At 42.4% G+C, this 72089-nt stretch overlaps 3 protein-coding genes and 1 long non-coding RNA gene across 12 annotated transcripts in view; 1 reads left to right on the top strand and 3 right to left on the bottom strand.

Moving 5' to 3' along the window:
* LOC139552120 (myocyte-specific enhancer factor 2C-like) overlaps window positions 1-4606 on the bottom strand; it is a 30766-nt gene extending 26160 nt beyond the window's left edge. For 4 of the 9 annotated variants that reach the window (XM_071363534.1, XM_071363537.1, XM_071363543.1 and 1 more), the window contains exons 1-2: window positions 4375-4605; window positions 1440-1637 (exon numbers count right to left, since the gene is read on the bottom strand). The gene's annotated coding sequence lies outside the window, so the exon portion shown is untranslated. Of the gene's footprint in view, window positions 1-801; window positions 1304-1439; window positions 1638-4374 lie in introns of those variants that run through there. The other 5 variants (XM_071363538.1, XM_071363541.1, XM_071363539.1 and 2 more) reach the window with 3 other exon arrangements.
* An 11890-nt stretch (window positions 4607-16496) lies between these two features.
* LOC139552119 (centrin-3) lies at window positions 16497-19724 on the bottom strand. The gene is made up of 5 exons (XM_071363533.1): window positions 19583-19724; window positions 17785-17920; window positions 17549-17663; window positions 17241-17432; window positions 16497-17125 (listed from the first exon to the last, which is right to left on the bottom strand). The coding sequence occupies exons 1-5, from the start codon at window positions 19597-19599 to the stop codon at window positions 17082-17084; spliced, it is 504 nt and encodes a 167-aa protein (XP_071219634.1). The 5' UTR covers window positions 19600-19724; the 3' UTR covers window positions 16497-17081.
* Window positions 19725-36002: 16278 nt separating this feature from the next.
* Window positions 36003-43101, bottom strand: LOC139552117 (arrestin domain-containing protein 3-like). The gene is made up of 8 exons (XM_071363532.1): window positions 42656-43101; window positions 39081-39162; window positions 38787-38934; window positions 38315-38417; window positions 37832-38088; window positions 37518-37662; window positions 37270-37424; window positions 36003-37164 (listed from the first exon to the last, which is right to left on the bottom strand). Exons 1-8 carry the CDS (start codon window positions 42933-42935, stop codon window positions 37051-37053), a joined length of 1284 nt encoding a protein of 427 aa, XP_071219633.1. The 5' UTR covers window positions 42936-43101; the 3' UTR covers window positions 36003-37050.
* A 22414-nt stretch (window positions 43102-65515) lies between these two features.
* LOC139552118 (uncharacterized) overlaps window positions 65516-72089 on the top strand; it is an 8553-nt gene continuing 1979 nt past the window's right edge. Inside the window, exons 1-2 of the long non-coding RNA XR_011670387.1 lie at window positions 65516-65682; window positions 67655-68416. This is a non-coding gene — a long non-coding RNA (uncharacterized lncRNA). The remainder of the gene's footprint in view (window positions 65683-67654; window positions 68417-72089) is intronic.

Here is a 72089-nt window from a genome sequence, read left to right as displayed (position 1 = left end):
GGACTACGGAGCTCCAGAGCCTCCATCGTGCACCCCTGACCAGTCACGTGTTCCCACTCCCAGCCATGTGTTGGTTCATAAAGCTGAGATGTGGCAGCCAGGTGAGGCTAGCCTTTAGTCTGTAATACACCTGTAAACTGCCTGCTCTCTCTGACTTAATGGGAGAGCCAGAACAGAAACTAGAGGCTTATCCAGAGGACAGGAGCCAAGTATCAGGTGTGTTAGTGCTGGGCTGGAACTAAAGCCTGCACACACTGTAGCTCTCCAGCTGGACCAGGGGGCAGAGTTGGAGAACACACCCCTCAAGGCCACATACTGTGCACTGCTCTAGCCTGGGATCAGGGTCATAATACCCATTGACACTGGTGGCACAGACCCCCTCACTTGTATTAGTACGCTAGAAAATATTATACAAAAGTATTTTATTTTCTCAAAATGACTTTAAAGATACTGAATTTGGCCATCAGTGCTACATATTTCACTTTCTCTAACAGGTCTGAGATTCATTCACAAACACATAAAGTATTGACCTCAATCAACTTTAAATTGACATGAACACAATACTTAATAAGAAAATATTTAAGATAAATAAACAAATCCGACTATACAATTCACATCTCTCTCACTGGGCTGTTGTATACTCTCTGAGTATAACACATCTATTAAATTATATGACAGACTCCGACGCGTTTATGGTCGAGTTCGGAGCGCAAACACTGTGCGTATTCTGCCAATAGCACAAACTGTCCCAACTGTAAACTTTCGAAGCGAAAATATGAATTAACCACCGGACACACTTACTGTAGCCTGCTCCTCATGAGGCTGATCTGTCCGATATCAGTGTCCGTTTACGCAGGCGTTTTCACGAGCCTTGTCCGAATACCGTACAGCAGAAAAGTCTTCGTATAAAGAGCCCCGTTAGAAAAACGAATTCGCTTTAAATCCAGAATGGCAATAGCCTACTATTAATCATACAAACACAGTGATGGAAAGGGCAACTGGCAACATTAAAACTCTCTTCTCCACTCCAGATTTGAAATGAAGAGGAAGGGAGTCGTGCTACGCAGTCCCTCAGTGTGAGTGAGTGATTTGCCCGGTGAAGGAACAGAGGAGGGGAAGGAAAGGGGGATAATACCGCTAATGTTTGTTTCCCGTTGGTGATGTGCCCATAGACACACTTTGATCGATCGCTCTCTCTTTCTCTCTCGCTCTCTCCAATCCATCAAACACGCACACAATCCATGAACAAGTTTTAAGGCCCTAGCGGGTGCGCGCGCGCACAAAGACGCACGAAGACACACACACACACACACACACACATCCTATCTATCTGAAGTGTGTTCAGTCAACATATGTGCCAAATAAATAAACCACCCTAGTCGTAGTATAGAAGACTACATTTCCTGTCTGGTTAAGCTGTGAAAACGTGGATATCTTACCAGTCAATTACTTGCACTTCCTTCTGTTCTGTCAAAGCTTCAGCCCCAGATCCTCCTGCATGCGTTTCAGGTTTCGGTTCTCTCTCTTCCCTTCTGGCTTTATCTCAATCTCTCTCTCATCTGTGTCAGTCAGTCTGTGTCTGAGTGTTTCATCAGGGTGGTCTCTAAGGGCCTCAGGTCCATTGGTTTACAGAGCACCTGGGAGAGACCGGAGAGATACTGTATGAGACTGGAGCTGGTTCTAATAAAACAGATTAAGATGTAGTTTACACACACACACACACACACACACACGCACACGCACACGCACACGCACACACACACACACACACACACACACACACACACACACACACACACACACACACACACACACCTGCTTTTAATCTTAAAACAGATTATTAAACTCAAATGAATGTACATTTTCAGAGTAATACAATCTCCCTTCCCTAGAATACACAGGGCAAACAGTATGAAGTATGAAGTGTTGGTCTGTAGCTCACTGGTGCACTGCAGTGGAAGCTCTTGGAACTGCACTTGTTTACCAGTACTGTGCCGTTTCGGATGGGTGGATGGACTTACGAAATGTCCTACAACTCTATAGTAGGAGGCTACTTCTCTCTGCTCTAACCCGCTCTGCAGCTCACACACCGACATGCACACACACACACACAGCCACACAAACACTTGCCCACACCCGCACACATATACTGTACACAAAAGCAAATAGCCCGTCTCTGGGGAGTGTTTTCACTGCAAATGTGTTCCTGTAGTGTATGTCTCATGGGGGTCTAGTTTAGTTGTTAGTGGTCTAGTGGAACGCCCAGTACGTTACACCTGCTATTTATAATGGATGAGCCTTAACCTTTTGTTGTGTTACAGGAAAAACAGCTGCCCAGTCGTCGTTCTGCTACTACAGGACTATACACCCCGAGAAAAGATGCTGCTGCGTTTGTAGGCATCTCACCTGACAAGCCTGCTGTCGTCGTTCTGCTACTACAGGACTATACACCCCGAGAAAAGATGCTGCGTTTGTAGGCATCTCACCTGACAAGCCTGCTGTCGTCGTTCTGCTACTACAGGACTATACACCCCGAGAAAAGATGCTGCGTTTGTAGGCATCTCACCTGACAAGCCTGCTGTCGTCGTTCGCTGTCACTCCCATCACTCAGGCTGACACGCACAATGTAATCTGCCTGTTATTCATGTGAGACAGGCCTCTGAACAACAAAGGCACAGTCGTCCCGGTAGCATTTTTTATACAACAATGAAAGTATGTCTCTGCAAAACTCAGTATAATATGTGGAGATATTTCAAAGAATGCTTTCATGCTTTGAAGGGGCTCCCGAGTGGCGCAGCAGTCTAAGGAACTGCATCTCAGTGCTTGAGGTGTCACTACAGACACCCTGCTTCGATTCCAGGTTGTATCACATCCGGCCGTGATTGGGAGTCCCATAGGGCGGCGACACAATTGGCCCAGCGGCGCCCGGGTTTGGCAGTTGTAGGCCGTCATTGTAAATAAGAATTTGTTCTTAACTGACTTGCCTAGTTAAATAAAGGTTAAAACCTTGTTCTCTCCTCCATCCCTTCCCTCAGAGACACACACACAAACACTCATGTGTATGTGGCATGTAGCTCCCTCAGACACAGCTGTGCTTGGTTCTGAGGCCAGAGTGTATGGCAGTGTTAGGGCAGTACCACCAGAGATATTTTAAGCTCTGATTCACTCCAGAATTTCAGTATGGACACGCTGAACAGCAGTGATAGCCAGGCAGACAGTGACTAACATTAGCTATGGAATTGTTGCAGTTTAATTGTATACAGTAGTTTGGCATCTAGAATCTACACCACAAACCCTGTCTGTCAGAGATGTGACATAGCAAATTATACGAATATGACCAAGAGACTGTTAGGACGCAAGGGACCGTAACGACGCAAGAGACCACAAGCCAAAGGCTACTTATGGTAAATACAGTCATCCTACTGTACTGCATCACACAGTAGACTGTCAGCCATGGTTATGACTGAAAGACCAGTTTTATAACAAGATGCATTTGTTCAAGGTCATTAGGAATAAAGCTAGAAGTAACCTAGAAACAAAGTTTAAGTATCATAGGGTCAGAGGTCAGAGATCATAGGCCAGTCAGAGAGGTGATGGGGGAGGGGCAGGGAGAGCCAAGATGGAGGGCCAGTGACCAACCGTTACAGATCCACAAAACATTGTAGACTTGCTTAAATACAGTATATTTACACCACCATTGAATGTTGAACTATATAGCTTGCTAAAAGTACAGCATAGGAGTATAAGAGTGAATTTCAACATTTCTGTCTTTTTTCATGGTCAAATTATAACTTCATATCTTTCTGTCTCTCTCTCTATCCTGGGCCAGTCCTGATTGACTACTGCAGCTGTGGCTGTACTTCTCGCTATGGTCGGACAGGCAGACACAGACAGACAGGCAGACCAGGGGAACCCAACCACACACAGAGGTGAGAGACGCTTGACTTTGGGAGGCATTACAAGTCCTTTAGATTTTCCTTTATAGTCTCTTGTCAGCAGATGAAGCCATACCACCGACTTTACCATGAGAAAACACCATAGAAGACATTTATGTTTTTGTGTTCATTTGCAGTGCGCTCACACACTTTCCCATAGACAGCACACACTCTCAAAAGCGCTCTCGCACTCACAAACTCTTGTTTGATCATGTGGCACACACTCCTTTCTGCCCAAAACTAAACTAAATTGAAAGCTATGAGTCAGTAAGAGTTTGCTGTGCGTCACACACACACACACACACACACACACACACACACACACACACACACACACACACACACACACACACACACACACACACACACACACACACACACACACACACACACACACACACACACACACACACACACACACACACACACACACACTCACCAGTGCTGCTTGTATTATCTTCCCCAGGAAGGTTCCCTACAGCTCCAGCTGTGGGTCAGATCACTCTATCCTTTAGCTCAGAAAAGAAGGGATGAAATGGAACAAAGGAGTAAAAGAGGACTAGAAGAAGGTATAAAGCCAGACCAGCTGGCTTAGAGGAGAAAACCCAGAGACCTGGGTGACCGTGTTCGGCTCAAAGCTACCAACTGCACACTGAGAGGAAAGAGACATAACCAGCCCCCAGCAGCGCCCTCAGACACACACACACCCTGTGACCTCCCTCAGAGGCGTCATGCCCATAGTGGGCACAGGGGCACGTGCCCCCTCAGATTTGTCCTTTAAAAAAAATATATATTTTAAATGTGTTTCTCTGTAATACTTTCTACTAGCCACCTAACAATTTGTGGCAGTAGGTAGCCTAGCGATTAGAGTGTCGGGCCAATAACCAAAAGGTCGCTAGTTTGAATACCCGGGCCAACAAGGTGAAAAATCTGCCAATGTGCCCTTGAGCAAGGCACTTAACCCAAATTGTTCCAGGGTCACCGACCCTGTCCGCTGACCCTGTCCGTGACCCCACTTTCTGAGGGTGTCTCAAGAGGAGTTGGGATATGCAAAAATGTCCAATTCCCACATGTGTATAATACACACTATTCATTATTATAATCATTTTATGAAGTTGGCTTTAGCTAGCCCAGATAGGTTCCCAATCTCCTAATCTCATTACTAGCTACCAAGAGATAATTGCATTATATCACTCGAGCTAGTAGCTAGTTTGTCTAACTATCTTAGCTGGCATGCCTCCTGGCAAGGTTGGTAGACTTTAGAAAAGCAAGCAATTAATAAACGCACTGAATAAGACTCACATTCCTTTCGATCTTTTACCCAGATTTGAGCGGAGATGCAGAGAAGCATATTTTGTTTCTTTAAAAACACACCAGTAAGGAGGATACAGACAGCCCAAGAGGTCCGCTTAGATATGCAGAGAAAGAAACATATTTTTTACATAGAATTAAGCATAATGATTATGACTCTAGGTTCAGGTGTTTGAAAAATGCAAACATTTTCAACGTGGCCGTCCTCACGTACTTTGTGCCCCCTCAGATTTTGGGGTGCATGACTCCCCTGACCTCCCCAGTGCGTTCTGGCTGGGTGTCTGAGGCCGAGGTTTAGTCACCTGTCTCTGTCATTCTGGGTATATTTAGCTGTGAGGTGTCGCTAACGCTGCCTGCCTGTGTGTGTGTGTGTGTGTGTGTGTGTGTGTGTGTGTGTGTGTGTGTGTGTGTGTGTGTGTGTGTGTGTGTGTGTGTGTGTGTGTGTGTGTGTGTGTGTGTGTTACTGACACTCAGGCCTTTGTAGGCCTTGGCATAAGAACCCAGGATTACTGGTCTAAAGGCCTATGGCTCTTCCCATTACAGAGAAAGATGGTTGGAAGAGAGAGAGAGATCAAACCGATGAACATGGCCCGGATTTCCACACACTGAGCATCTGCTAGGCCGAGGCTTAGTTTTAACCTGCCCACTGCTCTCAGATCACTACAGATGAAGGAAAGGAGAGAGAAGATGAAGCTACTAAATACACCTATAAAGTTCCTATAGGGTTAGTGTGAGGATACAGTGGGTTCTTGAAGACCAAGGATAATACACAAACAAACACACACAAACACAATGATAACAAATAGTGGGCAGCACATTGGTCTCAGCTGTGGGAATCTCTGTATGCATGAGAGCTCAGGTATAAACCTACTCTATAGCTGATGGGAAGTTACACCTTCACAAGTTTAATGGCTTCTCCACACTGTTGACTTTACTTGGCCACTACCTGCTGACTTGACAGATTCACCAGACACACACACAGACCCAGTCTGGAATTGACCATATATTGTACAGCTCGTATACAGTACAGTCCTGAGATGGTGAATGATTAGCCTTAATCTAAGCAGTCCTGAAGTCTGTCAGTCTGAGAGTTCAGCTCAGGTTCAGTTTGTTGTTATAATAAAACATCAACAGATCCAGGCCATTACTCTCAGTGGTGGAAAATACCCAACTGTCATACTTGAGTAAAAGTGAAGATACCTTAATAGAAAATGACTCAAGTAAAAGTCACCCAGTAAAATACTACTTGCTTAAAAGTCTAAAAGTGTTTGGTTTTAAATATACTTAAGTATCAAAAGTAAATGTAATTGCAAAAATATACTTAAGTATCAAAAGTAAAAATGATTTTAAATTCCTTATATTAAGCAAACCAGACGGCACCATTTCATTTTTAATTTTTTTTATTTACGGATAGCCAGGGGCACACTCCAATAGTCAGACGTAATTTACAAACGAAACGTGTGTTTAGTGAGTCTGCCAGATCAGAGGCAGTAGGGATGACCAGGGATGTTCTCTTGATAAGTGCGTGAATTGAAACATTTTCATGTCCTGCTAACCATTCAAAATGTAACAAGTAGTTTTGGGTGTCAGGGAAAATGTATGAAGTAAAAAGTACATTATTTTCTTTAGGAATGTAGTAAAGTAAAAGTTGTCAAAAACATGAATAGGAAAGATACCCCCCCCAAAATACTTAAGTAGTACTTTAAAGTAGTTTTACTTATATACTTTACACATCTGATTACTCTAACAAGTTAGCTGACAGACTTGTGTGGGTGGCTGTTTTGCAGGTGCGTGCGTGCACTTACTAGACGGCCCCTAACAGACAGATGCCCCTGATCCACCACCCTCCAGGAAGTGAAGAGAGGGAGAGAGAGAAATAAAGAGGGAGAGAAGAGAAAAGAGTGGTAGAGAAGAGAGGGGAGATAATAGAGAAGGATGAAGAGAGACTAGAGAACCGAGAGGGATATCTGAGGTGAGAGTGTGGGTGTTATTGTGTGAGGGGCGGGCAGAGGAGAGGAAGGGGTTGGTCTCTCATCCAGTAATAATATTTTCTGGAGCTCTCTGCAAAACATCTGGTTCTCTTCAGACAAGCCTTATTGCTACTGACACTACTTATTTGTCTTTCACCCACACCTCTCCCACCTACATGCACACGTATACACAAGTACACACACGTGCACACTGCACTCACACACGAGTGTGTACCCTCTGTCCCCTCTCAGTTGCTTTTGGCTGGAGACTTGTTTCCCATAGAGTTGCTGGTTCAAGCCTCGTTCCGGCTGTTTCCCCTAAATTGTTACGCCTCCTTCACAGACCGGATGGCACTTCATGTTCTTTTCCTATAGAAAACCCTTGTGTGGCTATTTGATGGGCCGTGTTATGTTTTAGTTATGAATGAAACGGTCAAACAAACTATAACTGTAATAAACCTGTGGTGTAGCAATGTTGTAGGTTTACTGGCAGAGTGTAGAGTAAAATCTCTCTCCTCTCCTGCTGTTTCCTGTCTTCCAAACCCCCTCTTTACCCTCTTCTGTGGGGGGCGTGATAAATGGCCACAGAAATCAGAAGTGCTTGCAATGGATTAATCAGTGAAGAATATCACTGCCTGTACATACCATTATCCTTCCAGCAGTATACAAGATGTAAAAGTTTAAAATGCCAGTTACTGAGACAATGGCAACTAACTAAATATGTTTTAGTTCACTGGAGAATGCAGCTGGTCTGGCACAGGGATTATGGGCTAGAGTTGTGTTGGGCTAGGCTGTGGGGCCCTGTAGGGTTGGGCTGGGACCAGCGGAGAGCCCTGTGCTACGTGTTTGGGTTGGGCTGGGACTGGGGCTTTGGTCCAGATATGAGATGATGTGGGGTAGGGCTGAGGCTCCACTCCCCAGAAGATAGTGTTACTGTGAAAGCCATGAGCGAGTGGAAACTAATCTACCCTTACCAAGCTGCCTCGCATAGCTGACAGTCCATGCTACATCTCTGTGTATGTGTGTGTTTCACCAGCTGCTTGCGTCTCTTCCAGTCAATGGTGTTTAGAAAATAGCTTGAAAAACCCTTACTTATAAGTACAGCTCAATTCATGCAATCAAGCAGGGACACACACACCAAACACACGTCTAAGTGCAGGAGGGCATCTCAACAATGAGCGGGGCACCTTTGAAGTGTTGTTAGCTCTATCCTGGGTCAGGCTGGGTCAGTCATAACAACTGACTGGAACAACAGCCATCAAGGCCACGACAGGTGGAAACACATGACAAGGCTATAGGCTGGGGCTATACGGGCCATTTTCCAGGACAAAGATTAGAAACCTATTCCTGGAATAAAACACTTTCGATGGAGATTCCAGAACTGGGCTTATATCTGGGAAATATCGTACAAAAACATTGACGAGCTAGTTTTGAGCCAGCTAAATTCTGGTCATTCTAAGGTGGAACTCTGGGTACCGGTATTCTACCGCAGAATTTGGGGTATTCTCCATCTCCTGTGGAATCCTGGCCATCCTCCTGCCAGGTCAGGGGTCATGGTTCTCACCTGTACATTCCTGTAGTTGTGCAGATATGCAGCTTGCTACAGCCACGTGTCATGATATGAATGAATGGATGGTTCATTTTACTGTCCACCAATAGTTACTTCGATTTTTAAAACAGTAATTACCTAATATTGGCGTAATAAATAGGCTTTGGTTTCATTTAGATTCATTGACACAAGTCCAGCGTCACTACTGTATGTGTCACTTGGTACCAGGTAAGTACCAATTGTGTTGAAATTGTTCTAGGTAAATACCAGAATGTTTCTAGAGATTTGCCATGTAAATACAAAGTACCAGCTTAAACCGGGATGTAAAATAAAGTGTTACTGAATTAATAAAAAAACGTATAAGCCTTACATTAATTCCTCTTGCATGTCAAGTTTTCAAGTGTGTGTGTGTCGCTCTGACACCCAAGGCTAGAGGAAAGGGAAGTCCAGGCTAGTACCATGCATTCACACTGATCCATCAGCCTCCCAGCCCAACAGCATAAGGAGAGCCACAGGTCAAGCTGTCTGACCTATCCTGACGCTGGCTCGAGGGGAGGGGAGTGACCTTAAACAGTTCCCAGGTGTCGGAGGTTAAGTGTTGTCACATGGCCAGCACAGCCCACCTAATGACTGACAGGTGTCGAACTTTGACCCATGTTACCATGGAAACAAGGTTTTAAGCCACATCACGGACATGAGCATCACTTCTCGTAAGAACAAAACACAAACAGGGCAATTTGTCTGTTTTAAAGAGAGACGTGGGGTTTTTCCCTCTAAAAAGTCAAGCAAATGCCCCAGTAATTGGGTAATTTGGGAAAATGAGAACAATGTGATATTGTGCTATAGAGAGTACAGTCAATTACCAATTACCAATTACCAATTACACTTTACAGCCGTGGTGATGGGATATACCTGTAGCTAAAGGCTTTCCCAGTCCAAAGGGTGTTGAGGGGCATGTGAGGGAGGGGAGATGAGAATGAGAATAGGGGGATAGTCACCCTAACCACCCCTGTTGATTGTCTGTCATCACCATAAAGGTATCTGGTATAGATCCCTGCGCAGCAGCGAGCGAGTGTATTAGTCATTTAGCAGCCACTCTTGTTCAGAGAAACTTACGATCCGTGCATTCAACTAAAGCACAGTAAAATCATAACCACAACCCGAGGTTCTGGACAGGTCCATTCTCCCAATCAGTAACAGTGTAACTGCCAGTCACTGGGTAGAGCAGAGGGACAATATGACATATTTTTAGAGTTCTCATCAACTCCGATAATTACCAGCAGGACAAAGGAGTGAGGGGGTAGCTGGGAGGGTAGAGTGGAGGGGGTCGGGGGGGTTGTAGGGGGAGTGGGATGAGCGTTAAATGCCCCCCTGCATTGGCACATGCTCAGCTGTTGGATAAGGGCAAACTGTCCGGACAGAGTCACTCAGCAGCACATACACACACACACACACACACACACACACACACACACACACACACACACACACACACACACACACACACACACACACACACACACACACACACACACACACACACACAAAGACTCCAGAAATAAACTACCCCAGCAACTCCCCAGTTACAGCCTCGCCATCTCCCCCCTGTGGGTTACACAGACAAACACACACACACACACACACACACACACACACACACACACACACACACACACACACACACACACACACACACACACACACACCACTGGCTTTAGAAACCTCAAACCCTCCAATTACAGGGAGGGAACTCCCAAAATCGTCTACCCTGTCATCATCTGATTGGCTGGGTTTATTACCTAAGCAAACTGAGACTAACTATGGGACTGAAACCAAAAGTAAATCGCACAAACTCTTCATCTAAATCAGCCTGCCTGGAGTTTTGGCTGAAACCAAAATATGAGGAAGCATTGTGGTGTCAGGCTGAGTTGATTTGAACTCTCAGTGTAATGTATTTATTGTGCAGGGGCGTAGGCATGGGTGGGCCTGGGAGGGCACAGGCCCACCCACTAGGGAGCCAGGCCCAGCAAAAGCACATTTCTGCAGCCCCCACCCCACCAAAAAATGTCTGGATATGCCCCAGTTATTGTGAACTTCTTTCAGTGGAGGCTTCTCAGAGGAAGAAGGGGAGGACTATCAACCTCAGTGAATTTCATTAAAAATATATATTTTTAAAATATTAAAAAAATTGTACTTTAGATAAAACTGAACAAAATATAATCACGTCACCAAATAATTGATTAAAACACTATTTTGCAATGAAGCTCTACAGTAGCCTCAACAGCACTCTGTATGGTAGCACCATGGTGTGGCCGAAGGGCAGCTAGCTTCCATCCTCCTCTGGGTACATGGACTTCAATACAAAACATAGGAGGCTCATGGTTCTCACCCCCTTCCATAGACGTACACAGTAATTATGACAACTTCCGGAGGACGTCCTCCAACATATCAGAGCTCTTGCAGCATGAACTGACATGTTGTCCACCCAATCAAAGGATCAGAGAATGAATCTAGTACTGAAAGCATAAGCTACAGCTAGCTAGCGCTGCAGTGCATAAAACGTGTTGAATAGTTGACTCAAAGAGAGAGAAAGACAATAGTTGAACTGTTTTGAACAAATAATTTTCTTCCCAAATGAAGGAGAAGCAAGAGAGAGATAGTATTTATTTTTCAGTTTCACTTACTTAGCTAGCAAATGCATCTAGCTAGTTTAGCAGACTCAAACAGAGATGTGCTATGTTAGCTAGCTGGCTATGACTATCCAACGCAACACTAGAACTCTTCCAAGTCAAGGTAAGCTTTTGGTTTGACTAATTTATTGCCATTGGGGACCGCCGGTGTAAGTGTAACCGATGTGAAATGGCTAACTAGTTAGCGGGGTGCGCGCTAATAGCGTTTCAATCAGTGACGTCACTTGCTCTGCGACCTTGAAGTAGTTGTTCCCCTTGCTCTGCAAGGGACGCGGCTTTTGTGGAGCGATGATTAACGATGCTTCGTGGGAGGCAGTTGTTGATGTGTGCAGAGGGTCTCTGGTTCGAGCCCCGGTAGGGGCGAGGAGAGGGACGCAAGCTAAACTGTTACATTGATGCTGTTGATCCGGGTCACGACACCAGTGATAACTGATGTTAATCGTACTCTCCTTGCGTTGTGTTTAGTTCAAATAAACCACCCCAGCCAGTGGTCCCAGTTGAACGTTATTTATTACCTGTAGTTAAATAGAAAACAGCACGTTAGTTGTGCAGGGCTTAATGATGTTGATGGCTGTCGATGGTAAAATCCCTTGCATCACATTTTCATACTGGGCATTAACAAAATACAAAAATACAATACCAAATATAACATGTGTAAATACCTGTTGTTAAATAGGAAACAGCACGTTAGTTGTGCAGGGCTTAACGGTATTGATGGCTGTCGATGGTAAAATCTGTAGCATGAAAACAACTGTGTTAGCAGTGAGCTTATGTGACCATTACATTGGTGCATGCTAGCTAACGCACTTATATACAGCAATCATATACCAAAGCACATCCCAGAAAGCCCCTCAATCCCTAACAGGTACCATATACCCACACATGAATAAATCTAAAATGTACAGCAAACTTGTACACATTGTAAAATAGAAAAATAGAAAATAGTATTCAGAACGTGACCTACCCCTTGCATCACATTTTCATACTGGGGAGACCTGACGTTCGCGATCTCCCCCTATCTGCAAGCGGGGCCAATAACAACATGCCTTATTGTCATCGGAATTGAACCAACCAATAAGAATGTTTGAACATTAAATACACCTTTCTTTAGAGGCAAGTGGAAACATAACCAACCCTGTTACATTAGCGCTTAACTGCTTACTGACTGGAAACGGAAAGGGGGATACCTAGTCAGTTGTACAACTGAAAGCATTCAACCGAAATGTGGACTGCCCACTGTAACGCTACTGAATGATTGTAGTGGGTTTACTAACACGTTAGTTCTATTAGCTATGTTGACTAAGACATTACTTTAGTGAATATGGTGACAACGATGTAGGCTGTGTGTAGCGGTTATGATATGGTTTGGCTTGGAAAAGGTTTGTAATCTTTCATTCATAGGCTAGGTTGTAGCAACCTCATGATGGGTATATGGACAATTTGAGCATCATGTAGTAGCCTGGAATATGAATGAAAGTCATCCAATATGCTGTAACAGAAATAAGGCCATGCTCATGAACAACGCTCCATCATCTTAAACGCCACTGACTTCTTTACTGTGTATCACTTCTCTAACATGGCTTCCTTTTCAGGTTCAGGTTTATTATTATAACTCATCTTTACATAACAGGTATGATATATGATGTTACAGCGGTTCTGGCCTCACTTACCATAGACACACAGCTGTCGAGTGAGAAGTCCAATTTTTTTTACATTTATTTAACCTTTATTTTATCAGGTAGTCATACTGAGACCAAGGTATATTTTACAGATGAGCCCTGAATGCCAGACATTACGGAAAATACACACACAATATAAATACAAAATGCAAGCAGAAAGAAAAACACTGTCATAAAATAAAAACACATTCATCAGTAAAAAAGGTCCTCAATCAGCTTTCTGAATTGCCTTCGAGGCACCAAAACATCACATTTAAGAACATGTTGAAGGTTGTTCCACAAATAAGCTGCAAGAAAGCTAAAAGCTTATTTACCTAACTCAGTAGAGACCAAAGGAATTTCCAGTTAGCCATCCCTGAGACTGGGTATGGTGTTGTAACTCATATGTCAATCTCTGGTCCAATGTAAGTGTTTGAGATATACAACACTTCCCTCTAGTGGTTAAAATGCAGAACAACAGACAGTCACACTGACAGATAGACCAAACCATTGTTTTTGAACATTTAACCTTTATTTAACTAGGCAAGTCAGTTAAGAACATATTCTTATTTACAATGACGGCCTACCCCAGCCAAACCCAGACGACGCTGGGCCAATTGTGCACCGCCCTATGGGACTCCCAATCACGGCCAGATGTGATGCAGCCTGGATTCGAACCAGGTATTGCAGTGACGCCTCGCACTGAGATGCAGTGTCGTAGTTGTTGCATCATTGTGAAGTCGGCACCAAGGTTATTATAGTAAACGAAAACTGAAACTAATCAGAAAAAAACTATTTCAAAAACTGAAATAAAATAATTAAGAAACCTGTTAGCAGTCACCTTCCCCCTCAGGCATTTTGCCTTTTTGAAAAACCTGTAAAACGGTGGCAAGCATCCACACAAGAGAAAAGTTGATCATTCTACAGTAGCCTACCCCTGTCAGTCAACTGATCAATGCATCCTATGCACTGTAGCCCTATTAATAAGGTGGTAACACAGACCATTCAGTGCTTCAGCCATAGCCACAGGAAGTAGCAGTGCTGAGGGAGCTGCAGCACCCCCTGAAAATCAGAATTAAAAAATATTAATAAATAAAATATATACACTGCCCAAAAAAATAAAGGGAACACTTAAACAACACAATGTAACTCCAAGTCAATCACACTTCTGTGAAATCAAACTGTCCACTTAGGAAGCAACACTGATTGACAATAAATTTCACATGCTGTTGTGCAAATGGAATAGACAAAAGGTGGAAATTATAGGCAATTAGCAAGACACCCCCAATAAAGGAGTGATTCTGCAGGTGGTGACCACAGACCACTTCTCAGTTCCTATGCTTCCTGGCTGATGTTTTGGTCACTTTTGAATGCTGGCGGTGCTCTCACTCTAGTGGTAGCATGAGACGGAGTCTACAACCCACACAAGTGGCTCAGGTAGTGCAGCTCATCCAGGATGGTACATCAATGCGAGCTGTGGCAAGAAGGTTTGCTGTGTCTGTCAGCGTAGTGTCCAGAGCATGGAGGCGCTACCAGGAGACAGGCCAGTACATCAGGAGACGTGGAGGAGGCCGTAGGAGGGCAACAACCCAGCAGCAGGACCGCTACCTCCGCCTTTGAGCAGGAGGAGCACTGCCAGAGCCCTGCAAAATGACCTCCAGCAGGCCACAAATGTGCATGTGTCAGCATATGGTCTCACAAGGGCTCTGAGGATCTCATCTCGGTACCTAATGGCAGTCAGGCTACCTCTGGCGAGCACATGGAGGGCTGTGCGGCCCCACAAAGAAATGCCACCCCACATCATGACTGACCCACCGCCAAACCGGTCATGCTGGAGGATGTTGCAGGCAGCAGAACGTTCTCCACGGCGTCTCCAGACTCTGTCACGTCTGTCACATGTGCTCATGTGCTCAGTGTGAACCTGCTTTCATCTGTGAAGAGCACAGGGCGCCAGTGGCGAATTTGCCGATCTTGGTGTTCTCTGGCAAATGCCAAACGTCCTGCACGGTGTTGGGCTGTAAGCACAACCCTCCACCTGTGGACGTCGGGCCCTCATACCACCCTCATGTAGTCTGTTTCTGACCGTTTGAGCAGACACATGCACATTTGTGGCCTGCTGGAGGTCATTTTGCAGGGCTCTGGCAGTGCTCCTCCTGCTCAAAGGCGGAGGTAGCGGTCCTGCTGCTGGGTTGTTGCCCTCCTACGGCCTCCTCCACGTCAGAGCCAGTTGTCATCATACCTCTATTGTTTTTGCAACTGCACTTGAAGAAACTTGAAAGTTCTTGACATTTTCCAGATTGACTGACCTTGATGCCTTAAAAGTAACAATGGACTGTCAATTCCCTTTGCTTATTTGAGCTGTTCTTGCCATAATATGGACCTGGTCTTTTACCAAATAGGACTATCCTCTGTATACCACCCCTACCTTATCACAACTGATTAATAAGGCACACCTTTTAATTGAAATGCATTCTAGGGGACTACCTCAAAGCTGGTTGAGAAGGCCAAGAGTGTGTAAAGCAGTCATCAAGGCAAAGGGTGGCTATTTTGAAGAATCTCAAATATATTTATATTTGTTTAACACTTTTTTTGGTTACTACATGATTCCATGTGTGTTATTTTATAGTTCTGATGTCTTCACTATTATTCTACAATGTAGAAAATAGTAAAAAATAAAGAAAAACCCTTGAATGAGTAGGTGTATCCAAACTTGACTGGTACTGTACTTATGAGAAAATGTGCAAGAATTGAAGGTGCCAACAAATGTTATAGTCATCGTAAGAATGTTTACTGTCATATACAAAACAGTAATCAACTCCTCCATCAACGAGGATCAACTTCACCTTTTGTAAGGCTTCGTCCCACCACCTAAATGTGCCTTGAACTAGAAGCCTTTTGCATATTTTAGGGTCGTTTTTTGCTACCAGCGTACTTTGACCTCAAATTGCGTGCATGGTACAGAAAATGCGTGCCGGTTGGCAGGTCTGCAACACATACATGGCTCCTAGCCTCCCATGCATAGGCTACTTTCTGTCTCTACACTCTTAGAACATATGCTGTTGAACAACACAATTTATGTGTAATGATTACTCAGACACATGGGTCAGTTCTTGCAATGAATGTGTTAAAAGCTGTAAACTATACAACACACCCTAAATGTGTTCAATTATTGACCAATCACATTGTTAGAACACTAAAAACAAAATATAAATGTCTTTAAAACTAAAACTGAATAAAAACTAGTAAATCAAGTCTGAAAATAAACTGAATTTCAAATTTAAAAAATACTAATAGAAATAAAAACGAATAAAACTATAATAACCTTGGTCTGCACCCATTTTGTCAAGAGGCTCCACACCATACATACCGATCCAAGAGCAGAAGTCAGTCAATTGTGTTTATTATTGCAAATAAATAACATTAAAAAGAAAAAAAAAGTTATAATTAAATAAAAATGGTCTACTAAACTACAAAATGTGGTCGGTGAAGCCAGTTTGTATTTAAAACCCCCATCCAGAAATACTATTGAAAACGTTGAAGTTTACAAGGAATGTTTCAGAGATATGACCTGTTATGTAATCTGTACAGTTTTCTGTACGGTATGGATACACAGCGCAGCAAGTGCATCTATTCAAATTTTGAAAAAGAAACTCTACTAAAAGAAAAGAACATACACAATATTTGGTTGTATTTGCACCAGACATATTGTAAAAACACACAAGATGTTTCAACAAAGAAAAGAACAAGAGCAGCGCTATTTGGGAGAGATTTTGAATCGCGGTACTCTACAGTGGCTTCCTTAACTCCTCTCCTTCCCCTGGTCAGTTCTGGTCGGTCAGTATAGATAAAGGAAAGGAGACAAGGTAACCTATTTAGCAGTCCCTCAGTGACCTGGGGGACCTATCCATCCCACAGTGAATCTATAGCCTCAGCCTCCTTGCCAAGCCTCCAGAGCAGCAGCCCTTCAATCAGGAGTCTCCCGTCATTATGGATACAAAATCCTCTTGGTTGACTGGGAGAGAGAGAGAGAAAACTTTGTTTTGAACGTTGTATGACATTTTTAGTTGGTGGTTATTCCCACTTTGAATGTGTGCGTGTCTGCTCTACGCATTTGTGTGTGTGCTCACTCTCTCCGTCTCCGTCTGTATCGAACTCGTCGATCATGCTGCGTAGTTCCTCATCCGTGATGTTCTCTCCTAGCTCTCTGGCCACACGTCTCAGGTTCCTCAGGCTGATCCTCCCGGAGTCGTCATCATCAAACAGCTTAAAGGCCTTCAGGATCTCCTCCTTTGGGTCCCTCTCCAGCATACGGTCTGTCACTGAGACACGCGCACATGGGTAAACAGACACAGGGTTACACGCATACATGCGCGAAGAGCAGCCATAACACATACTGTACAGGGTCCCACACACGCAAACAAAGCAGGAAACATACCAACTTCATTAAAGTCCTCAAATGTTATTTTGCCGTTCCCCTCTCTGTCATAATCTTTTAGTATCTTCAGTATATCCACTTTCTTCACCTCAAAACCCATAGCTCTCATCGCCACCTGTGAGTGAGAAAGCGAGAGAATTGATAGAGAGATATGGCAGAGTATGAGTGAGGATTAGACCGCAAAAGGGGACAACAGAATCCTAGTAATGATAAGGTAATTGTAGGTAGAGGTTTACCTTGAGTTCGTGGTAGTCTATCTCTTTGTCTTTGTCTGTGTCAAACAGCTCAAAAGCCTCTTTGATTTCATGCTTCTGTTCCTCAGTCAGCTCTCTGCGCTTCTTCCGCTTGGTTTTATCCACTGCCAGCTCAGTCCTGAACATCATTGTCAGGTGGTGTCAAATGAAACACCAAGACCTTTTCTCAATTGCATACTCCTCGTGTCCTCATCTCCTTCTCAAAACCCATTTGAAGAGAAAGTCAGAGGGGCGGGACCTCTGACTTCTCATCCAATGGGTTTTGAGAAAGAGGCGAGAGGACACGAGGAGCATGCAATTGCTATTCTCACATAGCTTATGTCTCTGAACTAGGCTGTGTTCGAATACTCATACTAACAGCACTAACCGTACTATTTGTGACGTGAATTGAGTATATAGTATGCTTATTGGTATGGATATAGTTAGTATGCCAGAAGTTCCAGGATGCATACTAAATTCAGCAAAATATGAAGATGAGGACACTAGTTCTGTACTTTAGGGCCCATAATGCAATTCTTAATGCAATTCTTCAGGAAATGGGCGTGGCTTCACATCATTTCCAGATTTGAGGAAAATAAAAATGTTGGAAAATATGCAGCCGAAGTACAACGAGAGCAGATACAAACTCATTGCTCTAACTAATTATGACACATGTTAAATGTAATAACTTTTCAAATATGTTACCTTACAATTTATGTTGGCTGACAATTTGTTAGCTACACTGTCCTACACTGAACCACATAGTATATCATGACAGCAGTATGTACCGGTCCTAACATTAGTTGGCTACTTATACATCAAACTTCCAGTATTGAATTGATTTTTCCCGTCATTCTCAGCTAAGTGGTATAATGTGAGTTCTCAATGGAATTCTGGTGATTTCGTAAATTCGCTCTGGCTACCTAGTCCGATTTAGGAGCACTCTCTTCTGAGTGTACCAGAGCGTAATGGCAGGTGTCAGTAAACGTTGGCAAAAAAAAGCGTAATTGGCAAAAAAAGCGTAATTCAATTACAGGTAATTCAATTTCAATTGCAGGTACAGTCACCAACACTCTGGATAACATGACAACTGCCTATCCAGCTCTAATAGGGCTTGTAAAATGGTCAGAGTGGTCTCATTTGTGTCTGGAAGTAGCTAGCCAGCGTTAGTTTGACTGCCGTTGTAAGGTCAGAACACTCAAATCAAATCAACCCTATGCCTGAGCTCCGAGAGCGAAACGCTCTGAATTTACAAGCTGACAAGCACTGAATTTACGAGCGCACTCTGGCACTCCAGATTGAATTTAAGAACACACCAGAAGTCGTAAAATGTCGAACTAGTAATTTGTTACGCTAACTAGCTAGCAAGAGGTTGCATAGCAACAGCACCAACTTCCGGTAGACGAGCGAAGAGCTAGTACGCTCAACTGAAAGGATACCGTGCGTTTACAGTATACTAAAATGAACTAATAGTGTGTAGTATACAGTATGTTAGTACGGGTATTCGAACACCGATGTTGACTACAGACACACTTCATAGACATTTGCTAAGGTTTAACTTACTGACACAGATGGTTAACTTTGGACAGTAGATAGCTAGCGAATTATCTATGGCCTAACTAGCTAATACAACAATTGCCTACTATCAAACATATCTACCTCGCTAGATACCTAGCTACAGTAGCTGAGCTAACCAACTTGCAACAAGGAAGCTGGCTAGCGCCAGTTTGTTTCACAGTTCTTGCTAGGTAACGTTAGTCATTCAATCATTTAAACACTGCTACAATTGTAAACGAAATACCTTAAAGACAGACTCATCCTTCAAGTTGTAGCCCTAAACGTAGGCAGCTACCAAAATAACAACAAAGCACCTTGTAAACAAATCCGTTAATCCGCGCCTGTTTCGCTGTTTCCCATTGGTTGCTGGATCAGTGCTCGGCTACAAAATCGCTTCTGATTTGTCAGATGAAATCTAGAGTTGCTGCGCATTTTCCAACATGAAGAAATGTCCTGTAGTGCTGGCTGCACTCTCTGCCCAGTATAAGGCGCTGTATGTCTATTGACAAGAGAAATGCAGAGACCAGTGATGGAAAACCCTCACTCTCAGACCCAAGTGAAGCAGGAGGACTGGTCGGCCTGCCTACATTAACAAGACAACAGATGACTCCTGTGAAATCAGGTAATCAGGATCAGACTTCCTTTTCATTAGCAAAATAATGTGTACCACCACATGCCCATTTACCTGAGAACTTGTACTTTTAGTTAGAAATATCAGTAAATGTTAATATTACAGCAGAGCCATGTAATTACAATATATATAAATATATGACCCTGGGTAGCAGTATGTAGTAGTAGTAGTAGTAGTAGCAGGGCAATTCCATGGTAACATGATAAAGCTCAGACTTGTTTTTCACCTTAAAATGTATGCCAAACAAAAACCATTGATTGCAAAGTTAAACTTCCCACACAGGTCCATATGCACAATGTCTACTTTTAGCAATGTCTACTGAACATTTTACAAAAACACATTCACTTAAAGTGAGGATGAGGATGTAAAGTTTTGCAACAGAATTATGTTTCTCTCAGTTTTCCAAAAACTCTGTTAAATATATGCTCTGAATTAAGAGTCACAGATGTCCGCAGAAAGAATGGGCTGTCAGCTATGCTATGACACCTTGATTTTGAAAACATATTTTGGTTATTGAACTACATGTACAGTAAATTAAATGGATTAACACCCAGTAACAGAATGACAGTAACAAAATGACATCAATGGTCCCTGATCTGTACTACACCGAAATGCATAATTATATGTAACAGTATAACTTTAGTACATCCCCTCGCCCCGACCTCGGGCGCGAACCAGGGACCCTCTGCACACATCAACAACTGACACCCACGAAGCGTCGTTACCCATCGCTCCACAAAAGCCGCGGCCCTTGCAGAGCAAGGGGAAACCCTACTTCAGGTCTCAGAGCAAGTGACGTAACCGATTGAAATGCTATTAGCGCGTACCCGCTAACTAGCTAGCCATTTCACATCCGTTACATATGGATGTGATGTATTCATTGTGATGTATCCTGAATAGGTACACAAAGGTAGAAAAATGCAATATCCTTTTTTGCATGTTGTGTATTATTCGTTTATGTTTCCCATGTTTGGACACAGCAAAGTTCAGTACAGTAAAGTACAATACAGTACATTATACTGTACTCTACTCTAGTGTGCTCTACCATACTGTACTGTATTGTATTGTAATAAACTCTACTCTTCTGTACAGTACTGTACTGACCTACAGTATACTCTACTTTTCTTTACTGTAATGTACTGTATTGTACTGATCTCTACTTTTCTTTACTGTACTGTACTGTATTGTACTGATCTCTACTTTTCTTTACTGTAATGTACTGTATTGTACTGATCTCTACTTTTCTTTACTGTAATGTACTGTATTGTACTGATCTCTACTTTTCTTTACTGTACTGTAGTATAATGTGCTGTCCAAATTTAGATGTCTATGATTGCTTCAGATAACTGACCAAATTTCAGCTACTTTTCAACTTCCATGGACGTCCAGTGTCGGTCGGTGCTCAGTGATTAAGGACGCTGGTTACAATAAATGGAAAGAGAGGGGGTTCATGGGTAGGTGTCAGTAAGAGCCGGAAGACGTGACATAAACTGAATAGAGAGAGAGTGGGAGAGAGAGAGAGTGAAAGAGATAGAGACAGGGAGAAAGAAAGAAAGAGAGAGAGAGAGGGGTTGTCCAGACTGTTTTTCTTTTACAATTATGAGCCAATTAAAAAGTATGCCAGTGGAATGGAAGACAGTAGCAGGTGACCCAGCTGTGGTTTGTGACTACTATTTTAGCCAATTCCCTAGCCACGTCCTCAGAGCATGGGAAGCCTCTCCCTATCCTAGTCTTCCGTCCCCACTTGCTTCAAGATCTCCACCATTGTTTCTGAACCCAAGTAAGCGAAGGTAACTGAACTAAATGACTATCGCCCCGTAGCAATCACTTCTGCCATCATGAAGTGCTTTGATAGGGTAGTTAAGGATCATATTTACCTTACCCGACACCCTAGACCCACTACAATTTGTATACCACCCCAATAGATCCACGGATTATGCAATCGCCATCAACTACACACTGCCCTATCCCACATGGACAAGAGGAATACCTATGTAAGAATGCTGTTCTGACTACACCACAGCCTTCAACACCATAGTACCCTCCAAGCTCATCATTAAGCTTGGGGCCCTGGGTCTGAACCCCGCCCTGTGCAACTGGGTCCTGGACTTCCTGACGAGCCACCCCAACGTGGTAAAGGTAGGCAACAACCGCTCCGCTACGCTGATCCTCAACACTGGGGCCCCACAAGGGTGCATGCTCAGCACTCCCTTTTCCCTCATGACTGCGTGGCCACGCACGCCTCCAACTCAATCATCAAGTTTGCAGACGACACAACAGTGGTAGGCCTGATTACAGACAACGACGAGACAGCGTACAGGGAGGAGGTGAGGGCCCCAGCGGAAAGGTGCCAGGAAAATAACCTCTCCCTAAATGTCAACAAAACGAAGGAGCTGATTGTGGACTTCAGGAGACAGCAGAGGGAGCAAGTCCCTATCCACATCAATGGCGCACAGTGGAGAAGGTGAAAAGCTTCAAGTTCCTCGATGTACACATCACTGACAATCTGAAATGGTCCACCCACACAAACAGTGTGGTGAAGAAGCCTCCACCTCCGGAGGCTGAAGAAATTCGGCATGGCCCCTAAGACCATCACAAACTTTTACAGATGCACCTTTGAGCGCATTCTGTCAGACTGTATCATCACCTGGTACGGCAACTGCACAGTCCGCAAGCGCAGAGCTCTCCAGAGGGGGGTGCGGTCTGCCCAACGCATCACCGGGGGCACACAGCCTGCCCTTGAGGATATCTACAGCACCCGGTGTCGCAAGAAGGCCAAGAAGTTCATCAAGGACCTCAGCCACCCGAGCCACAGCCTGTTCACCCCGCAATCATCCAGAAGGCGAGGTCAGTACAGGTGCATCAAAGCTGGGACCGAGAGACTGAAAAACAGCTTCTATCTCAAGGCTATCAGACTGTTAAATAGCCATCACGAGCCGGCCTCCACCCAGTACCCTGCCGTGAACTTAGTCACCATCACTAGCCAGCTACCACCCATTTACTCAAGCCTGCACCTTAGAGGCTGCTGCCCTATGTACATAGACATGGAACACTGGTCACTTTAGTAATGTTTACATACTGTTTTACCCATTTCATGTACAGTTGAAGTCGGAAGTTTACATACACCTTCGCCAAATACATTTAAACTCAGTTTTTCACAATTCTTGACATTTAATACTAGTAAAACTTCCCTGTCTCCCTCATGATGCCAGCTATTTTGTGAAGTGCACCAGACCCTCCTGCAGCAAAGCACACCCACAACATGATGCTGCCACCCCCGTGTTTCATGGTTGGGATGGTGTTCTTCGGCTTGCAAGCCTCCCCCTTTTTCCTCCAAACATAACAATGGTCATTAAGGCCAAACAGTTCTATTTTTGTTTCATAAGACCAGAGGACATTTCTCCAAAAAGTACGATCTTTGTCCCCATGTGCAGTTGCAAACCGTAGTCTGGCTTTTTTTATGGCGGTTTTGGAGCAGTGGCCTCTTCCTTGCTGAGCGGCCTTTAAGGTTATGTCGATATAGGACTCATTTTACTGTGAATATAGATACTTTGGCACCTGTTTCCTCCAGCGTCTTCACAAGGTCCTTTGCTGTTGTCCTGGGATTGATTTGCACTTTTCGCACAAAATTACGTTAATCTCTAGGAGACAGAACGCGTCTCCTTCCTGAGCGGTATGACGGCTGCGTGGTCCCATGGTGTTTATACTTGCGTACTATTGTTTGTACAAATGAACGTGGTACCTTCAGGCGTTTGGAAACTGTGGAGGTCTACAATATTTTTCCTGAGGTCTTGGCTGATTTCTTTAGATTTTCCCATGATGTCAAGCAAAGAGGCACTGAGTTTGAAGGTAGGCCTTGAAATACATCCACGGGTACACCTCCAATTGACTCAAATTATGTCAATTGGCCTATCAGAAGCTTCTAAAGCCATGACATCATTTTCTGGAATTTTCCAAGCTGTTTAAAGGCACAGTCAACTTAGTGTATGTAAGTTTCTGACCCACTGGAATTGTGACACAGTGTATGATAAGTGAAACAATCTGTCTGTGAACAATTTTTGGAAAAATTACTTGTGTCATGCACAAATTAGATGTCCTAACCGATTTGCCAAAACTATAGTTTGTTAACATGAAAATTGTGGAGTGGTTGAAAAATGAGTTTTAATGACTCCAACCTAAGTGTATGTAAACGTCTGACTTCAACTGTATATACTGTATTCTAGTCAGGGCCATCCTATTAAACTATTGCTGTACATATACTATTCTATCTTACGTATTCTTCAGATATGCTACATATTCTATCCACGTACTGTCCATAATGCCTATACATCCCATCACATATATATATATATACACTACATGACCAAAAGTACAATGCATTTGGAAAGTATTCAGACCCCTTGACTTTTTCCACATTTTATTATGTTACAGCCTTATTCTAAAATGGATAAAATAGTTTTTCCCTCATCAATCTACACACAATACCCCATAATGCCAAAGAAAAAACAGGTTTCTATAAATTTTTGTTGAACCACCTTTGGCAGCAATTACAGCCTTTAGTCTTCTTGGGTATGCAGCTACCAGATTGGCACACCTGTATTTTGGGGATTTTCTCCCATTCTTCTCTGCAGATCCGCTCAAGCTCTATCAGGTTGGATGGAAGGTCCTTCTGGAAGGTTCTCCCATCTACACAAAGGAACTCTGGAGCTCTGTCAGAGTGATCATCGGGTTCTTGGTCACCTCCCTGACCAAGGCCCTTCTCCTCCGATTGCTCAGTCTGGCCAGACGGCCAGCTCTAGGAAGAATCTTGGTGGATCTATTCTTTTCCATTTAAACATGATGGGGGCCACTGTCTTGTCTCGGAGCTCTACAGAAAATTCCTTCGACCTCATGGCTTGGTTTTTGCTCTGACATGCACTGTCAACTCATATAGACAGGTGTGTGCCTTTCCAAATCATGTCCAATCAATTGAATTTACCACAGGTGGACCCCAATCAGGTTGTAGAAACATCTCACGGATGATCAATGGAAAAAGGATGCACCTGAGCTCAATTTCGAGTCTCATAGTAAAGGGTCTGAATTCCTATGTAAATAAGGTATTTCCGTTTTTTATTCTAAAAACCTGTTTTCTTTTTGTCATTGTGGGATATTGTGTGTAGATTGATAAGGGGAATTTTTTTTGTCCATTTTAGAATACGGCTGTAACGTAACAAAATGTGGAAAAAGGGAAGGTGTCTGAATACTTTCTGAATGCACTGTATGTGACACCTGCTCGTCGAACATCTCCTTCCAAAATCATGGGCATTAATATGGAGTTGGTTCCCCCTTTGCTGCTACAACAGCCTCCACTCTTCTGGGAAGGCTTTCCACTAGAAGTGGTAAGTCTACCTTTACTTGTTACTTCTGTGAACTTTCCTTATCCTCCCTCCTCATAAGGGAGAGAAATTAGAAAATATCTTAAAGATATGTGCGGGGTTTTGTAACAGAAAAACACTAGGCAATATTTCTTAAACTTACAGAAGGCAAATATTTGCTGCAAAATTAAATGTAAGTGTTGATATAAGTTGGCCTGGGTCTTTACTTCAGCATAATTGTGTTTTAATGTATTTCTAATACCTTTTAAGACTTGTTCTGCTAGATGTTTTCTAAGACCCCTTTTCTATCTGATTGACCAGAAATCAAAGCCTTTACTTATGCCTAATTTTTCAGATGGGAAATGGTTGAAAGTGCATATATGCCTTAATTTCTCAAACACATTAGACTCTTATAATTTCATTTGACACCAAATTTGATGTGCTTCTATGGACTTCACATGTTAGTGCTCCTTTTGCATGGAAATGGCCAGTAGTAGTAGTAGTAGTAGTAGTAGTAGTAGTGTCAGAAGAAGGTCAGTGGCAGTAAATATGTAACAATCATAGTAGAATACTAGACCATATCAGGAATGTTTAGCTTTCGTTTCACTTTCATCTCAGTGTTTATTCTCTCAATGACCTCTGAGTAGCAATCGGCTACATTCAAACGACTCTGAATGCAATAACTTTCTTTCTCTGAATCCCTGATAAGTTCTGTGTATAAAAATGTTTGGTCATTTAGCAGACGCTCTTATCCAGAGCAACTTACAGTTGCATTAGGGTTAAGTGCCTTGCACAAGGCCACATCGGCAGATTTTTTCATTGACCTTATCACTAACGTTAACAAAACTGTTGATTTTCTGTGTATCTGGAAAGGTTCAAACTCGGCATAAGACACAGATCTAGGATCAGCTAACCTAGATGAAAACCTAACCTTTACTGTTAGGGAGTAGTGCAAAAACTGCACTTAGAACAGTGTCTACATCTCCATGATGACCTTCTATTCAGTTATCAGGTGAGTAAAGCACACGGTATGATTGCATGTTGTAGAAACGAATTGGCCAATGGAAACATGCGATAGCTAGACTTTGGCCCTGGACACAGACAGACAGACACACTGCCCAGATGTCTGGAATACCAGGTAAACATAAAAGCCGAATTACATTTAGGTGTGTGTCAATCATCATCTGTGTTTGTGTGTGTGCGCTTGCATGGTGTGTGTGCGCTTGTGTGGGATTGTTACATATGTAATCTCCTGTGCAATGTGGGAGGTTGTTATCGATTAACGGTCAAATTAGATTATGTCTTTCTCTTATGTACTCACTGTTCCCAGAGTATTCTTCTCACTGCCCTGGGTCACCACACACACACACACCCTGGGTCATTAGTTATGATGAGGGGCAGGTGGGGGATATGTGAGTTACAGTGAGAGGCAAATTGCCCAGAGCATGATCTGCCCTGAGAACATATTCCAGGACTTCCAAATAACTGTGTCAGGACATACAAACCACTTCTACTTGTTCCTCTATTCTCTTCTCTCTCTCTCACACTCACACACACACACGCACACACATATACTGGGTTGCCTTTCTGGCTGTGTCTCTTCAGCCAGTCCAAACCGGTTTGTGTTTATCTCTGGTACGATAGCAGCTCCTGTAGAGCATCCGCCAAAACTACTCGTGTGACCTCTCATCGTGTGTGTGTGTCAGATATTGGTGTGTCAGTTGTAAACACACCACAGTTGAAGCACAACAAAGGCAGGAGATCTTTCTGATTGTTTCAGCATGTACACGAGACAGAACCGGTTATACACTGGATTAATTAATGGTTCTGTGTAATGTTAAATTCTTTGTCCATTTATAGCCCCTGGCTGATGGTCTATAGATGCTCAAAACTATAGACAAACTAACTCTGAAATGCATCTTACTAGAGTACAGTAGGTTTAGATTTCATGTTAAGTTTAGTTTACCTTTATATTAAACACATCTCATCAGCAGTATTTTCAATTTCATAGGACAATATTTATGTATTTCTTACATAAACATATGAAGTAAGTGTGCTTGATTATTAATGTTATACAATCAATTAAATGGAGATGTTTTGTCACTGGCCTGCACACAATACTCCATAATGTCAAAGTGAAATTGTGTTTTTGAAATGTTTACAAATTAATTACAAATTAAAAGCTGAAAAATCTTGAGTCAATAAGTATTCAACCCCTTTGTTATAGCAAGCCTAAATAAGTTCAGGAGTAAAAATGTGCTTAACAATTCAGATAAGTTGCATGGACAATAACAGTGTCTAACATGATTTTTGAATGACTACCTCATCTCTGTACCCCACACATACAATTATCTGTAAGGTCCCTCAGTCGAGCAGTGAATTTCAAACACAGATTCCACCACAAAGACCAGGGAGGTTTTCCAATGCCTTGCAAAGAAGGGCACCTATTGGTAGAAGGGTAAAACAAAAATCAGACATTGAGTATCCCTTTGAGCATGGTAAAGTTATTAATAACACTTCGGATGGGGTATCAATACACCCAGTCACTACAATGATACAGGCGTCCTTTCTAACTCAGTTGCTGGAGAGGAAGGAAACCGCTCTGGGATTTCACCAGTTTATTGGCTATAATAGGAGAACTGAAGATGGATCAACAACGTTGTAGTTAATCCACAATATTAACCTAAATGAAAGAATAAAATAAACAGAATACAGCTAACAAAGGGTATGAATACTTATTAACTCAAGACATTTCAGCTTTGAATTTTTTATGAATTTGTAAACATTTCAGGAAACATAATTCCCCTTTGACATTATGGGGTATTGTGTTTAGGCAAGTGACAAAAAAAATATTAATTTAATCTATTTTAAATATTGCTGAGTCCCTAAGAACCAAATGTTCCAGTTTTCAGGGGAAATGGAGAGAGAGCCTGTGAAAGGTGCGACTTACGCTTTTGGATGTTAACAAGCCGACACTCCATCTTAACTCCTCCTCCATATTTACTGGATTGGTTGAACAGTGCAGAAGAGAACCTCCCTCAACAGTTTTTCTTCTTCTCATCAAGATCAGTATCTAGGCTGGGGGATCTAGTTTCATGTGTTTCTTTTACGCCTGCTACATTAGATTAAACCTAACCTTAGCTATGACCTGGCAAGTCAGTTAAGAACAAATTCTTATTTTCAATGACGGCCTAGGAACAGTGGGTTAGCTGCCTTGTTCAGGGGCAGTACAACATATTTTTACCTCGTCAGCTCTGGGATTCAATCTTGCAACCTTTCAATTACAAGTCCAATGCGCTAACCACTAGGCTAACTACTACACCGATGAGAAGGAAAAATACTAGTGCTCCCTCTCTCTGTCTGGCTACCACACATAAGCTGCTTTCTGTCACTAAAACTGAAACTGAAACTAAATGATATAAAAACGAAATAGAAATGTTTATATAAAACTTCAACTCAATTAAACTAGTAAAGTGGATCTAAAAACGAATTAAAACTCAACTGAATTTCAAACAAAAATCTTAAAATGAATAGAAATAAAAACTAATATAAAACACAAAACTATAATAACCTTGGTACACACAGCCTCGTGCCGGTTAGGACCTGTTCTTGTCCTTGTTTCCTCTCTAAGGGCGTGTACATAGGTGGGTAAACTCAGTTCGCGGGTCACGGTGAAAAAAGTTATGCTCCCTCTACTTTAAATGCATTTTTCTACAAAAGGAGGGTAAACTGTGATGCAAAGACATTGGTCATTAAACTGTGTTTACTTGTGTTTACCCTTCACTACACCACTGATGATGGGATGACACAACTTTGTGTGAGTGTGCGCGTGTGTGCGTGACATGAGAACAGACCTCAAGGGGGAAACACTGCCTCTATCTGACTTCCTGACATACTATTTCTCAATATGACCACAACTAATACACTGATGAGAAGGAACAATTCTCTCTCTCTCTCTCTCTCTCTCGCTCTCGCTCTCTCGCTCTCAGGGTGGTGACTAAGATAATGAAGTTCTAGCAAAGAATGGGACAGGACTTCACATCCCTTACAAAAAAAACACAAAAGAATTACATGAGAAAAGATCAAGTGGCAAAAATGTGTGTATGTATTGTTTTCCAACACGTATGACGTCTCAAAAGAATTTTTCACAAGTGAACGTGGGAAAAACAGACACGTGAAATGAAGGCAGTAAAAACGCTAATTAGGCTTCTCCAAGCTTTGATGCTGCTGATGGTCATTAGTAGCCTACGAAATTTGCTAACTGCCTGGTACTCAGCACTCTATTGTCCCTCTAATCCCTCTGACATCAATGCAAAAAATCGTCTGATGGGTGACAATATTGGCCAATCACATGTGAATGATCTATTATGACTTATGAATGATGCCCAACGTAAGGCAAGAAACAATGCCTTTTTTTTGCTTTTTCAAATCATAGTCGCACACCTCATGTACTGTAGCCTAGCCCATAGGCCTATATGTTTTGATAAGGTTTAGCCACTAAAGTGGCTAAAGAACTTCTTAAAATGAAGCACATTAATTGGCTTTACAAGAGGTGTAGAGCCTAACTCGCATACATAAGCAGCAAGTTATGGCAAGATCATTTTCACCATAAAAATGCACTTTTATAATAAAAACATTTCATGCATAATCGCGTTTGCAGTCACTTTTGATAATGGTGTTTTCCCTATAGCCTACTGCCCGTGTACGCATTGCTGCGCTTACAATGTCAAGAAATAGCCTACTAGTTTATCAACATTTTAAGCTAAATGTTCTGATCTGTTGTGGCAGCCACATTGCGCAAATTAGTTTTTTTGATGCTAGTGGTTGTATTAATTTGAGATCTATCGCATCCCACAACCTTCCAAGACTATGTTTGGAATATTTATTTCTCGCACAAAATTGAATAGGTTAACTTTTGTACTATGGGGGATAGTAGATTGACATAGGCTAGTGTTATTGCTGGTTGTTAGGCCTACGCATCTTGTTGGCTGACGAAAAGTAAATGTGGACAGTTCTTCCAATATCTTCAATATGCACCTTGGAATTGGATAAGGACGTGCACAGTCGCGTCCCCGATGTGTCTGTCTTCACTTGTAGCCTGTGAGAAAGACCTGATCACCTGAAGGAGAACCATGTGATTGAGAGGTGCTTCGGAGCACAGCACTCGGGGAGAAGGGCACAACTCAGGGAGAAGGGCACAACTCAGTACTCCGAGCCAAGGGCACAATAGTGGCCTCAAAAGGCATGGATTTTTTTAGGGTGCATTACGGCCACACTAAGGGGATGCCGCCGGGAAATTCAAGGCATTATCAAGTGCTTGTCAAATTGTGAATGAGAGACTGATGAATTGTCTACAGCATGCGCAAAAAACAAAGCAGAGTTCATGCCTTTTAAAGTAACCTTTTTCAAACCATCATTAGAGTCGCATCATGTAGCCTTACAATGTATTAAAAATCAAAACATATAGCCCAACGTTTGTAGAACAACTGAAGTTACATTAATAACTCTAATAACACTAAATTATGCATATAGGAGTACCTATTTCTTTGTTAACCGCTCAACACAGAATAGCCGCATGTGCACACTCCCTCAAATCGTTTGGAGAAAATATACTTTCTATTTAATTCAGCTTTGTTCAATTGTATTCTTCATAATTTAAAATAATATAAAATAATGCCACGGAAATCTAAGCAAATCTTTTCTGCTAAATTAACTAGTGTAGCCCACAGCCACTTGGCATAGCCAGATCAGGACCTAACATAAGGACAACTCAGAGTATGCTATTCTGTTCTTCTGAAATAGACTACATTTCCTTCATATCATGTTTCTTTGGACCTGTCTAAAGTAAATAATGGATTTATTGTGAAGGTGTAGGCTATATTACATAGATTTATTAGACTTGTAGATGACTTGTAAAATGTACATGTTCCAAAGGTCTGCATCAGTAGCTTGTAGGCTATGTGTGGAAGCCAGGGAGATAATGAATGTGTTTATGTTAATTAACGGTCAATTACTGTGAGACCGACAGTTATTTGCTTGACAATCACCGGCTGACAAAATTTTGTGACCGCCAAAGCCCTCCTTGAGTTAATTAAACAACTGACAGCTCTAATTTTAACATGTTAAAAAGGATCAATATGGAGAAACGGAGCGCTAACTTCTCTGTTCTTTTCACTGGGATTCATCCAACGATCGCTGACCAACGTATGAATAAGAGAAGCCTGCAGCAGTAACACTCCGAATGGATGGCTCAGGAATAGTACAAAATATTTTTTAACACACTTTCATTATTATACTCAGTTAGGCTTAGTTACCTTTTTACCGAATTAGCAATTCCATATGTGTAAACATTGCTTGTGCAACATGTTAACACCAAATTTTTCACATGTGAAGAGAATAACACCATTTCACCACATTTGAACCTTCAATTCCACATATGAAAGTAAAATGTTCACGTGAATGTTTCTTACGTGTGAAAACGCAAATTTGATTTCCACGTGATATATTTTCACATGTGAAAATGAAATTCCATGTGTGAAAGTGAGATTTTCACATGTGGAGTTTTCTTGCATGTGAAACTGAAAATGTTATTTCCACGTGATAGATTTTCAATTCCACATGTGAACTTGAGATTTTCACATGAAAAAGTTTTTCACATGTAAAACTACATATCCTCCTCACATGTGAGGTGAGAACATGTTTGTCCTCTCACGTGAAAGTTGGTGTTAAAATGTAATACATGTGAAAATATGGTTTCATATGTAAATAAGCTGTGATTTCACATGTGAAACTGAAAATTTGAAGTGTTTTTTTTTTTATAACGAATGCCTTTCTCAGATACGCACGCTTGGGCAAAGACAGTACAGTGTCAAGATAAAACTGCTACTCCAATAGAAATCTGCGATCACACTTGTAGGCGATGTCATGGCAACGTTGGCTAGCTGCTAAACTCATCTGTAGAAAAACGTCAACGGGTCTAACGGTCGTCTCGAGCCGAACTGCGAATGTGCAGGCCATCAAATCAAAGCCAGCCGTTCGCGTTAAAGTTGTTTTTGCCCAACAATGCAAGCGTGTCAGATTGCCAATCTCACGAGCTTGGAGTAATAACAAGTTCAACTACTTAAGACATTGACTCAAATCTAGGTTGTGCCTTTAGATTTCGAGAAAATTAACAACTAAGGATGTTTAACTTTTCTCATTAACTTCTCTAACCCCAAATCCCAGCCTGGTTTGATTAGTCTGTTTAGCAAGCGTCCCCGCAATGTTGCGCCTCTTGGTTTAGAAACTCTATGGCTAGGGCCTTTCTCTATGTGTTGTGTGGGGGTGGGTGCGTTTGTGCATTGGGAATGGTTCATCAGCACACTTTTTAAAGATCTTTGTCACTCTATCCTGCAGTGCCCATTACAGTATTGCCATAGTATACAGAGTATGACCTAACCCTGAGAATCAGAAAGATGGGCATGGAAGGAGAGGGATGAATAGACGGAAAGAAATAAATGACTTGACAGAAGCCTTGTTTATACTTGGCTCATCCGTTGTCCTGATCTTGTCCACATTCATTAAAATGCTTTATTTATGAATATATTTGATAAACAATACAAAACATCCACATACAAACTACAACATACAGACGCACACAAACATCCACAACATCACCCTTGCCCAGACCAACCTGCTCGCACCCCCCATCTCAGCGCACGCATCACTCTTCGCCACATGGCCTCAAATTGCACCATTTTGTTTCTCTCTGTTGCCCACGCACTTTCAACATTTAGATAATAAAGAATTTTACCTTTCCATTGTGTTAACGATGGAGGATTGGTTGCTCTGGATAAGAGCGTCTGCTAAATGACTTAAATGTAAAAATGTAAATGTAAATTTCCAGTTTTTAAGTAAGCGTTTTCTCAAGATCATTGACGAGAAAAGTAATCACTGCACCCTCATATGCCATGTCTTAAAATATGCACACAGATGGAATAGAAGTACATTTACATTGTAATTCTTCGGACAGTCAACTTTTTAACTACGTGGTCCCGTGTGGCTCAGTTGGTAGAGCATGGCGCTTGCAACGCCAGGGTTGTGGGTTCATTCCCCACGGGGGGACCAGGATGAATATGTATGAACTTTCCAATTTGTAAGTCGCTCTGGATAAGAGCGTCTGCTAAATGACTTAAATGTAAAATGTAATAACTTTTGGACTTGTTCCAACATTCCCTCCATCTTGTGCCAATATCAGTTATTTTTAAGCCTTGGTCGCAGTAGTTTCTATTTTTTTCTAAGAGGTTGTCAGTTGGATAGGCTCTCTACCAGGTTTTGTATATCTTACCTATTATATGAACATCCTTTTTTTGACTGAAATAGAGTTCCCTCAAGATTGCTCTGATGTCCCAAAAACTTTTTTTTAAATGGATATGAAACATTTAAGTTGGATCTATTTGAAAATATCTACATTGGTTAGTCCAAAATTGCTTTTTTATTCTGTCATGGAAATACATGTATTTCCTTTTACCAAGTAATTTATGGTTTCTATGCCTTTAGTTTTCCATGTGGGCCAATTTATCGGTGAATTCTGAAAAGCTATCCAAGGATAGTTCCGTAAGGTTGTGTTTTTAGGGAATGATATTGGTTCTTGTAGAATACGTTTCATTTTCTTCCATACTGTTATAGTGTTCTTAACCATGAAGTTGTTAATGTTCTTAACTTTATCCTTAAAAAATATACACATAAAAAGATTCTGGGGATGAGCATGCAGATCTTCAAGATGTAAGCATTATTCCTCATTAGTGCATTTAACTATACTATTTATTTATCCGTTATTTTAAACGTCGCAAGTAAAAGTATAGTAGACTCCTATACTAGACTCCTCTGAAAACGGTCTGTAGCGTCTGAACCGTTTGAGCTACAAACTCATCTGAAGGAAACCCATAGAAACGAATGGAAGTATGGAAGTAGTTTGTGCCAACAAAAATAAAGTGTTAAATATGTGTCCCAATTAAAAAATATATATATTCTGAGCTTTCTTATATCTCCTGGATATAGGACAGACACCTCAGAACCTTATTCCTTATGATTAAAAAACAAAACGTTTTACCCCCCTTTCTCCCCAATTGGTAGTTAGTCCCATCGCTGCAACCGTACGGACTCAGGAGAGGCAAAGGTCATGCGTCCTCCGAAATACAACCTTGCCAAGCGGCACTGCTTCTTGACACACTGCTCACTTAACCAGGAAGCCAGCCCCACCAATGTGTCAGAGGAAACACTGTACAACTGGCGACTGTGTCAGCGTGCATGCGCCCGGCCCGCCACAGGAGTCACTAGAGCGCAATGGGACAAGGACATCCCTGCCAGCAAAACCCTCCCCTAACCCAGACGACGCTGGGCCAACTGTGCGTCGCCTCATAGGTCTTCAGGGTCACGGCCGCCTGCGTCATAGCCCGGGATCGAACCCGGATCTGTAGTGACGGCTTAAGCACTGCAGTGCCTTAAACCGCTGTGCCACTCGGGAGGTCCCCTGTGACACATTTTTTGACTGTCTTTTTTGCCATTTATGAATGTGTTATTCAATGCGTTTCTATGGGCTACAGTAGTAAAGGCCAGATTTTATATTTTATCCCCCCCCCAAAAAAAAATGTGGGAAACCCAAAGGGCTCCTTAAATTCCAAATCAAACAGCTAAATAATCTGTGGTATTACCATTTTAAAACAATTCCATGTGTTAGCTTAGTACCCTTAGTATTTTATTTTGTTGTTGTGAATTCTTGAAATCTTGTCCACATTCTGATTGTGCCCACATTTTCCAAAATATGTCTACACATGGTAATAAAATGTGTTTCGCATCCATCGTGTCCGTTTTGTGAGCAGATTTCCTGGTCCCTCCCCTTTTATGCTAACTGTTTGACAGCATTTAAAAAAAAATAATATGTATTTATTTATTTTAAGACACATATTGATGCCATAACTCAATGGTGCCACTTGTCAATGATTTTAGAAGGTGGGATCATGATTTAAATGGTTTCACTGTCCAGATCTGTCTACATTAAGATTTCCAGACACTGTCTTTTAATCGTTTACACCTGTCTGAAAATGTGGGCACAATCAGAATGTGGATAAAATCAGGACAAAGCCAAAGGATGCATGTTAGAAAATGGGGCTAGAGGTAAAGAGCGAACATGGATGGATAGAGATCAGATTAGATGTAGTGTCAGAGATTAAACTACAGAATCTGTCCAGACCCCAGAATGGAACTAGGTTAGTTGTTAAAATTAGCCTTAGCCAACATCTGTTCTCTTTGTGTGCGGTAAGATACTTACTAGGCTGATTTGAGTGCTTACAAATGTGAACATTCCTGGGACCCATGACGCATGTCTGTTTTGGATTGTCTGCCTGTAGAGCTGTGTGTGTGTGTACATGTATGTGCGTGAGAAAGAGAGCGAAAGAGCGTGTTGGAGGAGACAACGCTCCCTTGTCCCGTCTGTCTCTCAGACATTGGAATGGAAAGAGAGAGACAGAGAGGGAGGAGAAAGAGAGCGGGTAGAGGGGAAGAGAGGGCGGGAGACAAGAGCCCATGAGAGGCAGATCGAACAGACAGCTCTCTCCAAACCCTAATGTAGTGTAGACACAGTGATAGTGGGGCCCAATAACCCTGCTAATACTCCACTGAACTAAGGCGTACACAGCTCAAACAGTTTCTACAAAAAGGCTTCTTTATTTCATACAAAGGAAGATCGTGATTGCAGTAATTTCAGTAATGGCAATAATAGTGTCACGTACACAAACATAGAAAAACAAATACAAAAATATTTTGCACTTTGTATCAGTTTGGAAGTAGAGCTAATCTTTGAATTACAATCTCGGGTGGATTGATTTTGTTTTCAAAACCACAATTGACCTGTAAACATTGAAAATGTTTTTTTTTTATTTTTTACATCTGTCTGTTGCTCTCCCTCTTATGTAATACAGAGCTTCTCCCTGTGTCATATGTCCATATACTACAATCAAACAAGTGATTTGTAGGGTACTGTATCTGTGGAGGGTTTATTGAGGAAAGACACCAGAAAGACAGAGTGTGAGTGAGTGCTTCACCTGTGTCTGTTACACACTAGTCATTTCACCATGTACGACATTCCCCATTCAAGAAAACCCAAGACACATTAACACATCTCTCTAAAAACGTCTATTTTCATTTGTTTCTTAGTTTGTTCTAAAAGAGTCTGTGTTCAGTTTCTGGTTACGTAGTAATGGTGGTGAGAAGACGACGGACACGTTGCAGCATATATGAGCGTTGAGGAAGAAAAGCTGTGGAAGTCAAGTAGACAAACAACGAGAAAGGCATGTGCAAAATTCACTCTGAGGCTGGAGGAGATTCCTGACCACTGTTTCCAACAGTGGATTGTCTCCCTTTTCTTCTTCCCCTCTTCTCCTTTCTAGTCTTAGATGTGCCATGTAATGGTCATATGTATCAGAAGCTGGGTCTAGGCACTATCTGTTCATCCTGACCAGCAGAAAACCGCCATGTTGGTCACACTGAGGCATCTCCTGGCCTCTCCACACAGTGTCTCTCGCAGCTGACACCCCTGTGTCTGTTAACATCAATGGACCCCATCCTGAGGAAACTAAGGATGAGACGGCCATGTTGGTCCCACTTCAGGGGGCTGTAGCAGCGGCCATGTTGGATCCATCTGTAGGTGACTGGCTCCAGTAGGGGGCTATAATGGAGGCCATGTTGGATTCATCTGTATGTGTAGTTGCCTGTTTGCTCTGAGCAGGTCAGTGTTGTCCTCAGCGAGAGGGTCAGGGGTCGGGTCTCCTGACCACCACAGCTCGGCTCTGGGTTAGGGTCAACCTGAGGAACACAGAGAGAGATTAGGCCAGTTTGACCTACAATAGTGTGTATGTACAGTATGTACGTGCATGCGTGGTGTGTGTGTGTGTGTGTGGGTGAGTGTACCTCGGAGTAGAGCGGTGGGGGCTGGAATCTGAACTCTGTGATGTAAGCTTGCAGCGTTCCCTGGCCCTCTTGGTTGACCTCTAACCCCTCACAGCGCTCCAGACAGCCCCGCCTCTGCTCCTCTGTCACCGCCAGGTCACTGTAGCTGGGGGGAGCTGTGAATACACACACGACATGCAATTAACATGGGAGAACACACAAACACACACACACAGTACACACACTCCACACACAGGTGTATGTCGTACCCTCAGGTCTCTCTGGCCAGCTGACGGTACAACAGTAGCTGCTGATGCTGCTGGTTCGACTGGTGAATGCGTGGAGGGGGATGGTCCCGATCACCAACGGCAACGACAGAGACAGGTTCAACCCCCCAGGGATGTCCACATACACCTGAGAGAGAGAGGGAGAGATAGATATTATCTTATTTACAGCCCACATTTTGATACACTGTACCTTCTAAACCGGTTAGATTTTAGGAGGTATTTATTTATTTCCTATTCTCCCATATTAACACATGTATTACCATATCAACTATACTATGTTTATTATCATTCCTCACCATCAGTGAGTACTCCACTCTGATGAGTGGACAGTCCAGGATGGATGGGGAGACCGGGGGTATGTGGAGCAGTTTTCCGTCCCAGCTCTGGCTCTTCCCCTGGGGCAGGGTGTCCCCACGCAGGGCCGCCACCTGCTGCTGGAGCTGTCGAGCCTTGCCCTTAGCGAAGTAGGTCTGGGTCTGGCACAGCGCTGCCTTGGGCACCACCACCCTGGACGAACAGTTCTCCACCTCCGCAAAGATCTGGAGGGACTCACCTAAGAGAGGAGGATAGGAGAAAAAGGCTGAGATGGGGGAGGTGTGGGTACGGGACTGTGTGTGTGTGTGGTGTCCTGAGAATACCTCTCAGCGCAGTATTTATATCTGCAGTGCTGTAAGTTCCCTCTGGGGTTTGAGCATGTTGTGTTGTGAAACATTCTCAGCAGTGTGTGGTTAGATTGAGCGGAAATCATCGTTAGCCAATCAACGTGTGTGTTTTCTCACCTGGTGTGTATCCTTTCCTCTCTATCTTGGCGCTGAGTGAGATGGGTCCCGAGGCACAGAACCAGCAACACAGGGTCTTGTCCTTAGTGCCAGCTTGAGGGGCCTATACGCACAGAAATGGCAAAGTCACAAATTGCCGTGTGTGACAGCTTGTGTGTGTGTGTACACGTGGGAACATTTTGTGTGTTCCCACAAGTTCAAATGCTATTTCTAGGTGGTTTAGGGTTAAGGTTAGAATTAGTGTTAGAATTAGGTTTAGGGTTAGGAGCTAGTGTTAGGAGCTAGGGTTAGTAGCAGGTTTAGGAGCTAGGGTTAGGTTTAGGAGCTAGGGTTAGGAGCTTGGTTTTAGGATTAGGCGCTAGGGTTAGGTTTTTTGGGTCACGGTAAAAGTATGGGTTAGGGGTTAGGGAAAATAGGATTTTGAATGGGACTGAATTGTGTGTCTCCATTTTTAATGGTGTGTATTCCTCACCAGCAGCAGTGGTGTGTTGATGTCAATGTGTTCAAAGACAGTGAACTCTTTCTTGACTCTGACAGGCAGCAGCCATGGTCTGTAGAGCTCTGCTCTCACCCAGTACCTCACACTGCCATGCTTCCCTTCAAACGACGTGGCCAGGGGCCTGAGAGAGGGTGACGAGGGGAGAGAGGAAATTGGTTCATAGGATTAGACTTCTTACAGGTCTATCTTTAGATATGATTCCATATTTGGGTTTCGGATTTTATGTTATGGCTTTTATAGGTTTGTGTGTGTACATCTGTTACGTACATCTGTGGTAGCAGGAAGCTGAACGCAAACTCGTGTAATCCTGTGTTGAGAACAGTCAGGGCCTCCTCTGGACTGTCTTCATCTGAAACACAGGAGAACAAGATTCCAAATACCATACCTGACGCACACACCACAGTGTACACACGCATAGACACGCACCCACCATTTAATTTCATTGTATCATGTTGCGATTTCAAGTTGCCTAGTGCTTTCAAGTGCCTCAGTGCAAGGCAACACCAAGATAATAAATGTTGTACGACACATAAAAAATACTTTGACACATAACCACACATAAAAAATACTTTATAGCACATACAACCCAGGCATTGTGTTCAATTTCAATATTACCCAGTCATGTCGTCAATGCATGAAATACAAAATGGCATTTAATTTAATCCATGAACACTTCAGACAGTACAGAGAAGACACACCCAGGCAGAGGAAGCATGAATTCCCTTTCACTTCCTCAATCTACATGTTACTGATTAATGTTTATGTTGATGTGTGTATAGATCTGTTTCCTGCCACCTCGGTACTCCCGCATGTTATCTTGTCAGCAGAGAACATTGTGTGTGTGTGTGTGTAGAGAACATTGTGTGGGTGTGTGTGGTTGTCAAGTCACACCGGCAGAGTGAGGAGAGCAGGCGCATACCGGTATGAACCAGAATGAGCAGTGGATTTTCAGCCGGCTACTCCACCGCAACATTACTACTCAGCCTCCCATTGGAACAAAGCTAGCCTGGTCCCGCCCCTCGACTAAGGCCCTTTATGAATGACCATGTGTTCTGTAATATGGGAGGATGGAGAGACAGAAAGAAAAAGAAACGGAGACAGGGAGCGATATACAGGGAGGAGGGAAAGAGAAAGGGAGGGAGAGACAGAGGGGGAGAGATTTCACCAAAACCCCTCATGCCATGCAGCAGTAAAAGCAGCCATGTTATTCTCACAGACAAACAGAGAGCCAGCAGAGATGGACTGTAGTATTTGAGATAAATAAAGAGGGACTCGAGAGCAGGTACATTTATGCATCTTTATTAAAAACCAACAGCATGTTTTATTTTACAAATTCATCAGAGGCAATCAGTCAATCAACACAGCATCAATGAGGGTTATTACAGTACAACAAAAACTAGGAAAACATCAAAAACTAATAAACACTTGCAAAAATGTCTAAAAACCTGTTGTTGCTTTGTCATTATGGGGTATTATGTGTAGATTGATGAGGAAAAACATTTATTCAATCAATTTTAGAATATGGCTGTAACATAACAAAATGTGGAAAAAGTGAAGGGGTCTGAATACTTTCCGAATGCACTGTACTTCAACACAAAGTGAGATAAAAGCAGTGTAGCCGGCAGGCAGCTTTGGTCCAGGAGAGCTACAGCCCAGCACTAACACACCTGGGTCTACAGATGTAGGGTCTTAATTTGAGCCAGATTGCTACAGCAGGAAAGTAATCCAGCAGCAACAGGAAATATGGATTATTATTAATTGACATTTTTGCCGGGATCAGTATAAGGGAAAATAAAGTCTGAAATTTCAACGTGGAAATTACAAACTTCAGAAGCCTTTTTACTTCTAATACACTACAGGTTTAAAATGTCCTGCATTACACATATGTACTATTTAGACCACTATTAGTTCAATAGGGTGAGTTAGTGTGGACCTGGAACACAAGCCTGCATACCATGTAGCTTTCCAGGTTCAAATCTGTTGCACACCTCTGAGGTAAACAGATAATCAGCACATACATGACATCATTTACCAGCCAGCTACATACAGATTTAGGATCTTATTTTGAGCCAGTTTGCTACATCTGAAAACAATCCGGCAGCAACAGGAAATATGAATTATTATGTGGATTATAATTAATAGACATTTTTTGAAGGGGTTGATACATTTTTCACAAGGGAAAATCAAGTCTGAAATTTCAAAGTGGAAATTACAAACTTCAGATGCCCTTTAAACCTAACTGTAAAAACTGTCCTGCATTGCAGGAAGGTCCTCCTTCAAGACGGTGATCAAATGAAGATCCTACATCTGTAATGAACCCTTCTGATTAACATTGTTTTCATAAAGGCTATTCTGAATTTAGGGTACCGGTAGGTTCGGTGAGTCGCTGAGAAGGCAACCAATCTTCTGCTGGAGGTCTTGGTGATGTCATATTGTGGTGGATAAAATGCTCTCGAGAAAATATTGCTTCAGCTCTCAGACATTACCCTGGCAACGACAGCTTGATTCGCCCACACAGAGGTGCATTTACTGTCCTAATTATGAGATCGGACTTACTCTGCCATATATGTTTGTATTGCTGTCTTATGTCAAGAGTGTATTTTTATTACGGGTGTATACTAACTATGGGATTGTTTTTCCTTTAAATCTCTTGGTGTTGTTATGCCCTGTAAAGATGCTGAATTAATCCTAGCTGTATCAGTTTACATGTCCCACTAGAACAGCTATTATGCAAATATCACTGGGACTTTTGTTACAGACTGAAACTGGACCTCAGTAGCCTAGTAGGGTACTACTCTGAATTTTATCTTTGGTCATTGCAATGATAACTTTCTTAAAATATAGTAACTGTTAATGTAACATATCAATTACTTTATGAGGATAGGCCTATGTATTTTTTAGGCAATATATATATATATATATATATATATTAGTTTTACAGTACACTATGGAAATGTAACAGCAAATTGAAGACACATTTGCATGCTTTATAATTGTCATTTCCTTAGAAGCAATGACGTCATCCTATATACACGTGGGAGTTCCGACCAATCAGAGGCGACAGAGATTTGTCTCCCCCCGTGCGTCCCTCAGCCAGTTTGTGAACAGGTTTGAACCGCTTCTAACAAAGGGAGTAAACTTCAGGATGTTATCAGCGAAAGAATGCTCCTGATAAAATTGTACAACTAAAACAGTAATAACGTCGAAAATATTCCAACTTCAACCGCTTTCGGTTAGATTAGCCCAATCAGGTCAAATTCGGACTAAATTCTACGGTTTCTTCTCTCACCACATAAAACGCAAAGACGGCGTTATCAACTTGTTATGACTGTTAAATCTGAATAAAAACACAACTACTGTAGAATCTACATTAATTGTAATGTGTCACAATAAAACATAAATGTATCAAATATTTATGTCCCATCATGCGTTATTAAACAGCCTAAATTGGACGAGGAAAACCTATGCATTACACCAGGACTATCTGGTCGCATCAGGACCACTATCCCACCTGACTGAAAGAACTCAACGGGGCACACATAATGCCATTTGTCATTTGTTCCAATCAATGTGTGATGTGTGTGTTATGCAGTTTATGTGAAATTGAAACCACCATCACTCGTAACTTACACATGGCGTAGCCTATAACCACAGCAATGGCACTGCAGAGCTCCCTAACATAGCAGGAACCGGTGATGTACAACCGTGTTCCATTTCTAGGTTATCCATTTATTTCAGATCAACCTGAACTAGGCCAACACTATCCATATAGCCTACTCTCAAAATGATGCCAGCACATCTCTGTGAGAATGAGTGGTAATTATGATGTGGTTGTCCCTTACCTCTCTCCTCTCCTATTAACGTGTCGCTATGGTTTAAGTATTCCACCTCCTCGGTGTAATTCTGAGTGTAGGCAGTGTTGGCCCCAGCGTTGCGGGACTCTGTCCACCGCACCTTGGCTACTCCTCTGGCGGTTATGTTCAGCGTTTTGACGCGAACCTCGCCTGCGACTTCGATGATCACCCTCCCGGATACAGAATCACCACCGGAGTAAACAGGAACATTGTTGTCGTTGAGATAGTCGAAGCAGACGGCTAAAGTCTTCACCTTGCCCAGCACCATGGTGTTAGAAAAAGAGCGTATAAGAAATCATTTAGAAATCCCCACACACACCACCCACGGCCACTCTATTGCACAGCATAGAGGCTGCGCCCTGCGGGCTGGGTCAGTGGTCCTCTCGCTGGCGGTTCGTATATGTGTCAGCGGTAACAGTGGCTGGTAGCTCCTCGCATCCTTTCTAATGTGCCCTCTGCTTTCTAGTATGAGCTAGTGATTGGTCGTTCGCGAATTAACGACTCGTTTTGAACGGATCTTTTTGGTGAACGTCGGGAACCAAATCGCATGTGTGAAAGAGCCGTTCATTTGGCTCCCTGGTTTGCATAGGTCAACAGCTAGGCTATAGGCTACTGCTTTTTGAACGATTATATTTATAACATGAACGATTGTGAACAGGTTTGATGTAACAGCAAATTGAAGACAAATATATATTGAAGACTAATATATATATATATATATATTGCCTAAAAAATACATAGGCCAATCCTCATAAAGTAATTGATATGTTACATCAACAGTTACTATATTTTAAGAAAGTTATCATTGCAATTCCCACATTTGAACGATATAATCGTTCATGTTCTGACAATGTTATAAAAACATTTTCGGAAGATGGTAATTCCTCATTGCAGGAACAAAAGGTCCAAGTGACAGGAGAGCCTCATTATGGTCCACACTTTATTTTTGCATTGTGTAAAAAAACAACACCAGCGAGCTAATTTCGTCAGTTAAAAATGTATTTCAACTCACAGTTTAGACATCTGCTATTTTTTCATGGTTTGTCATACATGTTTAAGCACTACTGAACGAAGAGCTGTTTGGGAGCCATCTGAACGGCTCTTTTATGTGAATGGAGCCAACATTTTCGGTTCATCGAAAAAAGACATGGGTTTACGGTCCAAACACTTAAAAGACACACTATCCCCTCTGCCCTCAAATTAAGTGGACACTTCTGATGACGTGTCATGACGTCTAACGAGTATACACTTACAGGGCAAGGGGCGAGGGAGAAAGGAATGAATTTTAAATGGACCACCCTTGGCCGGAAATTCGTCACTCCTTCATCCCGCGATGATTGCCCCCCCAACACACCCCCAACCCCTCTTTTTATGCTGCTGCTACTCTCTGTTTATCATATATGCATAGTCACTTTAACTATACATTCATGTACATACTACCTCAAACAGCCTGACTAACCGGTGTCTGTATGTAGCCTCGCTACTTTTATAGCCTCCTAACTGTATATAGCCTGTCTTTTTACTGTTGTTTTATTTCTTTACTTACCTATTCATCTAATACCTTTTCTTGCACCATTTGTTAGAGCCTGTAAGTAAGCGTTTCACTGTAAGGTCTACTACACCTGTTGTATTCGGCACGCGTGACAAATAAACTTTGATTTGATTTTGTTTTCAGCCACCAGCGGCTTGTGGGTGCTTTATATGCGCTACAGTCAATGATGAGTGCATGTCTACTTACATTAAATATATAATTATTAATTTACGCCTACTGTATGATCGCTAGCTAATTAATTAGCTAACTAACGTTAGCCTGCCTAGCTAGAACGTCTGAGGAAGGAAAATGTTTTATTTCTACAATTTCCAAAAGAAAACATATTTACATTTTATGAGAAGTGTTTGTGCCATCATGTGCATTAGTAGCACAATTTCTAACTTATTTGGATTCATTTTTATTTACACTTGTATGTTGACTTCTCCATTGATGTTGTTTTAAAGTTTTCACTGACTTTTCTTAGCGGATGTACAATCATTGTGAATTTAATTATGGGGAGTTTCAGGCCCCAGAGTGAACATAATTGTACAATCGCAGAGCCGACTAAAAACGAGGGCTGAGGGACTTACGTTGCAAACTTCCCTTGCTTGGCTAATCATTTGGACCGCCCTCCCAGATGGCCACGGGATTCCCCCAAGGGCATAAGGCGAGGGTAATTGGATGTGGGTGTGTCTTTTAAGTGTTTGGACCGCTAACTTGGAATTCCCATGCTGCAACCTGAACTCAGGTGTAGATGTAACATAGTAATTGTAAATCCAGGACATACCAATTTGTAAAATATCTAATGTTTCGTATGGTATGTATTCATTTGTCAATCTCCATCATCCATTTCACATGATATGTTGCAAATTACATTTTGTGTGATCTGTGAAGAATTGTAATTTGTACAATATGTTACGAAATCGCAAAAAGTATATATGTTACGAATTCCAATTTGTTGTGGCTAACATTACCTAGGTAGCGAATGCTAACGTTCGCTAGGTAGCTAATCGTAGCTAGGCTAGGGTTAAGGTTAGGGGAAGGGTTAGCTAATGCTAAGTACTGTAGTTGCAACGTAGGTAAAAAGTAGTAAGAAGTTGCAAAGTTGCTAATTCGGCAAAATGCTAAAGTTGTCCATGATGAGCATCAACATGCAACCTTTGGGTTACTAGATGTTCGCGTTATACGCTTACCCATCCACCGTGCTTTAATTTTTGCCTTAAGTAACCTTCTGTCTCATGTAACCATAACATACCGTACTCATTTGAGGGTCTTGGATTTGCTTTTACTATGTTTCGTCTACTCTATGAGACCAGACTGCATCACTAGTATGAGCTGCTCCAGGTCTCAAAGCTCTTAAAGAGCGACTGCCACTAAAAAGTAACTAATCCCTTTGAAAACGGTCAATGTGGCATCAAAATGAGTCAGAAACATTTATTCTAGTGCCAAAATTGACTACAAAGTGTAAATAGGATAATTTGACATGAAGTCAGTCTCATCTAAAAAGGAGTTTGGAACCTCAGTGAGTCACAACGAGTAAATTAAGGTTGCGTTTTAATTACAAATATGTCAACAAATCATACCCCTTTTGGCAAAAGCCATGCGCAAATCAAATTGAGGGGGATTATTTAAAATACTCTGAAGAGGTATGGTTTCAAGTGTCTTTTGAAGATGGGCAAGGACTCTGCTGTCCTAGTTGATGCGAGCTTCAACTGGAAGCCAGTGGAATGTGCGGAGTAGTGGGGTGACATTGGAGAACTTGAGAAGGTTTAACTTATCTAACGACGTCAGATATCGTTATTGCTGCTTATGTAGCTAGGTACCTAACTTTTGATTAGGCAAGGAAGCTAGATAAGGTTTTACGTAATGTTAGCATAACTAGCTAACTACTTCATTACAACTTAGGTCGTATAGCTCAAACAAGTGTATTGTCTATACTGCTGGTTATGTAACGTTATTATTGATAATGCTGCGGGCTGGGTCAGTGGTCTTCTCGCTGGCGGTTCGTATATGTGTCAGCGGTATCTCCTCGCATCCTCCCAGTGCGATCCTTTCTAATGTGTTCTCTGCTTTCTTGTATGAGTTAGTGATTGGTCGTTCGTGAATTAACGACTCGTTTTAAACAGATCTTTTTTGGTGAACGTCGGGAACCAAATTGCATGTGTGAAAGAGCCGTTCATTTGGCTCCCTGATTTGCTTAGGCCTACAGCTAGGCTACAGGCTACTGCTTTTTGAACGATTATCTGTAGATACGTTATAAAAACATTTTCGGAAGATGGTAATTCCTCATTGCAGGAACAAAAGGTCCAAGTGACGAGAGAGCCTCATTATGGTCCACACTTTATTTTTGCATTGTGTAAAAAAACAACACCAGCGAGCTAATTTCGTCAGTTAAAAATGTATTTCAACTCACAGTTTAGACATCTGCTATTTTTTCATGGTTTGTCATACATGTTTAAGCACTACTGAACGAAGAGCTGTTTGGGAGCCATCTGAACGGCTCTTTTATGTGAATGGAGCCAACATTTTCGGTTCATCGAAAAAAGACATGGGTTTACGGTCCAAACACTTAAAAGACACACTATCCCCTCTGCCCTCAAATTAAGTGGACACTTCTGATGACGTGTCATGACGTCTAACGAGTATACACTTACAGGGCAAGGGGCGAGGGAGAAAGGAATGAATTTTAAATGGACCACCCTTGGCCGGAAATTCGTCACTCCTTCATCCCGCGATGATTGCCCCCCCAACACACCCCCAACCCCTCTTTTTATGCTGCTGCTACTCTCTGTTTATCATATATGCATAGTCACTTTAACTATACATTCATGTACATACTACCTCAAACAGCCTGACTAACCGGTGTCTGTATGTAGCCTCGCTACTTTTATAGCCTCCTAACTGTATATAGCCTGTCTTTTTACTGTTGTTTTATTTCTTTACTTACCTATTCATCTAATACCTTTTCTTGCACCATTTGTTAGAGCCTGTAAGTAAGCGTTTCACTGTAAGGTCTACTACACCTGTTGTATTCGGCACGCGTGACAAATAAACTTTGATTTGATTTTGTTTTCAGCCACCAGCGGCTTGTGGGTGCTTTATATGCGCTACAGTCAATGATGAGTGCATGTCTACTTACATTAAATATATAATTATTAATTTACGCCTACTGTATGATCGCTAGCTAATTAATTAGCTAACTAACGTTAGCCTGCCTAGCTAGAACGTCTGAGGAAGGAAAATGTTTTATTTCTACAATTTCCAAAAGAAAACATATTTACATTTTATGAGAAGTGTTTGTGCCATCATGTGCATTAGTAGCACAATTTCTAACTTATTTGGATTCATTTTTATTTACACTTGTATGTTGACTTCTCCATTGATGTTGTTTTAAAGTTTTCACTGACTTTTCTTAGCGGATGTACAATCATTGTGAATTTAATTATGGGGAGTTTCAGGCCCCAGAGTGAACATAATTGTACAATCGCAGAGCCGACTAAAAACGAGGGCTGAGGGACTTACGTTGCAAACTTCCCTTGCTTGGCTAATCATTTGGACCGCCCTCCCAGATGGCCACGGGATTCCCCCAAGGGCATAAGGCGAGGGTAATTGGATGTGGGTGTGTCTTTTAAGTGTTTGGACCGCTAACTTGGAATTCCCATGCTGCAACCTGAACTCAGGTGTAGATGTAACATAGTAATTGTAAATCCAGGACATACCAATTTGTAAAATATCTAATGTTTCGTATGGTATGTATTCATTTGTCAATCTCCATCATCCATTTCACATGATATGTTGCAAATTACATTTTGTGTGATCTGTGAAGAATTGTAATTTGTACAATATGTTACGAAATCGCAAAAAGTATATATGTTACGAATTCCAATTTGTTGTGGCTAACATTACCTAGGTAGCGAATGCTAACGTTCGCTAGGTAGCTAATCGTAGCTAGGCTAGGGTTAAGGTTAGGGGAAGGGTTAGCTAATGCTAAGTACTGTAGTTGCAACGTAGGTAAAAAGTAGTAAGAAGTTGCAAAGTTGCTAATTCGGCAAAATGCTAAAGTTGTCCATGATGAGCATCAACATGCAACCTTTGGGTTACTAGATGTTCGCGTTATACGCTTACCCATCCACCGTGCTTTAATTTTTGCCTTAAGTAACCTTCTGTCTCATGTAACCATAACATACCGTACTCATTTGAGGGTCTTGGATTTGCTTTTACTATGTTTCGTCTACTCTATGAGACCAGACTGCATCACTAGTATGAGCTGCTCCAGGTCTCAAAGCTCTTAAAGAGCGACTGCCACTAAAAAGTAACTAATCCCTTTGAAAACGGTCAATGTGGCATCAAAATGAGTCAGAAACATTTATTCTAGTGCCAAAATTGACTACAAAGTGTAAATAGGATAATTTGACATGAAGTCAGTCTCATCTAAAAAGGAGTTTGGAACCTCAGTGAGTCACAACGAGTAAATTAAGGTTGCGTTTTAATTACAAATATGTCAACAAATCATACCCCTTTTGGCAAAAGCCATGCGCAAATCAAATTGAGGGGGATTATTTAAAATACTCTGAAGAGGTATGGTTTCAAGTGTCTTTTGAAGATGGGCAAGGACTCTGCTGTCCTAGTTGATGCGAGCTTCAACTGGAAGCCAGTGGAATGTGCGGAGTAGTGGGGTGACATTGGAGAACTTGAGAAGGTTTAACTTATCTAACGACGTCAGATATCGTTATTGCTGCTTATGTAGCTAGGTACCTAACTTTTGATTAGGCAAGGAAGCTAGATAAGGTTTTACGTAATGTTAGCATAACTAGCTAACTACTTCATTACAACTTAGGTCGTATAGCTCAAACAAGTGTATTGTCTATACTGCTGGTTATGTAACGTTATTATTGATAATGCTGCGGGCTGGGTCAGTGGTCTTCTCGCTGGCGGTTCGTATATGTGTCAGCGGTATCTCCTCGCATCCTCCCAGTGCGATCCTTTCTAATGTGTTCTCTGCTTTCTTGTATGAGTTAGTGATTGGTCGTTCGTGAATTAACGACTCGTTTTAAACGGATCTTTTTTGGTGAACGTCGGGAACCAAATTGCATGTGTGAAAGAGCCGTTCATTTGGCTCCCTGATTTGCTTAGGCCTACAGCTAGGCTACAGGCTACTGCTTTTTGAACGATTATCTGTAGATACGTTATAAAAACATTTTCGGAAGATGGTAATTCCTCATTGCAGGAACAAAAGGTCCAAGTGACGAGAGAGCCTCATTATGGTCCACACTTTATTTTTGCATTGTGTAAAAAAACAACACCAGCGAGCTAATTTCGTCAGTTAAAAATGTATTTCAACTCACAGTTTAGACATCTGCTATTTTTTCATGGTTTGTCATACATGTTTAAGCACTACTGAACGAAGAGCTGTTTGGGAGCCATCTGAACGGCTCTTTTATGTGAATGGAGCCAACATTTTCGGTTCATCGAAAAAAGACATGGGTTTACGGTCCAAACACTTAAAAGACACACTATCCCCTCTGCCCTCAAATTAAGTGGACACTTCTGATGACGTGTCATGACGTCTAACGAGTATACACTTACAGGGCAAGGGGCGAGGGAGAAAGGAATGAATTTTAAATGGACCACCCTTGGCCGGAAATTCGTCACTCCTTCATCCCGCGATGATTGCCCCCCCAACACACCCCCAACCCCTCTTTTTATGCTGCTGCTACTCTCTGTTTATCATATATGCATAGTCACTTTAACTATACATTCATGTACATACTACCTCAAACAGCCTGACTAACCGGTGTCTGTATGTAGCCTCGCTACTTTTATAGCCTCCTAACTGTATATAGCCTGTCTTTTTACTGTTGTTTTATTTCTTTACTTACCTATTCATCTAATACCTTTTCTTGCACCATTTGTTAGAGCCTGTAAGTAAGCGTTTCACTGTAAGGTCTACTACACCTGTTGTATTCGGCACGCGTGACAAATAAACTTTGATTTGATTTTGTTTTCAGCCACCAGCGGCTTGTGGGTGCTTTATATGCGCTACAGTCAATGATGAGTGCATGTCTACTTACATTAAATATATAATTATTAATTTACGCCTACTGTATGATCGCTAGCTAATTAATTAGCTAACTAACGTTAGCCTGCCTAGCTAGAACGTCTGAGGAAGGAAAATGTTTTATTTCTACAATTTCCAAAAGAAAACATATTTACATTTTATGAGAAGTGTTTGTGCCATCATGTGCATTAGTAGCACAATTTCTAACTTATTTGGATTCATTTTTATTTACACTTGTATGTTGACTTCTCCATTGATGTTGTTTTAAAGTTTTCACTGACTTTTCTTAGCGGATGTACAATCATTGTGAATTTAATTATGGGGAGTTTCAGGCCCCAGAGTGAACATAATTGTACAATCGCAGAGCCGACTAAAAACGAGGGCTGAGGGACTTACGTTGCAAACTTCCCTTGCTTGGCTAATCATTTGGACCGCCCTCCCAGATGGCCACGGGATTCCCCCAAGGGCATAAGGCGAGGGTAATTGGATGTGGGTGTGTCTTTTAAGTGTTTGGACCGCTAACTTGGAATTCCCATGCTGCAACCTGAACTCAGGTGTAGATGTAACATAGTAATTGTAAATCCAGGACATACCAATTTGTAAAATATCTAATGTTTCGTATGGTATGTATTCATTTGTCAATCTCCATCATCCATTTCACATGATATGTTGCAAATTACATTTTGTGTGATCTGTGAAGAATTGTAATTTGTACAATATGTTACGAAATCGCAAAAAGTATATATGTTACGAATTCCAATTTGTTGTGGCTAACATTACCTAGGTAGCGAATGCTAACGTTCGCTAGGTAGCTAATCGTAGCTAGGCTAGGGTTAAGGTTAGGGGAAGGGTTAGCTAATGCTAAGTACTGTAGTTGCAACGTAGGTAAAAAGTAGTAAGAAGTTGCTAATTCGGCAAAATGCTAAAGTTGTCCATGATGAGCATCAACATGCAACCTTTGGGTTACTAGATGTTCGCGTTATACGCTTACCCATCCACCGTGCTTTAATTTTTGCCTTAAGTAACCTTCTGTCTCATGTAACCATAACATACCGTACTCATTTGAGGGTCTTGGATTTGCTTTTACTATGTTTCGTCTACTCTATGAGACCAGACTGCATCACTAGTATGAGCTGCTCCAGGTCTCAAAGCTCTTAAAGAGCGACTGCCACTAAAAAGTAACTAATCCCTTTGAAAACGGTCAATGTGGCATCAAAATGAGTCAGAAACATTTATTCTAGTGCCAAAATTGACTACAAAGTGTAAATAGGATAATTTGACATGAAGTCAGTCTCATCTAAAAAGGAGTTTGGAACCTCAGTGAGTCACAACGAGTAAATTAAGGTTGCGTTTTAATTACAAATATGTCAACAAATCATACCCCTTTTGGCAAAAGCCATGCGCAAATCAAATTGAGGGGGATTATTTAAAATACTCTGAAGAGGTATGGTTTCAAGTGTCTTTTGAAGATGGGCAAGGACTCTGCTGTCCTAGTTGATGCGAGCTTCAACTGGAAGCCAGTGGAATGTGCGGAGTAGTGGGGTGACATTGGAGAACTTGAGAAGGTTTAACTTATCTAACGACGTCAGATATCGTTATTGCTGCTTATGTAGCTAGGTACCTAACTTTTGATTAGGCAAGGAAGCTAGATAAGGTTTTACGTAATGTTAGCATAACTAGCTAACTACTTCATTACAACTTAGGTCGTATAGCTCAAACAAGTGTATTGTCTATACTGCTGGTTATGTAACGTTATTATTGATAATGCTGCGGGCTGGGTCAGTGGTCTTCTCGCTGGCGGTTCGTATATGTGTCAGCGGTATCTCCTCGCATCCTCCCAGTGCGATCCTTTCTAATGTGTTCTCTGCTTTCTTGTATGAGTTAGTGATTGGTCGTTCGTGAATTAACGACTCGTTTTAAACGGATCTTTTTTGGTGAACGTCGGGAACCAAATTGCATGTGTGAAAGAGCCGTTCATTTGGCTCCCTGATTTGCTTAGGCCTACAGCTAGGCTACAGGCTACTGCTTTTTGAACGATTATCTGTAGATACGTTATAAAAACATTTTCGGAAGATGGTAATTCCTCATTGCAGGAACAAAAGGTCCAAGTGACGAGAGAGCCTCATTATGGTCCACACTTTATTTTTGCATTGTGTAAAAAAACAACACCAGCGAGCTAATTTCGTCAGTTAAAAATGTATTTCAACTCACAGTTTAGACATCTGCTATTTTTTCATGGTTTTTCATACATGTTTAAGCACTACTGAACGAAGAGGTGTTTGGGAGCCATCTGAACGGCTCTTTCATGGGAATGGAGCCAACATTTCCGGTTCATCGAAAAAAGACATGGGTTTACGGTCCAAACACTTAAGACACACCCTATCCCCTCAGCCCTCAAATTAAGTGGACACTTCTGATGACGTGTTATGACGTCTGACGAGTATACACTTGCAGGGCGAGGGAGGAAGGAATGGATTTTAAATGGACCACCCTTGGCCTGAAATCCGTCACTCCTTCATCCCGTGATGATTGTGTTTTCAGCCACCATTAGCTTGTGGGTGCTTTATATGCGCTACAGTCAATTATGAGTGCATGTCTACTTATATTAAATATTAATATAGGCTTACTGTATGATTGCTAGCAAATTAATTAGCTAACTAACGTTAGCCTGCCTAGCTGGAACTTCTGAAGAAGGAAAATGTTTTATTTCTACAATTTCCAAAAGAAGAAAACAAAAACATGTTTACATTTCATGATTAGTGTTTGTGCCATCATGTGCATTAGTAACACACTTTCTAACTTATTTGCATTCATTTTTACTTACACATGTATGTTGACTTCTCCATTAATGTTGTTTTTAAGTTTTCACTGACTTTTCTTAGCAGATGTACAATCGTCGCGAATTGAATTATGGGGAGTTTCAGTCCCCGGAGTGAACATAATTGTACAACTGCAGAGCCGATTAAAAACGAGGGCTGAGGTGCTTTCGTTGCAAACTTCCCTTGCTTGGCTAATCATTTGGACCGCCCTCCAAGACGGCGACGGGATTCCCCCAAGGGCATAAGGCGAGGGTAAGTGGATGAGGGTGTGTCTTTTATGTGTTTGGACCGCTAACTTGGAATTCCCATGCTGCAACCTGGACTCAGGTGTAGATGTAACATAGTAATTGTAAATCCAGGACATGCCAATTTGTAAAATATCTAATGTTTCGTATGGTATTACAGTCTACATCTGTAAAGCATAGAATTAGAGTTTCCACTAGTGTGGAATTCTCGTCAATCATAATCACAGCCGTATACATTCCCCCCCAAGCAGACACATCGATGGCCCTGAACGAACTTTATCTGACTCTTTGTAAACTGGAAACCACACACCCTGAGGCTGCATTCATCGTAGCTGGGGATTTTAACAAGGCTAATCTAAAAACAAAACTCCCTAAATTCTATCAGCATATCGATTGTGCTACCAGGGCTGGAAAAACACTAGACCATTGTTATACTAATTTCCGCGACGCTTATAAGGCCCTCCCCCGCCCCCCTTTCGGAAAAGCTGACCATGACTCCATTTTGTTGATTCCAGCCTACAAACAAAAACTCAAACAACAAGCTCCCGCGCTCAGGTCTGTTCAACGCTGGTCCGACCAATCTGAATCCACGCTTCAAGACTGCTTCGATCACGCGGATTGGAATATGTTCCGCATCGCGTCCAACAACAATATTGACGAATATGCTGATTCGGTGAGCGAGTTCATTAGGAAGTGCATTGACGATGTCGTACCCACAGCAACGATAAAAACATTCCCAAACCAGAAACCGTGGATTGACGGCAGCATTCGCGTGAAACTGAAAGCGCGAACCACTGCTTTTAACCAGGGCAAGGTGACCGGAAGCATGACCGAATACAAACAGTGTAGCTATTCTCTCCGCAAGGCAATCAAACAGGCTAAGTCTCAGTACAGAGACAAAATCGAGTCGAAATTCAACAGCTCAGACACAAGAGGTATGTGGCAGGGTCTACAGTCAATCACGGATTACAAAAAGAAAACCAGCCCCGTCGAGGACCAGGATGTCTTGCTCCCAGACAGGCTAAACAACTTTTTTGCCCGCTTTGAGGACAATACAGTGCCACTGACACGGCCCCCTACCAAAACCTGCGGGCTCTCCTTCACTGCAGCCGAGGTGAGTAAAACATTTAAACGTGTTAACCCTCGCAAGGCTGCAGGCCCAGACGGCATTCCCAGCCGCGTCCTCAGAGCATGCGCAGACCAGCTGGCTGGTGTGTTTACGGACATATTCAATCAATCCTTATCCCAGTCTGCTGTTCCCACATGCTTCAAGAGGGCCACCATTGTTCCTGTTCCCAAGAAAGCTAAGGTAACTGAGCTAAACGACTACCGCCCCGTAGCACTCACTTCCGTCATCATGAAGTGCTTTGAGAGTCTAGTCAAGGACCATATCACCTCCACCCTACCGGACACCCTAGACCCACTCCAATTTGCTTACCGACCCAATAGGTCCACAGACGACGCAATCGCAACCACACTGCACACTGCCCTAACCCATCTGGACAAGAGGAATACCCATGTGAGAATGCTGTTCATCGATTACAGCTCAGCATTTAACACCATAGTACCCTCCAAACTCGTCATCAAGCTCGAGACCCTGGGTCTCGACCCCGCCCTGTGCAACTGGGTCCTGGACTTCCTGACGGGCCGCCCCCAGGTGGTGAGGGTAGGTAACAACATCTCCACCCCGCTGATCCTCAACACTGGGGCCCCACAAGGGTGCGTTCTGAGCCCTCTCCTGTACTCCCTGTTCACCCACGACTGCGTGGCCATGCACGCCTCCAACTCAATCATCAAGTTTGCGGATGACACTACAGTGGTAGGCTTGATCACCAACAACGACGAGACGGCCTACAGGGAGGAGGTGAGGGCCCTCGGAGTGTGGTGTCAGGAAAATAACCTCATACTCAACGTCAACAAAACAAAGGAGATGATTGTGGACTTCAGGAAACAGCAGAGGGAGCACCCCCCTATCCACATCGACGGGTCAGTAGTGGAGAAGGTGGAAAGTTTTAAGTTCCTCGGTGTACACATCACGGACAAACTGAACTGGTCCACCCACACAGACAGCGTTGTGAAGAAGGCGCAGCAGCGCCTCTTCAACCTCAGGAGGCTGAAGAAATTCGGCTTGTCACCAAAAGCACTCACAAACTTCTACAGATGCACAATCGAGAGCATCCTGTCGGGCTGTATCACCGCCTGGTACGGCAACTGCTCCGCCCACAACCGTAAGGCTCTCCAGAGGGTAGTGAGGTCTGCAGAACGCATCACCGGGGGCAAACTACCTGCCCTCCAGGACACCTACACCACCCGATGTCACAGGAAGGCCATAAAGATCATCAAGGACAACAACCACCCAAGCCACTGCCTGTTCACCCCGCTATCATCCAGAAGGCGAGGTCAGTACAGGTGCATCAAAGCAGGGACCGAGAGACTGAAAAACAGCTTCTATCTCAAGGCCATCAGACTGTTAAACAGCCACCACTAACATTTAGCGGCCGCTGCCAACATACTGACTCAACTCCAGCCACTTTAAAAATGGGAATTGATGGAAATTATGTAAAAATGTACCACTAGCCACTTTAAGCAATGCCACTTAATACAATGTTTACATACCCTACATTACCCATCTCATATGTATATATACTGTACTCTATATCATCTACTGCATCTTGCCATCTTTATGCAATACATGTACCACTAGCCACTTTAAACTATGCCACTTTATGTTTACATACCCTACAGTACTCATCTCATATGTATATACCGTACTCTATACCATCTACTGCATCTGCCATGCCGTTCTGTACCACCACTCATTCATATATCTTTATGTACATATTCTTTATCCCTTTACACTTGTGTGTGTGTGTAAGGTAGTAATGTGGAATTGTTAGGTTAGATTACTGTTGGTTATTACTGCATTGTCGGAACTAGAAGCACAAGCATTTCGCTACACTCGCATTAACATCTGCTAACCATGTGTATGTGACTAATAAAATTTGATTTGATTTGATTTGATTTGATTTAGTGGTAGCTAATGCAACAAACCATAACTGCGTCAACCTGCCTGAATCTAATCCAATCTGGAGCTTCTTCTTTGATGAGGTTTAATGGCAGTTGGCATCCAATAAGTGTTGCATTACTGCCACTACTAGACTCCCTTATACTTTGCTTGCAAATTTTAAAAAAATAAACAAATACCCTACCATCTAACCCTACACTCACTAAAAACCCACCACCCTCTCCGCCGTTTAAATATTTCTAGGCCTACCTCAGGCCAACAACCTGAAAGGACGGGACACTGCCACTCAACACACTCTGTAACTCTTCTGACGTCAAGTCTCGTACACCCAAATACCTCTCTGCAGCTGCCACCACAACCTCAACTTTCTGCAACTTATTGCAGTACAGTTGATAACCATTGCTATACATGCTAAAAATACAGTGTTTCTGAAGCATATATCACTTGATGGCCTATCCCTCTGTACTGGTACAGATCCACTTCTCACACCACTCCTCTCAGGATCCCTCCCCCTTGACCTATATTCCTCTACTTTCTTCACTACCTCAGCATATGACAATTTCTGCACTATTGAAACCCTGGAAACCTCAATCTGCCTCTCTCGCACCTGACATTTCTAATCCTCACACCATGCCCAAAACGCCATCGTGCGCAAATTGATTTTGTCCCCGCCACACCAAACGCGATCACGACACGCAGGTTGAAATATCAAAACAAACTCTGAACCAATTATATTAATTTGGGGCAGGTCGAAAAGCATTAAACATGTATGGCAATTTAGCTAGCTTGCAGTTGCTAGCTAATTTGTCCTGGGATATAAACATTGAGTTGTTATTTTACCTGAAATGCACAAGGTCCTCTACTCCGACAATTAATCCACACAAAACGGTCAACCGAAATGTTTCTAGTCATCTCTCCTCCTTCCAGGCTTCTTTTTTTTCTTTGGACTTTATATGGCGATTGGAAACTAAGGTGCATTACCACAACCGACCTCAGTTCATCTTTCAATCACCCACGTGGGTATATGTTCCTAAAAACCAATGAGAAGATGGCACGTGGGTATATGCTTCTAAAAACCAATGAGGAGATGGGAGAGGCAGGACTTGCAGCGCATTCTGCGTCACAAATAGAATCAACTTCTATTTTAGCGCCTGGCAATGCAGACGCTCGTTGGCGCGTGCAAGCAGTCTGTGTGCAATGATTGAATAACATGTGACCGGTGTGGTCAGCAAGTCAGCCCCATAGGCACTTCTACAATTAACACATACCACTACTTTCCCCAGTGCCAAACATTATTTTGTCTCATGCCCTTCTGCACACTTTTCACACCTAAGAACCTCCCTCCTACACACTGCTGCCACATGCCCTAAGCTTGACACCTGTAACAACTTAATGTATTCAGCACAGAAGTTAGTGCAGGATAACATATATTCTAACGTCACTTTGTCAGGCAAAGACTCAATATCAAACTCAAAAGAACAGACAACTCTTCTGTCCCACCACTCATGCCACCCTGTCTGCGTCACACCAAACGACAAGCATCACAAACACTGTTCCCCGGGCGGCGATGACGTGGATGTCGATTAAGGCAGCCTTCCGCACCTCTCTGATTCGGAGGGGTTGCGATAAGTGCAGAAGACACATTTCAGTTGAATGCATTCAGTTGTACAACTAACTATGTATCCCAGTTTACCTTTCCCCTTCAGTTGGTCAACTTTCACATTTACCACTACCCCAGTAATCACTCCTTTCAATGGAGCCCTTTTCTTGAGAGCAAAACAATTAAAATCTCTTGTCCCCCTTTGTTTAACACGGATCGCCTGCTCCCCCTGACCCAATCTGGCAGTACAGTCAGTCTACATCTGTAAAGCGTAGAATTAGAGTTTCCACTAGTTACCACAGCCAAAAAGTCAAAATTGGCTATATCGTAAAAATGAATTAAAACATACATTTGCTTTTACGTCTTAATTTAAGGTTGGGGTTAGGCATAAGGTTTTCAGTGTGGTTAGGGTTAGGGTTTAAAATCCAATTTTAAGAAGATCAATTGTAGAAATAGGCAGCCTTTGTGACATTGTTGCTGTGGTAACTAGTGACTAGCTAGCATTAGCTTGACCCGAGTTACTGCCCTGATGACACAGATGGCTTCATCAACAATGGTAATGTGTGTTATGTGAAAAGTTGTATAAAAAAATACCCAGTTTGATCAACTAGTAGATTAATTACCCAGCCAAGCAGATACAAATAGAGTCATTTTGGTTGTGAAGTGCATTAACAAAAAGCTTTGTCCTTTCTTTATAACAAAATGCAATTTACCGCTGTCTATTGTATCACCCTGTCACATGCCTTCCCAGTTAATAATACCTCATAAGATGAGGAAGTGCATTCTTTATGAGGATTGCCTGCTGCAGTGGTTCGAGAGTTGTCCAGTTAGCATGCCAAACATGCAACATAGAGAAGACCAGCAAGGGGAGGCTCAGCTTCACGCAGACATGCCCTCGCTGTGAGCATTCCTATAAATGGAACAGGGAATACAATTGAATCAGGTTGGTGACATTTGACCGGGTTAAAGGTCAAAACAGTTTCACCTTCATAACCTAGCCTGGTGGAAACAGTCTTATAGCTGTGTTTACCATTCTATTTCACTTCAGATATCAAATCAAATGAAGTTTTATTAGTCACATGCGCCGAATACAACACCTTACAGTGAAATGCTTACTTACAAGACCCTAACCAACAATGCAGTTTAACAAATATGAATAAGAAATAAAAGTAACAGGTAGTTAAAGAGCAGCCGTAAAATAACAATAGCGAGACTGTACCAGTACCCCCTGTATATAGAGTCAATGTGCGGGGGCACCGGTTAGTCAAGGTAATTGAGGTAATTTGTACATGTAGGTAGAGTTATTAAAGTGACTATGCATAGATAATAACAGAGTAGCAGCAGCGTAAAAGAGGGGGGGGGGGCAATGCAAATAGTCTGTGTTGCCATTAGATTAGATGTTCAGGAGTCTTATGGCTTGGGGGTAGAAGCTGTTTAGAAGCCTCTTGGACCTAGACATGGCACTCTGTACCGCTTGCCGTGCGATATCAGAGAGAACAGTCTATGACTTAGGGCCTTCCTCTGACACCGCCTATTATAGAGGTCCTGGATGGCAAGAAAATTGGCCCCAGTGATGTACTGGGCTGAACGCCCTACCCTCTGTAGTGCCTTGCGGTCGGAGGCCGAGCAGTTGCCATACCAGGCAGTGATGCAACCAGTCAGGATGCTCTCGATGGTGCAGCTGTAGAACCTTTTGAGGATAACACATCTTTTCAGTCTCCTGAGGGTGAATAGGTTTTGTCGTGCCCTCTTCACAACTGTCTTGGTGTGCTTGGACCATGTCAGTTTGTTGGTGATGTGAACACCAAGGAACTTGAAGCTCTCAACCTGCTCCACTATAGCCCCGTCAATGAGAATGGGGTGTGCTCGGTCCTCCTATTCCTGTAGTCCAAAAATCATCTCCTTTGTCTTGATCAGGTTGAGGGAAAGGTTGTTGTCCTGGCACCACAGGACCAGGTCTCTGACCTCCTCCTTATAGGCTGTCTCGTCATTGTCGGTGATCAGGCCTACCACTGTTGTAACATCGGCAAAATTAATTATGGTATTGGAGTCGTGCCTGGCCATGCAGTCATGAGTGAACAGGGAGTACAGGAGGGGGACTGAGCACGCAACCCTGAGGGGCCCCTGTGTTGAGGATCAGCGTGGCGGATGTGTTGTTACCTACCCTTACCACCTGGGAGTGGCCCTTCAGGAAGTCCAGGATCCAGTTGTAGAGGGAGGTGTTTAGTCCCAGGGTCCTTAGCTTATTGATGAGCTTTGAGGGCACTATGGTGTTGAACGCTGAGCTGTAGTCAATGAATAGCATTCTCACATAGGTGTTCCTTTTGTCCAGGTGGGAAAGGGCAGTGTGGAGATTGCATCATCTGTGGATCTGTTGGGGCGGTATGCAAATTGGAGCAAGTCTAGGGTTTCTGGGATAATGGTGTTGATATGAGTCATGACCAGCCTTTCAAAGCACTTCATGGCTACAGACGTGAGTGCTATGGGTCGGTAGTCATTTAGGCAGGTTACCTTAGTGTTCTTGGGCACAGGGACTATGGTGGTCTGCTTAAAACATGTTGGTATTACAGACTCGGTCAGGGAGAGGTTGAAAATGTCAGTGTAGACACGTATACAGTATGTTTGTGGTGCACTCACTCATAGCACATTTTGGGGGGATAAAGTAATGTAAGGTAAGTAAATACATGTATTATTCTCATAAATGTAGCCCATACATTCATTCTTTGTAACAATTCATCTTCCATTGCTTTAAAAACGAGTAGCTAGCTCATCTTGATAAAAAAAATCTGTATATATTGCAGAAAAATCAGTATACATACAAGAAGTATACAAACAGACAATGATAACATATGCTAGAGGGTACAACACATTACACATTATACAAAGACCTTAAAAAACACATTGTTTTAACAGCTTTCTTATTAGAAGAATGTTGAATGGTCTTGATGTACTGCTTGAATTCCTTATAGAAAACACGGAGAGTGGTTTTTTATTAGTGAATTTACATTTATGAATATGACATTTTTCCATTAGCACAATTAGATTCATGAGGTAAAATAGTTTTTCTTTATCCTTATTATAGTTAAGGGAACCGAGCAGCACATTCTCCCATAACAAACAAAAGTCATCAAGAATATTAACGATTATAAAACTGTGAATATCTTTCCATAATTTTTTTTACATGTAGACAATGCCAAAATAAATGCAAAACTCATTCTGGATGGTCAAAACAAATAGTACAGTTAATGTTAATGTATTTTTTTTGTTTCTTTAGGTAATGATTCGCAGGGTAATACTTATGGATCATTCTGAAAGAGACCTCTTTGACCTTGTTAACAAGCAGGTATTTGTGTGGTAATAACCAGGCTTTTTTCCAACAGATATTATTGACAAATGTATTCCAGTAAGTTGTGACATAAGGAATGGATACAATATCCATTTGAAATAAAGCACGTATAGAGCTGTTGTTCTGAGGGAGCAAGGAGAAACACATTTTTCCTATTGGTGAGTCAACTGATTTAAGCAAGGGTAGGTGAAGAAGGTGAGGTATGGTTACACCTCTAAACAACATGAGAGTTCCAGATGGAATGGCATCAAAGACTATGGCGAACTCCCTAGGTGTAACAGATATTGTAACGAGATAAAAATTCCTCATAATTGAGTAACAATCCTTCTGCATTAAAAAGTTGACTCACCAGCAGGATATGATTACTGAACCAGTTCTTAAAAAATGACTTGTTTCTATACAAAAGATCCTTATTGTTCCAAATGAAATACCTATGCGGGGATTTAGAAAATATATATCAACGACCTAAGAATACTTGTCTATGAAAAGCAGATCATTTTGTAGGAATCTTATCAATGTTATAAACTCAGCAACAAGAAACATCCTCTCACTTTCAACCACGTTTATTTTCAGCAAACTTTACATTTGTAAATATTTGTATGAACATAACAAGATTCAACAACTGAGACATAAACTGAACAAATTCCACAGACATGTGACTAACAGAAATGGAATAATGTGTCCCTGAACAAAGGGGGGGGGAGGTTCAAAAGTAACAGTCAGTATCTGGTGTGGCCACCAGCTGCATTAAGTACTGCAGTGCATCTCCTCCTCATGGACTGCACCAGATTTGCCAGTTCTTGCTGTGAGGTGAGATATTGAAAAATCTTCCAAGGCACCTGCAAGTTCCCGGACATTTCTGGAGGGAATGGCCCTAGTCCTCACCCTCCGATCCAACAGGTCCCAGATGTGCTCAATGGGATTGAGATCCGGGCTCTTCGCTGGCCACGGCAGAACACTGACATTCTTGTCTTGCAGGAAATCACACACAGAAGGAACAGTATGGCTGGTTGCATTGTCATGCTGGAGGGTCATGTCAGGATGAGCCTGCAGGAAGGGTACTACATGAGGGAGGAGGATGTCTTTCCTGTAACGCACAGCGTTAAGATTGCCTGCAATGACAACAAGCTCAGTCCAATGATGCTGTGACACACCGCCCCAGACCATGATGGACCCTCCACCTCCAAATCGATCCCGCTCCAGAGTACAGGCCTCGGTGTAACGCTCATTCATTCGGCGATAAACGCAAATCCAACCATCACCCCTGTTGAGACAAAACCGCGATTCATCAGTGAAGAGCACCTTTTGCCAGTATTGTCTGGTCCAGCGACGGTGGGTTTATGCCCATAGGTGACGTTGTTGCCGGTGATGTCTGGTGAGGACCTGCCTTACAACAGGCCTACAAGCCCTCAGTACAGCCTCTCTCAGCCTATTGCGGACAGTCTGAGCACTGATGGAGGGATTGTGCGTTCCTGGTGTAACTCGGGCAGTTGTTGTTGCCATCCTGTACCTGTCCCGCAGGTGTGATGTTCAGATGTACCGATCCTGTGCAGGTGTTGTTACACATGGTCTGCCACTGCGAGGACGATCAGCTGTCCGTCCTGTCTCCCTGTAGCGCTGTCTTAGGCGTCTCACAGTACGGACATTGCAATGTATTGCCCTTATTGCCACATCTGCAGTACTCATGCCTCCTTGCAGCATGCTTAAGGCACGTTCACGCAGATGAGCAGGGACCCTGGGCATCTTTCTTTTGGTGTTTTTCAGAGTCAGTAGAAAGGCCACTTTAGTGTCCTAAGTTTTCAGAACTGTGACCTTAATTGCCTACCATCTGTAAGCTGTTAGTGTCTTAATAACGATCGTTCCATGTGCATGTTCATTAATTGTTTATAGTTCATTGAACAAGCATGGCAAACAGTGTTTAAACCCTTTACAATGAAGATCTGTGAAGTTATCTGGATTTTTACGAATTATCTTTGAAAGACAGGGTCCTGAAAAAGGGACGTTTCTTTTTTTGCTGAGTTTAGTTGCAAAGTAACATAAAATTGAAGAAGCCACCAAAACGGGAAAAGATATGAGGGATGAAATTCCAAATTGAAGTTGGATTCTTTAAGAAATGTTGAGCCCAATTTATCTTAACTATTATTCAAAGTAGGAAAAAATAAATAAATGGAGACCACCATATTCACAACGACAGATTTCTTAATACTTTTTTATTTATCCTTTATTTAACTAGGCAAGTCACTTAAGAACAAATGTTTATTTACAATGATGGCTTAGGAACAGTGCCTTGTTTAGGGGCAGAACGACATATTTTTTTACCTTGTCAGCTCAGAGATTCAATCTAGCAACCTTTCAGTTACTGGCCCACCGCTCTAACCACTAGGCTACCTGCCGCCCCAATTAACGTGTATGATTTTTCCAGATGAAGTTGAAAAGCATCTGGCCAACCGCTTTACCTATTTTGTTGTCAAGATGTAGGGACTGGGCTACATAAGTAAGTCTTGAGATACCTTCAGCTTTAGAAAGCATTACTCAACCTTTCAAGGATGAATCCCTCTGCAACCAATGGATCAACTTCTTTTTGTTTTTATCAAAAATAGGTATAAAATTGAATGAGCATCTTTCCTCTTGATCCTTAGTTATGGTAATCCCAAGGTATGTTACTTTTTCCTTGACTGAAATATTGCATATAGAGGGTATCACACAGTCTTTAACAGCAAACAGTTCACGCTTATTAAGGTTTAGGCAAAGACCAGATGCTTTGGAAGCGAGCGAGAGGGGTTGGGACAAGGTAAGCAGGTCCGGGAGGAAATCCAAGGGAGTAGTAGAGTGGGGAATCCAGGAAAAGTGGTCTGTTGTGTTAGTGACAATGCAGCTAACATAACCAAAGCAATGAACATTTTAAAATGGACCCATCATCCATGTCTTGCCCACACAATCAACCTGATTGTAAGATATGCTCTGAAGGTGATGAAGCCCACTGTGGACAAAGTGAAAGCAGCTGTGGAATACTTCCACAGGAGCACAGTAGGTGCTGAACAACTAAAGTGTACACAACGCCAGATGGGGATGCCTGAGCTGAGGCCTAAACAAGACTGCACTACAAGGTGGAATTCAACATTTTATACGTTGAAGCGGTTTCTTGAGTCAAAGGATACCCTCATCTCTACCCTGGCCATTGTCAATACACCTGTTGATGCTCTGACCCAAGAGGAATGGGAGGTGGTGGAGGAGGTGTGCAGAGTCCTGGAACCCTTTGAGCAGGTCACTGTGGAGATCAGCGGAGAGAGGTACAGTAAGCAGTTATTACTATATCATTATTTAATCCAGTATTATAAATGTATATGAGCAGCAGTAGAATGTAGTATCAGTAAACAAAACATGAACTTGAACTAATAAGTTACTGTTCTTTCTTTTCAGCTATGTGACAGCCTCAAAAATGATAGTCCTGTGTAAGGGTCTGCAGCGAATCACAGCCAGTCGCCAGAGAGAAGCAAATGTAACCACAGGACATGTGACAGAGTTGATGGACACCCATAATTACTGAGAGAAGAAACCACATCAGCCCCTCAAAAGTGAGGCAGCTTGCATTTCTGAATGCAAATCTCTCATAAACGCAAAATATGGTCAGCATTGCTGTGTGCTGCTGGTTATAACATGGCAATAAAGAAGAGAGAGAAAAGAGGGACCAGTTTAATGTTTGAGTCTCAAAGCCATGCATGCAAGAAGCCTTTACCTGTCTGGTGCACACATATTTCTCTGCCCTCAGTTTGATTGAAAGCCTCAATCTGTATTTTTGCCTGGTACTTGATTGCATCTAGAAATAGAGAACTAACTGGGATGCTGCAGTTTTGCACATTGTTATTTATTTTTCTTTGATATGGTGCAATATTCTATTATTATGTTGTTCAGATTGTATTCGTTTTGAATGGTTAGATTTATATGCATTTTGTTTATATACATTAAATACTTTAAATGCACATTTTTAATAGCATTCTTTTTCATAACAAACCAATGCAGTTTTAAATACATTGTGGTTAAGGTAGAATATGATTTCATTTAATAATTTAATTTGATTTGTTTTTAACACCAATCATAGTCAAACTATCGCAAACTGTTTGACTTGAAAAAATACAATAGTTTTTTTTTAAAGAGCCGTTTGGGACCCAAAAGAACCGGCTCTTTTTGGTGAGCTGAGTCGAACGAGCCGGCTCACTGAAAAGAGCCGGAATGCCCATCACTATAATCTTGAACGTGTCGTTCCTTCTCTATTTCTAGATGCAATCAAGTACCAGGCAAAAATACAGATTGAGGCTTTCAATCAAACTGAGGGCAGATAAATATGTGTGCACCAGACAGGTAAAGGCTTCTTGCATGCATGGCTTTGAGAGGTAAGTTACACAAAAAAATGTTGGGTTGTTTGGATGACCCAATTGCTGGGTTGCAGGCATTGGGTTAATAGTTGGGTTGTTTTCTGTAAATACAGCAAGGTTGGGTTGTTCGTGCTGTGTTATCGATATTTGACCGAGCCAGTGGGTTAATTCTCACACCACCAGCGCGTGAAATCCACCAGAATACTTGCAAGTATTCTAGTTCTAATGCGACCGAGTGACTGACGAGTGGAAAACAGCTAAAGTTATTTCGACAGACTAAGTGTTTTTGGTTGACTGAAAACCATTGCAAATTATGAATTTGATGGTCATTCAGGTAAAATAGGTTGTACTATCATAATAAGGTACCTAACTAACGTTAGCTTGAACGTTAGCCTCGCGACCATGCTCGCAACTCTAGCTTACGGAAGTGTTGTTGTGGAATATAACAAAATATATGTTTTTTTTTGTCGGTGTTTGGCTAGCTAGCTAACTAACTATGACAGTGTCTGTAAAGTTAGCTAGCTAAGTCTGACAATTCTTCAGGACTGTCTTGGACACTGTTTCACTTGTTAGCTAGAGTTAGTTAAATTAGCTGGCTAGCTAAATTACCATAGCTAGATTTGATTTATTCTCCATCTGGGTTAATTTAACCAAGCTATTTGGCAGGCTTATCTCATGCGTTCATGGTGATTGATTGAGTTAGCTAGTGTTACTGTATTGGTTTTTAATGGTTTCTGACAGTGGCAGCTTTAATCAGACTTATGAAGTTGAGGAGGATCGATGCAATTCCTGTTAGCCTAGTGGTTAGAGCGTTGGACTAGTAACCAAAAGGTTGCAAGTTCAAATCCCCGAGCTGACAAGGTACAAATCTGTCGTTCTACCCCTGAACAAGGCAGTCACTGTTCCTTGGCCGTCATTGAAAATATGAATTTGTTCTTAACTGACTTGCCTAGTTAAATACAGGTAAAAAAGAGTTTATCTTAAATTTGTTGTAGCCAATTTAGTTTAGCTAGCTATGTTTCTAACATTTATTTATTTATATACTTAAATGCAGAGGTTAAGGCCAATGAATGGACAGCTTTGTAAAGATACACTGGATAAGTGGAACCTGACCTCTTTGATTCCAAACTTGGAGGATAAGGAAAACTGAGAAATTCATTTTTGAGAGTATGGACAGAGCTGATTTTCAAACACTGATTTTCATTGACCCTGTGAAAAACATCATCTACTTCTTCCACATTGTCATCGATAGCCAATAGTGCAACCTTAATGGAAACTTTAAAGACTTAACTTCACCAGAGCCTCTTAGAACCTTGTGACTAGGTACATTACATGCACAACTACCATGGATAGTCTGGACTTCATTTGACCATACTTGCTTTAATGGTCATTTGTACAGATATTCTGTCACAGTGACCAACCTGACACACAACACACACATCACAGGCTGTGAGCAGCTCATGGGCACTTAGGGGTAAAGTGCCTTGCTCAAGGGAACAACAGCAGTAGGTAGTATACAGCGATATTGTACTGGTAACCCTCTGGCTGACAGATCGCTCCCCGCAGGTTTCCCTGCAGGCAGCTTGGGGGGGTTGAATACTGGCCTGCCTTTCTAAGCTCGAAACTACTGCTGCTCCTATACATTTTGCTCTTTCCTCACTCCCTTGCCTTCCTCACTCCCTTGCCTTTGTTCAACCATTTGACCTGGCTTCCCTCAAAGTACTTAATTTAGAAATGTTGGTGAAACTATCCCTTAAGATCTCCACCCTAGCGGTTAAGCCTAGTGGTTAAGCGTGTTTGGCCAATAACTGATAGGTCGCTGGTTCAGATCCCAGAGCCAGCAAGGTGGAAAAATCTGCCATTCAACCCTTGAGCAAGGCAGTTAACCCCCAACAACAACTGCTCCCCGGGCGCTGAAAGATTTGTCTATTTTGAAAACTGATTGTTAAAAGGAATTTATAATTAATTGAATTCTTTCTGCTCACAACAGAGTCAAATGTGAGAGGGCAGCCCAGATGACCAAGTGACTGAACAAAATCTGGCCTGCAAACCAGGAACATGAAGGAGACCGCGATCCAGAGGGCTCCGTGGACCAGACAGAATGGGGCCAAGACAGTCAAAGAGCCATTCCAGACTCTGAAATCAGGAGGACTTCAAGAATTAGTAGTTAGTCAGACTAGTGATTGACTAGTGATTGACTGCAATGGAAAAGTCATTGTTTGTCAACAAAATAACACAATTTTAAGTGATATGGTGCAGAGTCTCACAAGCAAGTGTGATGTCATTAATGTTTGTGGATATGTACAGTATGTAAATATAAAGTTGTCTATTGTTTTTGGCAATGTATGTTTTTGTTTGTAAAAAAAAATAAGTAAAATCAAATAATACAAAAAATGGTATTGTTTGCTTTACTACAGATTGCTCAGGACTTCTACATTTTAAACCTGGACTGCTTGGGGAAACTCACTGATAACTGGATCACAGTCTTCAAGGACAAAAAACTTTGCTTCGCCAGTCCAGAGAGAAGCAGGCCTAAGATTTTTTCTTCAAAGTGCAAGTATTGTTTGAAATGACCCTGCTGGTGGTGCCTCAGATGATCATTTATAATCAAGTTATTCACTAAAAATTCATCTCTCCAGATACACAAGGTGACGTCACAGTGGTCCTCCCAACACCAGTCTACAAAATAGGCAGGAAGACATTCCGACCCAGCTTCAATGAGACCAGAAAGTCCTTCATTGACTTGCAGCCTGTAAGTTTAAATAGTGCATAGGCAAAGGGAGATTGATGAGTAAATTAGATGATGGCATTTTGTAAACCTTGAATGAAAGAAACACCATTCCAAAATCTGTAACGCACAACTGCACACTCTAAGACATTAGGAAGGTTTCCATCCCATTTGCGACAGATTTTCATGCGAATATTCTCAAATCTGCATTAAACAATATGCACATTTTCTCACCGGAGATGTTTCCAGCAAACAGACTTTTTGTGAATAAAAGGCTGTGTGTGATGACATAGTGCACGTAAATTACTTTTGCCGTTAAATTTACCGAATTAAAAGATGCAAGTGAAATGGATTTCCATCACATTTTCAACTTTACTGATGGTTTTGTGACAAACTGTTGTGTACAAACCCTGAAATTTCCATCCCTAACTATAACATTTTCCGACAAGATAGAACTGCCAAAGGGGGCGGGGTTGCAATCTACTGCAGAGATAGCCTGCAGAGTTCTGTCTTACTATCCAGGTCTGTACTCAAACAATTCGAGCTTCTACTTTTAAAAATCCACCTTTCCAGAAACAAGTCTCACCGTTGCCGCTTGATATAGACGACCCTCTGCCCCCAGCTGTGCCCTGGACACCATATGTGAATTGATTGCCCCCATCTATCTTCAGAGCTCGTGTTGCTATGTGACGTAAACTGGGACATGCTTAACACCCCGGCCATCCTACAATCTAAGCTAGATGCCCTCAATCTCACACAAATAATCAAGGAACCAGGTACAACCCCAAATCCGTAAACACGGGCACCCTCATAGATATCATCCTAACCAACTTGCCCTCCAAATACACCTCTGCTGTTTTCAACCAAGATCTCAGCGATCATTGCCTGCATCCGTAATGGGTCTGCAGTCAAACGACCATCCCTCATCACTGTCAAACGCTCCCTAAAATATTTCAGCGAGCAGGCCTTTCTAATCGACCTGGCCCGGGTATCCTGGAAGGATAATGACCTCATTCCGTCAGTAGAGGATGCCTGGTTGTTCTTTAAAGGGCTTTCCTCACCATCTTAAATAAGCATGCCCCATTCAAAAAATGTAGAACCAGGAAAAGATATAGCCCTTGGTTCTCTCCAGACCTGACTGCCCTTGACCAGCACAAAAACATCCTGTGGCATTCTGCATTAGCATCGAATAGCCCCCGTGACATGCAACTTTTCAGGGAAGTTAGGAACCAATAAACACAGGCAGTTAGGAAAGCTAAAGCTAGCTTTTTCAAAAAGAAAATTTCATCCTGTAGCACAAACTCAAAATAGTTCTGGGACACTAAAGTCCATGGAGAATTAGAGCACATCCTCCCAGCTGCCCACTGCACTGAGGCTAGGAAACACTGTCACCACCAATAAATCCACTATAATTGAGAATTTCTATAAGCATTTTTCTACGGCTGGCCATGCTTTCCACCTGGCTACCCCTGCCCCGGTTAACAGCCCTGCACCCCCCACAGCAACTTGCCCAAGCCTCCCCCATTTCTCCTTCACCCACATCCAGATAGCTGATGCTCTGAAAGAGCTGCAAAATATGGATCCCTACAAATCAGCCGGGCTACACAATCTGGACCCTCTTTCTAAAATGATCTTCCGAAATTGTTGCAACCCCTATTACTAGCCTGTTCAACCTCTCTTTCGTATCGTCTGAGATTCCCAAAGATTGGAAAGCTGCCGCGGTCATCCTCCTCTTCAAAGGGGGAGACACTCTAGACCCAAACTGTTACAGACCTATATCTATCCTACCCTGCCTTTCTAAGGTCTTCGAAAGCCAGGTTAAAAAAACAGATTACCGACCATTTTGAATCCCACCGTACCTTCTCCGCTATGCAGTCTGGTTTCAGAGCTGGTCATGGGTGCACCTCAGCCATGCTCAAGGTCCTAAACGATATCATAACTGCCATCGATAAGAGACATTACTGTGCAGCTGTATTCATCGACCTGGCCAAGACTTTGACTCTGTCAATCACCACATTCTTATCGGCAGACTCAACAGCCTTGGTTTCTCAAATGATTGCCTCGCCTGGTTCACCAACTACTTCTCTGATAGTTCAGTGTGTCAAATCGGATGGCCTGTTGTCCGGACCTCTGGCAGTCTCTATGGGGGTGCCACAGGGTTCAATTCTCGGGCCGACTCTTTTCTCTGTATACATCAATGATGTCGCTCTTGCTGCTGGTGATTCTCTGATCCACCTCTACGCAGACGACACCATTCTGTATACCTCTGGCCCTTCTTTGGACACTGTGTTAACTAACCTCCAGACGAGCTTCAATGCCATACAACTCTCCTTCCGTGGCCTCCAACTGCTCTTAAATGCAAGAAAAACTAAATGCATGCTCTTCAACCGATCGCTGCCCGCACCTGCCCGCCCGTCCAGCATCAGTACTCTGGACGGTTCTGACTTAGAATATGTGGACAACTACAAATACCTAGGTGTCTGGTTAGACTGTAAACTCTCCTTCCAGACTCACATTAAGCATCTCCAATCCAAAATTTAATTTCGCAACAAAGCATCCTTCACTCATGCTGCCAAACACACCCTCGTAAAACTGACCATCCTACCGATCCTCGACTTCGGCGATATCATTTACAAAATAGCCTCCAACACTCTACTCAACAAATTGGATGCAGTCTATCATAGTACCATCCGTTTTGTCACCAAAGCCCCACTGCGACCTGTACGCTCTCGTTGGCTGGCCCTCGCTTCATACTCGTCGCCAAACCCACTGGCTCCAGGTCATCTACAAGTCTCTGCTAGGTAAAGCCCCGCCTTATCTCAGCTCACTAGTCACCATAGCAGCACCCACCTGTAGCACACGCTCCAGCAGGTATATCTCACTGGTCACCCCCAAAGCCAATTCTTCCTTCGGCCACCTCTCCTTCAAGTTCTCTGCTGCCAATGACTGGAACGAACTGCAAAGATCACTGAAGCTGGAGACTCATATCTCCCTCACTAGCTTTAAGCCCCAGCTGTCAGAGCAGCTCACAGATCACTGCACCTCTACATAGCTCATCTGTAAATAGCCCATCCAACTACCTCATCCCCATACTGTATTTATTTATCTTGCTCCTTTGCACCCCAGTATCTCTACTTGCACATTCATCTTCTGCACATCTACCATTCCAGTGTTTAATTGCTATATTGTAATTACTTCGCCACCATGGTCTATTTATTGCCTTACCTCCCTTATCCTACCTCATTTGCACACAGTATATAAACTTTTTCTACTGTATTATTGACTGTATGTTTGTTTATTCCATGTGTAACTCTGTGTTGTTGTATGTGTCGAACTGCTTTGCTTTATCTTGGCCAGGCCGCAGTTGTAAATGAGAACTTGTTCTCAACTAGCCTACCTGGTTAAATAAAGGTATTTATTTATTTTTTTAAGTAAATATATATACCAAATGTGCCCACTCTGGTCTTGGCACATGCCATCTAGCCAACAGCTCACACACAGTGGGGGTAGGCTACCTACAGTACCTATGAGATTATTATGGATAAGAGCAATATTATTTTTTATTTGTCAAACAGGAGCCAAGCATCGATCATCATGTCACCAGAATAAGACCCTCAATATTTATTGGAAAGGAGCATCAAGCTCTTCATCTTGTACATTCACCACCCTGTGAAGTTTGTATCATTTATTTAATCTG

This window comes from Salvelinus alpinus, chromosome 24 (assembly GCF_045679555.1).
Source record: "Salvelinus alpinus chromosome 24, SLU_Salpinus.1, whole genome shotgun sequence".
NCBI classification, from domain to species: Eukaryota; Metazoa; Chordata; class Actinopteri; order Salmoniformes; family Salmonidae; genus Salvelinus; species Salvelinus alpinus.
The sequence above is the reverse complement of the archived record's forward strand: the minus strand, read 5'-3'. Positions and strand labels throughout refer to the sequence as shown.

What these genes read in the sequence shown, in the direction of transcription:
- LOC139552117 (XM_071363532.1), bottom strand. Translation starts at nt 42,935, where the DNA reads ATGGTGCTGGGCAAGGTGAAGACTTTAGCCGTCTGCTTCGACTATCTC. An exon ending in GAGGAAAGGATACACACCAG is followed by an intron (nt 38,089 to 38,314) that starts GTGAGAAAACAC and finishes CTCCTCTCTTAG; the next exon opens with GTGAGTCCCTCCAGATCTTT. An exon ending in CCCCACCGCTCTACTCCGAG is followed by an intron (nt 37,165 to 37,269) that starts GTACACTCACCC and finishes TGTGTTCCTCAG; the next exon opens with GTTGACCCTAACCCAGAGCC.
- LOC139552119 (XM_071363533.1), bottom strand. An exon ending in TGAGGACTTTAATGAAGTTG is followed by an intron (nt 17,433 to 17,548) that starts GTATGTTTCCTG and finishes CGCGTGTCTCAG; the next exon opens with TGACAGACCGTATGCTGGAG. An exon ending in TACAGACGGAGACGGAGAGA is followed by an intron (nt 17,126 to 17,240) that starts GTGAGCACACAC and finishes TCTCTCTCCCAG; the next exon opens with TCAACCAAGAGGATTTTGTA.